Raw genomic sequence first — 72,089 nt, forward strand, 5'->3', positions numbered from 1 at the left:
ATAAATGCAGCATAAATGTCACCTGTCAGGAAAATCATGATGACAAGGATGCAGATTGGAAAAAAAAAACAAAATGGAGAAATGTGCAAAATATAATGATAACTGGTAAAGCAGGATTCAAACTATATATAAGGTATGGTTTCAATTTTGTGTTTTAAAAAAGGAAATAGAAAAAAGAATAGAAAACATTAGAAGATTAGTAGTTCAAGGCACTCAACATATAAACAGACTTAGCTTTTAAAGCTGGCTTTATAACTAGCAGTGTGATCTTGTTCAAATAACTTACCTTCTCTGGGCCTCAGTTTCTTCATCTGATAAGTGAGGATAAGTTGTTAGGATAATAAAGCTGAACTCATAGATGTAAAGTATTTAGCACAGTGCTTGATATATAGTAGATACTCTATAAATGGTAACTATTTAAAATTTTTAAAATTATATCCACCCATACTTTCTAAATTGTCTTCAGGGAACATATATTCACTTAGTAATATAGCTCTGAGTGTACTTTTAGAATGTAAGAGGGAGCAATGGAATTTCATGGCCTAAGAATTAAATTTATTCAGGACAATGAACCAATTAGTTCAAGTACAGCAAATTCAAGACTAGAAAGGTGAAAAAATGCTAACAGTTATACAGATGGCATCAAAGAGACTCATTAAAGGAAAAGAAGAGATAAGTATAGGAAAACAATTCACCCAAGTAGAAATTTGTAAATTAGAAATCAATTAGTTTAATTTTCTTGGGCACTGTCATGGTAGCCTTGCATGAAAAAACAAGGATTTTTATTTTTCCCTGTAATTTTAAAGGATATCTTGGTGATCCAAGAAGAAATGTTAGGATGCTTAATACTCATTTGATGACTGTACAGAAGAAGACCGAACCTAAGCACGCAGCCCGCTACTTGGTTCATATTTTGTTCTCCAAGAAAATCCTGATTTCCAGCTCTGTAGGTGCCAATTCCCAAGGCCGCCAACCCCTGGATCCAAACAAAATGGCTGCAATAAGAGGTATGCAGGGACTTCCCTGGTGGTCCAGTGGTTAAGACTCTGTGCTTCCACTGCAAGGGGCGTGGGTTTTATTGGGGAACTAAGATCCCACATGCCATGTGGCATGGCCAAAAAAAAAGAGGTGTGTAAAGTCATTAGGAATCTTTCTTTGTTCATTTGGTTATCTGATGAGTAGTATTGGCAGTTGAAGAAATAATGAAGTCTGTATAAATCTTAGAACTGTTCATTTTTTCACCTAACCCAGATTTTACAATTAGTAGTATGTAATGGGTAACAACTTCTAAAGAATAAAACGTCCACAGACTGATGGAATAAGATAAACTTTATTGGTTATAGTTGCTTATGGTTAGTACTAGGTCAGTTCTTCAGTGCTGAGACTTGGTACTAAAAAATAAAGAAAAAGCCAAAAAAAAAAAAGTGGGAAAATAAAGCACATTTCACTGCTAGTAACTGGCAACACAGAAATAGCATCTCATAATTAATCCACTCTAGCCTCCTGCCTTCCGGTCTTCCAGAAATGTGTATGGAGGTCCTAGAAGTCATAGGCACTAAGGATACAACAATGAATAAGAAGTTCTGACCGCAAGGAGTTCACAGTCTAGAAACGGACACATTGAGGGAAACAGATCACTTCCAATCCAGTGTGGTAATGTGGAAGCTGAGAGAGAGAGCACCTACTTTGAGGGCATTAGGGAAGGCTTACTAAGGACAAGACATTTGAGCTAGATTTGGAAGGATTCTTTAGCTACGTAAAGAAAATAGGAAGAGTATTCTAGGCAGAGGGAATAGCTTGTGGGGAAGATAGATACGTAATGTGCACAGATAACTGGACCATGGTGTAATAATGTTTGCAATAACACTATTTCCCCCTTACAGGTTTCTTTCTATTTTTAGATCTAATTTATCCGTAGGGTTATTAAAGGGCATTAGCACCTGAAATAATTGACTTTTTGTTATGCTTTTTTTTTCTAAATCACCAAAACCTCCTAATGGGCTCCCTAGGTCAGTGTTTTAAGGAATTGCACATTTGAAGAAATGAGATATTCAGCTAAGCATCCTGAGTAGAATTTCTAAACTCTGAGAGAAAAGAATGACAATTAAAAATAGAAAATTTCAGTATTTTAAATAAATTTGTTGTCAGTATCTTTGTTAATTTTTTCACTAATTTTTGTGAATTCTTTCTGCTATTTGTAGAACATCTGGCAGCAATTTTTCCAAACTATGATTTGCGTGAATGTGGAAAAGACTGGCAAGCTTGTATTTCTGATATCAATTCTCTGATCTGCCGTTTATGTTCCAAAAGAACACCCGTAAGTTATTTTTCTTCTAAATATGGTCACTGCTGTATAAGTGCATACTGTATACAACTCCAGAATGGATGGCATGACATACAGGATCTTCAGTCCATGTGCTCAAAATCTTGTTTATTTAATTTAGGGGCAGGGTGTGTTCTCTCAAAAGCATACTGCCTGTTTATTTCACTCTTTGACATTTTGTGCTCCATAAAAATATCTAAAGATAAAATAAATATAGTGTCATAATTAGCATATTTGAAGCCAAGGACTATACTAGAAAAAATTTCAACTGCAAAGATATTTGGCAAGTCTTTTTCAGGATCTCACTGAGTAACGCATAAAAGAGCAGACTGTGGTCCTGCTTAGCTGTTCTAATGGTAGTTAAGGATGGCACAGGAGAAAAGGAAGGTACTTCATTACTTGTTCACTTTTAAGTGATGGCAGAAATTGGTGAAAATAATGCATGTCATGAGGTTAAGTTTTCACAGATATTTTACAATCTGTATAGTTATTGTCCATGATAAGTGGGAATCTGACTTCTCTCTCACCCATCCTATCTTCAGAGTGCATAAGTTTTTGTTTTTTTTTAACACAAATGGGTCAGTAGGGAAGAGAGTCATGTCTGTTGCCTTCTCCTGATGAAGCATTTAACATAAAGACAATTCCTAATTTCCACCCACCTCTCTAAAGCCCCCATTTTATTCTCACCATATCTAGTCACTCCTGCGTCTCTAGAGTAAGTTTACGGAAACTATTTGCCAAGAATATCTATAGCTGAGCTTATATTTTCCTGGTGAACGGCTTGATTTCAGCGATAGCTCAAGCACCATCTGTATGAAACCAAATCTGCTTATTTTTCACATTCTCTTTTATATCCTACGAAAATTGCACCTTAAACATTTGAATGTAAAATTATGCTACTGCCTGGAAATGGTAATTTGCATATTGCTTAGGCATCAGAGGAGAAGCAGCATCTGCCAAGTGCCTGCCATGTCCTCGATTAGGAGAGGGATAGGTCCTCACTTCTCAAAGTGGGTCCACAGACCAGTGGCAGCAGCACTGGAAAGCTTGTGAGAAATGCAGAGTCTTGAGTTCCACACCAGACTCACTGAGGCAGAATTTGCATTTTAGCCAGACCCCCCAGGTGATTTTTGTGCACACTGAAGTTTGAGAAGCCCCAACCTAGAGCAGTGGTTGTCAACCCTAGGTATATATTAGAAACATGTGAGATATTTTTAAAAAAAGTTATTAATGCTAGAGCTCTCCCACTCCCTCCACCAGAGATTCTGGTTGAATTTGCCATGAGTAGGGCCCCAGCACAGCTTAAAAAAAACACAAGATCCCTAATGTAATTCAAATGTTCAAATGTGCAGCCAGATTCGAAGACCACTGGGGAACGAGAAAACAAAAACACTAACCTCCCCCCCCCCAAAAGTTGTCATCTTTGGGAAACTCATGTATTCATTTATTTATGACATGTTTATTAAGCACTTATTTTGTGCCAGCAATTATTCAGTTCATTAGACAGCTACTAAGTCCCCCAAGAAGCAATGAGTCATGGCAGCTGGGAGGACCTACCTACACTTCTTTTAGCAGGCCACACAGTATTCATGGGCTTCAGTCCACCTTATTAGAAACAGTTGCTTCCCCACCAACCTGGGAGGCCCCGGTAGATGATGGAGCATGTCCATATTTTCCCACAATGGGACTTTGCTTATAGATACAATTTTGTGTTTCAGCAGAAAACTGTTCACAACAATATAGAGCCTACCAATCCTGATACAGATTCGAATGATAAAAGGGATGGTGATAACAGTGAAAGTAGTTCCCAGGTGCCTCAGCAAGCAGCTGGCTCAGAAACAAGAGAAAATGGGAATTCTCAGAACAGCAGTGCTCTCCCTGCAGGAATTAAAACACCCTCCACTGATAATTCAACGGTATCTTATGAAACACTGGGTGAGTTTTAAAATAAGTTCTCTTGATGATCAGTGTTGAATCTGGGTGATGCATTTGTGGGGCTCATACTATTCTCTCTACTTTTACTTACGTTTGAAATTTTTCATAAGAAATCTAAACAACCTAATCTCTCATATTAGTGAGTTAATGAAATATAGATACCTAGTTCTGAGACCAATAGTTTTTAACATTACGCTAAATATCTTATTTTTCCTTTGGAAAGTAGTTCTCAGCCGACTCCTTTGACTAGTGTGAACTCTCAGGTTAGTCACCTTTCTCTGCAGGTAAAAGAGAAGGAGCTACAGCTGGATGGGTCAGAAGTAATTAGGGGTATTGCTCTCTGTGTGCCGGGCACATCGCAGATGCTTCATAAGAGTTTTTGCATGAATTAATGAATCCCATTCCTCAGAACATTGTGCCCTCGCTGCTAGCTGTCTGCCGCAGGCATATCCTGCTTCATTAGCGTCAAGTGGCAGTGGGTTCCGTAGCTGACTGTGCCATCTGCCACTCACACTTCCCAATGCTTTTCCCTAGGATGCTGGAATTTAGTGGTACCTGAGGTAGCAAAACTATTTTCTGTCTCTCCCTTGCCCCCATATCAACCCTAAGTAGAATATTACCTGTGAACCGGATCAAGTAAAATTATTTAAATAATGTGTCTTTGTAGTATATTTTTTCCATTATAATCAAGTTATGTGCCATAGAAACAGACTCTGGTCAGATTAAACCACCACAACAAAAATCACTGGATGAATAGCATCTAGATTAAAAGAAGCAAAGAACAAACAGCCACAGGCAGGAACCAGAGCGGCCCCAAGACTGTGGCATCTGGGGTCCATTGACGTCTCTGAGGCTCTGTGTCTATAGCTTCCATGATTTTTAGGTTCTAGTTTTCTCTTGTCACTGTTCAGATTCCCAGGAGAAGGAATCCAGTTTGGGGAGCTTGGGTCACAGGTCTCTGACCCTGACTCAGGTAGAGTCAGGGGACAGGGCAACTCAGCAAATTGTGAACCAGTCAGCCACCACAATTTTTGTGTAGTCTGTTATGCCATTTTATTGAAAAACTGGAAAATATTTAGGAGGGAAGAAAAGTTTCCACAATCAAGATACCTTAAAAAACTATTGTGTGGACTTCCCTGGTGGTCCAGTGGGTAAGACTGCGCTCCCAAGGCAGGGGGTCCAGGTTCAATCCCTGGTCGGGGAACTAGATCCCACATACATGCCGCAACTGAGAATCCACATGCTGCAACGAAGATCCCGAGTGCTGCAGTTAAGACCCGGCGCAGCCTAAATAAATAAATGTTAAAAAGAAAAGAAAACTCAGTGGAGAAAAAAAAAACTATTGTGGACATTTTAATTTTCTTCCAGTTTTTTTTTTCCCCTATGAACCTTTTAAAGAATTATAGTCTCCATATAATTACTCTTCTTTTTAACATGATATGTTTTTCCTCAAGAATCTCCAATCTTCATAATCATTACATTTAACAGGCCTATAACATTCCATTGAGTAAGTATAATGTAATTTATTTAACTACCTCCCTCTTTTTGTTATTGTTGGTAATTTGTTTCGTTTTTGTTTTTCTTTTTTGTTTGAGGATTTTTTGGAGAGGATTATGCAAATCATGCCGCCAAGAAAAGAATCTTACATATTTTGGATTCTTTTAAATTAGGTTCTCAGAATTTGAACTACCAGGTTAAAGAGTATTTACCTTTTTTTCTGACTCGATAAATATTGCTAGATTAATTTTATAGATGTTAAATCTTTGGACCCACTGAGTAAATTTTTAACATAATTTAATCTCTTGCTAAATGCTGGCTCTGGGTGATTCAACAATTTATACTCATGCCCATTGAATGATGGATGTTCCAAGATGAAAAATATGTTTATTAACTTGTAAGAACCATATTTGTTTAATATATTTTCTTAAGCAAGTAATTCTTTCTTATGTGTACAACATAATATTTTTAAGGTATAGTTAATTTAAATCACTATGGACTGAAGAGAGATGGTGATGATTAGGCTATAGAACTGAGAAATAAAAACAGGCTTAAAATTTATTTTTCAGTTCAAGTAAGCTATCTAAAATATGATATTTTAAGCTGAGTTTGTTGATTTTTAAATGATGAGTTTAATACCAAATAAAAAAACCCTACATTTTAAAAATTATAAATATTTTAGTAAGAATCATGGTACTTAATTTTGAAAAAGCCTTTTTTATAAGGAAAACAATTCATTAAAACTACTTAGAATTTTTGATACAATAAAAATTAATTAAAAAAAACTACTTAGAATTTATTACCAAATGTAATGTTAAAACTGATTGTATTCTAAAAGGCAGCAGAATACTGATTGTCCTCTTGAACAATCAGAGCACGTGTAATTACATCAGCAGTGATTCCTGTCTCATTTTTCATGCTGTCTCATGATACACTAAAAACTTAAAGCTTTAATTTTTTTAACCTCTCAAATTCTTGAGTCAAAAAATTCAGAAAAATCAACTTTTCTGTTACAGCCTTTTAAAAACCTTGAACCTAACATTTGCCATGAAAATTGACATCTTTCTCTTTTGCTTCTAGAATATCTTGGAAATCCACGTAGAAATGTACAGTTGCCAAAATCAGTTCTGAATACAGCAAAAGATAAGGCTCGCCCAGTGCTGGCAGCCAGATATCTTGTTCGCAACCTGTTCCCAGAGCAAGTCTTGATAAAAAGTAATGTCTACGGCAATCAGGGGCGTGGAGTGTGCGCCCTTAACGCGAATAAGATTAACGCCCTCCGAGGTTTGTTGCATGTCGAGTATGTGAGAATAAGTAAAAGCATAGTGTGTTAGAGAAGGACAGAAAGAGAAATTCACTCAGTTTGTGTGTGTTTTGAGGAGAGAGGGAGCTCTTATACGAATTCCCTCATTAGGGTATAACAGGAGCAGGTTCATGAATGTGTTTCTTTTTGCATTTGGGTTCTCAGAGCTAATTGCTGTGTCTTGAGCAGCATCATTAGAACAGGAAAGGCATTATTGACTGTGGCTCCTGGTATGGACTGCCAGATGTATGGAAGCTCAAACACCTTCATTTACTGGGGTTCAAGGTCGAAGCTGCTGGGCTTTGTCAATTTGCGGAAGTGTCAACAGTAGCACAGCAGGTTAATTTGCTAGTTTTTCCTTGTGCACATGGGCATAGTGTAGTCTTTATGACATAAATAGATGAAATAATAAAGCTTCCAGAAGCAATTCTGTGAAATCTTAAATTTAGACCAAGCAGGAAGCAGAATATTTCTTACTTGGGTCACTGGTACCTAATCTCAGTTGGCCAGTTCCTGCCTTCATATCACACGTTTCAGAATATCAAATTTGAAGAACTCTTGTGTTTCACACTAAACCAAAGAAATCTGGCTTATAGCACCTTTAGTAAGCATTTGCTATCATCTAATCCAATTGTTTTCAAACTTATTTTTAAACTGCAACCCATAGTAAGAAAAACATTTTACATTGTGACCGAGTATGTGTGTGATTTTTTAAAAAACTGAAGAAAAAATTTCACAAACAATACTTACTCTTCCTATAAGAATTACATTCCAATGTTTTCTATTCTATTACTTTTTTTTAAGTGCTGCTATTACTGATTTAACGACCTAGCAATTGGTCACAATTTGCAATTTGAACATCACTGAACTAACCCACCAGGCAAAAAGTCAAAACCCAATTCCTCTTACCTTATAGTAAAAAAAGAACACAGAGTTCTTAACCAGTTTAGAAGTGAAGGTGTTTATAGAAGAAATAGTGTCTTTCTAACTAAAAAAAATTTTAAAGTGAGGGGTAAAAGATGACTTTTAGAGTTTTTTAATGTCTGGAATAGATTAGTTCCTTAAAAGTAGACTAAAAATATTATTCTGTGTATTTTGTTTTATCCCTCAATGAATTAGATTACAAATCAGGAAGATGTCTTTTGTAGTGAAAAATATTCAGCGTGAGTTTGACATACTGTTCACTTAGGGCATATTTTAACAAATTTCCCAAAAGACTCAAAGTTCTACTCCTTTGTAGGAGGGCAGCCATGTAAGTTATTTGAGCAGAGAGAATGCAGTAGAACCATCATTGTCTGGGGTGAGGGGGCAGAGCCAGGCCCAAGGAGGAGAAGCTGACAAGAAAGCATATTGTACTTTAATATGAGGACACAATCAATTTGGAGAATGAAAAGGCTCAAAGCAATAGCTGAATGACCAGAGACGTGAGGAGATTCCTGCACTAGTATGAGAACTAGGCTTCATGGGCTCTAATATAACATCTTTAGAAGTACTGGTTCAGTATCAACTATTTAAAACATACAGAAATGTATAGAAAATAATATAGAAATAAATTAACATCTGTCTACCCAGTATAGATATATTTTGCTTTTTGTGCTCTAGGTTTTTTAAAATAATAAATCATTACTGATATCATTAAAACTCCATCCTATCATATATTTCCCCTTTCTCCCCAAAAGTAATCACAGGCTTCGAGTTGGACATATCATTCCCACTCATATTTTATACTTTTGCTACCTATGTTGATATGTAATATTGTTTTGTAGTTGTTTTAACATGCATAAATGGGAATATATAGTATGTATGCTTTTGAATTTTTTTACACCCAACATTATGTTTTTGAGATCTAACTCATGCATTTTAACTGCTGATTGGTATCAGCAATTGGTAAACCAGATTATTCTTCTATTCTAATATCACTTCTTATCTAAGATTTTATTACTTGGGGGGAACTCTTCTGGAAATTAATAGTCAAAGATAAATATATCCAGTAGCCAAAGGTATTGATTTCACATAAGAAACTATTATAGTGATGCTCTCTGAGAGTTCAGTTATCACTTAAGATCTCTTTAGAGAATGATCCATATGGAGAAGGTTAGTAGGCTGCAGATTTGTAATCAGCAAATAACCCTTACTCCTGCCCCCTCCCATCCATTTCTGACTATTACAGAACAGGAAGTACATTAGGTCCTCTAATACAGCATCTCACTCAGAGCAGGAGTTCTCATCTCGGCTTTGATGTATAGTTGCCTCCCCTTGGCTTGAACACTTCTGTTGATGGTAGTCCACTACATTTAAAAAGGGCTCTAATTCATGAGAAAGTTCTTCTTCCAAGTGACTCAAAATTTACCTCCCTGCGAGTAATGCACATTTGTCCTACTTATTCCTTCCAGAGCAAAATTGGGTAGATCTAATCACATTTCACATGATAGGCCTTCAGGTATTTAAAGACAGGTATCACTTTCTGCTGTATATGTTAGGAGATAATAGATATACCCTCTCCTCCCACTTTCAAGTTCAGAACCAAGTGAGTGACAGCTACTAGAATCTGGCAGGTGGAGATAAAAAATATCAGCTTTATTTTTGAATCATACATGCCCAGTTCTTCTAAACATTCCCATTTAGAGATCCCTCCACATGGAAGTGTGAGGATTAGAGACCAAGTCTTTGAGGATTGGAGAGTAAGTGTTTGAGGATTGGAGAATAAGTGTTATTCCTAGCTTTTCCTCACAAAGTCTTAAACTTTTACAGTTAAATATCCATTTTGTTCAGTAATTCCTCATATAAATATTTTCCTAATATGTCATGATCTCATTCAGTGACTAACTTCATATGTGCTCAAGTTAACCCAGAATGCAATAGTGCTATTACCTACTAGGCTGTTAATGTAGTCTAAAATGGCACTTGCCATTTTAAAATTTGTGGTCATCTAAAACCCCTGCATCTTTTTTTCTATATACTGACATTTATCCAATATTTCTTTAATTTAACTTAATTGTATTAACTTTTTTTTAAATGAAAGATTCTTTAAATTCTATAGTGCTTTACTATCCAGGACTTTTATTGTTAGTATTTAGGCTGTTCCTATTTATACTGTTCCTATTTTTTAATATAAATGTAGGATTTTGTATTTATCCCTCCTGCATTTTATCTTGTTAGTGTAGAGCAGCATTCCCCAACTTATGTTTCTTAAAGACAGCTGAATGTTAATAAGTACTTCATGAATAAAGTGCTTTTTAGTCAAAAGACTAGAAAAGATCTTGATCTGGCACCCCAAGGGCCTCAGTCCATAGATCTACTTCATTTGACTCTGTTTTAAAACATGTTTTGAATGCCTTTAGCTGTCCAGCCTGCCTGGGTCTCCATGGTACTGACCCTCTGTTGTCTTATGTGTTGCCACCTCCCTCATTTATGTGCCCCACCAAATCTGCATCTGTCACCTTTGATTCAGCATGTCTCTTTACCATGGGATTTTTCAGTGGAGACTAACTCTGGAGTTAAGCATTTCTAATTTGCACAACCGTAATCTTCCCCCCCCAGCCCCCCACCCAAGAAACTTCTTTTATGACTAGCATTTCAGGAAACACCAACCAATTTAGGTTCCTCGTTGTAGTCTATTGAAAGCTTTGCAGATACTTGTCTTCCAGTCTATTAGTTATCTGTCCCAGTTTTGCTGTCATTGGGAGATGGGACAAGCCTGCTTTCCATAGCTTCTTTTTTGTTAATAAAACTGCACAGCAGGATAGAGCTTGATACTGAATCCAGTGGCATATGACTAAAAGCCTCCTTCCAGGCTACCACTGATCTGTTAGACCTTTGAGTATGAAGTCTTTTTAACTTTGTCACATGACTTGCTAAAATTTAGATATATGCTGTGTTTATGACATTGTCCCGATTGCCCAGCCTATTAATCCTATCAAAAACCAAATGACATTAATGTAGCCAACTAATGCTGGCCGTAGTGATTGCTAGATCCTTTGCTAAGAGCTCAAAGATACTTAGGAAATTACCTAAGAAAGTATCCAAGGGCATCTCTGCTCTTCTGTTTAACACCCTCTTCCCCACCTTTCCCTTTGTCCTCCCACTTTCTCTAAGAGTGCTCCTTGAGCTATGTTGCTCTGTCACCTTTTGTTATAGAAGTTTTCATTTAACTGCAAGATCTGAAGACTCATTGCTTTTGTCTGAGATAAAGCAAGCAGTGCCAAAGAATTTATCAGTTATATCTTCTTGCCTCTAAAAGTATGAAAGACACTGCAGCCTCCAGTGTATTAGAGCCTTATTAGCATGTCTCTGTTGGATATAATGAATAACATGCTAGATGCATGTTTGATAAATTTAATAATAAGAAAACTACATTGGGTACTACAGACAGCAGAGGGTTTCCATTCTGGTTATGTAGCAAGATCATGGGACATTGTGGGGGTTTTTGTGTGATTTAAGAATGGTGCTATTTCATATTATTATCCTTTCAGATGAAAAGATTTGTTCAGCTGATTTAATAATAGAGTCCATGTGTTTTAATTAAAGTCTTAATGACCCTTTCACAGACATAGCAATAGTACTAAGGTTGAATAAATTCATTTATCTGAGAAGTGATTTCCAATTAACTGTTATATTTTGGAACTTCATCACCAGAGTTTCTCCAAGACTTCTACCCAACTTGTGATCTAACAGAAGCGGGATATGACTGGAAATTGTGTGTGGCAGCTATCAATAGCTGTATTTATCGTCTTAGATTTGACCTCAAGAAGTCCACATCCAAATCACAGCCGCCTCCAGCAGCGACTCCTTCAACAGAGTGAGAGCCAAGAGATACTGGCTTAGCTGATTGAAGTACTTGAATGTTAGTCGTCCGACTTTTTTTTTTCTTTTTTACTATTGTAGTATCCTATAAGTTTCTCAAGTTATTAATTCCAAAGTTAGCCTGTTGCAGTAGCATTGTAGTTCAGCATTTACACCTAAAGAAATAACCTACATTCTTTGTTTTGCCCACAAGGGAGGCAGAATTGCATTAGGGAGATGTGTTATGTTTCATCTCATGAGTAAAGTGATGGGCACTATTCCAATAAGAACCTCTGAATAAGGGAATGGTAGTAAACTCCTACTAGAGATCGTTTTTATTGCTGTTTTAATGTAGAATGAGAATAGCACATTTAGCTCTTAATAAATGAAATCTGAGTGTCAGTGATGCAGTTATAGGTAGTGACGTAGAGAGCCATAGTTGGATAGGCAAATCATAATATTGAGCATAGGAACTTGCAGGTAGTACACACTCAATATGTCAAGTGAATGGGCAGTACAGAGCTTAGGTTAAGCTACACTGATTCAGAAGCGGGGTATGGTTTACATATAACCAAAACATCCTTGCTGGCTTTCTTATACACCCATCAATACGGGATTCATAGGATTGACATCATATTGTTTGACATAAGCTTCTCAGAGATGAGACCTATATTCTTTTGATTTACTTCTGATAAGAACAGAATTCTTTTAATTAACTCTGGATAATATTTTATCACGGAAGTTTGCTGAATCAACATAGAAAATCATATTAGGAGACTTTTTGTTTCCATTGAAGTAATTAAAACTTAAGAATATATCACTATGAATATAAAGAATCTGGCAGATTTAGATACTAAATTTTTTTTTTTTGGTTTCTGAAGTGTTCTACATAAAGATTTTAATATGTTTATTGTTTTTATGGTTAATTCTACTAGTTGAAATGCATACAAGTTTACATCTTACAAAGTTTAAATGAAAAACAAATTTTTATCAGAAATTCAATTAGAGAAGATGATCTTGATATTGGCAGGATTATTGGAGAATTAAAAAATAACTCCATTTTGCTCATAAATAGAATTTTATTTTTTTTTTAATACTCAAGGTACAATGCACTGGCCCTTCCCTCCATCCCCACTGGCTCCCCAGCCCGGCCACTCCTGCCTCCCCTGCCTACTGTCATATCTACATCCTCACATTGAATGCCACTTCCTCCATGAAGACTTCCCACTTACTCCCCTCCTAGGATTTTTTTCTTAATTGAAGTGTAGTTGATTTAGTGTTGTGTTAGAGTCTCTTGTACAGCACAGTGATTATTAGATTCTTTTCCATTATAGGTTATCACAAGATATTCCCTGTGCTATACAGTAAATCCTTGTTGTTTACTAGGATTTTATTTTTCACTTAGGCACTGTATTTTAAAGTTCTTGAATGTTTCAGCCATAAGAAATATTATATAATTTCATTGTTTGATCATTTGTGTTTAAGAAACATTCTGTCAGCTACAGTGCCATCTTTCAACTTTCAACCTGTTGAACAGTTCAGTTACATTTGTTTTATAGTGTTCCTCATTATTATTCAAAGAGCAAGTTTTTTTCCTTATAAGAGTTCAATCTTTAGTTATGGCCATTTGCTTGTGACCCATGGCTTTGTCTTAGATAACTGACATTAACTTCTGTTTTTTAAAAAGGCAAAGAAGAAATTCCATAGAAAGTAATAAGTAGGTCAAACAATATAGTTTGTGTGAAAGTTGACAAGTCTTATTTCTGTGACTTGTGAGATAGTTTAAGATGGTTTTGTGTGATCAGTTGGTAGAATAGATACATATTTTCATATATCCTTTGAAAATTAACAGCTTTTAGAGTATTTTAGTGAAGTATAGCATACTTAGTTTTATAAAGATAAGATTTAATTTTTAAGACTGTTCTCCAAATAAATAGTTTGTTATTAGTTGCCTTTAGTTTAATAAAACTATAGTATTTCTATGCATATCTTTATATGTTTAGGCTATGCCTACAGTGGTCTTAAAAAGTAGATAATTCAAGCCAAAAAGTCTTCCAAGTTTTTAATTTCAGATTGATTCATCTAAATTAGTCTTTGGCTTCACCATTCAGTTTCACAAAAAATTTTACAAACTACTAGTAATAGTTATTATAGAGAAGTAAATTTATACCCTGGGCAAAATTAAATTTCAAATTGTGTATGCAGATTTCAAATTTGATTTGTATTTTGTAGTATCTGAAACATTCCCTGGATTAGAAGCAAATTTACAAAAACAAAAACTTCATATTTATAGAAGTTTTTCAAGATTTATATGGTTAACTTTATTATGGTGGTTGCTTATATGTTATTAGACCAGCCCTGTCCAACAGAACTTTCCATTATGTTGGTAATAGTCTATAATTTTACATTGTCCATTATGGTAGTAGCTAGCCACATGTGGCTTTTGAGCATTTGAGATGTGGCTAATTAGATGGAGGAAAAAATTTTAAATTGTATCTCATTTTAGCTAATTAAAATTTAAATTTAAGTACTCACATGTGGATAGTGGCTAGTATATTTGATAGCACAGTTTAGAATGCACTTTATTTTTTTAAAAAAGTGTTTAAAATCATCCCCACAGTTTGAGTCATGGTAATATACATAAAACCTTCAAAATCACACTAAACAAAATAAGTTTCATAAAGGTGTTTTAGATCTTATTTACACTAAATTAGACCTTTTCTATCTTCAAAATTTCACAATTTTGTTATTGTATTAGTCCAATGTTAAACATTTTAAATACCTGTTCATGACTTGTTTTTGATAAATATATTGTTAGTATTGTTTTGTTTTCCACATAATACAATGAATAAACATTTTAAATATTCTTAATACAGATGCTTTGTTTTTTAATGTAGTAATTTTATAGAAATTTTATTAATGTCATCTATAGTGTTTTTAATTTAATGATAATATTTTCCAGCCAGTTTCATACATATGGCACAGTTAGAATGTTTGCTTTCTTGCTTGATAAGCAAAATAGAATAGTTTAACCTTCTAATGATAATTGTGAGTATAATTGTAAGGATGTTGAAAACTTTGGAAGTGTTTTGTCCTTCCTGGGTAAAACATGTGTTACTGAAGCATAATCTTATTTTATACTTTAATACTTATTTAAATATTTTAATTTTGGTCAGCAAGGCTTAGATGTTCAGTTCTGGTTTTTGCCTCTCTTTATAGCCCAAATCCACATCGAGTAAAGTAATATCTCTGCAGCATTTTGCAACAGCGGCAATCTAACCCCATTCACTCTCGTGTAGGAGTAAAGCACTTGTCACACCTTCCTTCACCCTAACATTTTAACTCACAATACGTTCAATTTGCAATGAAGTTTTTCACCATGATAAAAAAAAAATCTCATCCACTTTGAGATGGAATAATTGGTAATCTCAAATAATTAGGAAACTTAATTTGAAAGATTGACGGGTGACAGGTTTAAAGATCAGGACACCAACACAGGTGGGCAAGAAACTATTTTTCTATAACAACTTAATTTTTATTTCGATTATACAGCTTTCAGGTGATCTTGCCAGCCCTTTTGGGCCAATCGCCCCGCCCCACCCCCGGGAGTCACAGTGGGCAGTGCTATGTTTTAGCTCATTTGCCTTAGCGGGACCTGGTGGGGTAACTCCAGGTTTTCCAGGCAGGCAGGCTCGGCTCTGAATTAATTCCCCCGACCTGGGCGGCAGCACGGGCACCCTCCACGCGGTTGCGGCTTTTCTCGGGAGGCCGTCAGCCCCGCCCACCCACCCACCTCAGCTCCCAAGCTGCTGGCTGCTCAGCTTCCAGGTGTCCGCTCCTCTGGTGAGACGCGGCCGGGAGACGCTCGTCTCAGCTCCTTGCTTGGGTGGGCAAGTCAGGCTCTAGGGCCGGCCGAAATCCTCATTTGGAGGCCCCACCGAGTTCCCCGGTCAGAGTGCTGCAGCTGAGTGGAGCGCCTGCTTGGGACCACCGCTCGGCCAATGCAGATACGAAGTCAGTCAGCCCGGGTCCAAGTGCAGGAGGTTGCCAGTCCCTCGGCCCCTTCTCAGTCACAGGCAGATTCCCAGGGGCAAGCCCTCTGGGGCGAGACTAGAGTAGGGGCCCCCACAAAGTGACCCACAGTGCTGGGGGAGCTGGCCGCCCGCCCCTTTCCCACTGGAGGACCCGGAGGCTCAGGTGAGAAGACAGTATGGGGCTGCGCTGGCCTGGAGGAGGGGCAGTGTGGTTGTGTAGCCACTTCTCCGGCCTTTCCATGCCGTCTCTCTTGGTCTCTGCGGTGCAGAGGGTGCTTCCGCCTCACCTCCGCGTTCCAGGCTCCTCTCAGTGGTGTCCTGTTCGCGAATGGTCGTGGGCTGTACCTGTGAAGGTGAGCGAAGTCGGAGTGAGGTGTGACGCCATCTTGATGACGTCGCCCTTAGTCTCGAGTTTCAGGCTCCAGGCACTGGAGCGGAAACTTAGCCTTAGTCCTTCAAGGCTTGTGAGTTTTCCAGAGCTGCCAGGAGAGAGCCGAGGACGTGAACGGAGGTAGGTTTGGGAGAATACCAACTGGCGGGGGTTTTCATCCTTTTCTTTGGAATTGCTCCTAAGTTGTAGGGGTCTTATGCATTGCCAAGGCTGGGGGGAGGGTTTCAGAATCAGTTTCTTGTCATTTTTCTTAGCCATCAGCCGAGATAGCTATTTATCCCATCTGCTCTTTAGTCGTTGGCCCAGAACCATCCTTATTTTTGTCCACAAGACCCATTCAGATGGAGCAGCTCCTATCTCTGCTCCTTCCAGGTCCCCCTGGAGCTCATGGAAGTTGTTTTGTTGCTGCTTCATAATTTTGCATCATGGGAAGTGGGTTTTACCCAGTTTTCCATATACTTCTGGTACCAAATTAGGTCATCTGGGCCCCAACTTGGGCCCTAGCCTGGCCTTGAGGCCCCCTACCTCAAGAGGAAGGTTCTTTTTCTGTTTGGATTCTGCCAGCCAAAAACTAAACCCAGGCTGCGATGGAAGCAGGGCAAGCTTAATTTAATGGCCCGAGAATGGAGAAATGGGAACTTAGTTCGCCAATCAACTTCTCACCTGGGAACGGTAAAGACAGGATTTTAAGGGCAAGGTTAATGAGGGGGAGTCATATACATTGCTTTTTCTGCACATAGGTGGGGTGTTCTTCCAGGAACTGGGGTGCCACCTCTCTTCTGCCCTTGTATGGTCCTTTGGCATTTGGGTCCGAAGCAGGTCAAACCATCATGGTGAGGACAGGTGGAGATCTTGCGATTACAATGAGATGGTAATGAGCTGCAGGGCAGCCTTTGTCCCACTTTTGAAGCTGAACAAGCTTTCACCAGTTTTCTTGTGGATGGACTCTCTTGTTCCTGTGCTGTGAGTGCAGCTAGAGGATATGGTTAGTTGTGGTTTTCTGCAAGTTTACCTCGAGGGAGGGGTAGGGGTATGGTTTTGGGGCAACAGCCTTGGTAACACTTCCATGCAGGACCAGCTACAAAATTTGTAGGGCCCAGTGCAAAATGATGAATTCAATTTTGATACCATTTAAATAGCACAGTTTTAATTTTTAACATTTTATTTTGGGATAATTTTGGACTTACAGAAGAGTTGCAAAAATAGTACAGTTTCCCTACACCCTTCACCCAACTTCCCCTAATGTTAACAGCTTCCATAAATGTGATAGTTACCAAAACTCAGAAATTAACATTGGTACCATGCTGTTAACTCCAGACTTTATTTGTATTTCACCAGGTTTTCCATTAAAATTCTTTTGCGCTTTCAGGAGTCAATCCAAGATCCTATATTTTATTTAATTCTGTCTCCTTAGTCTCCTCCCATCTGTGGCAGTTCTCAGTCTTTCTCTGTTTTTCCTTACCTTGACACTTTTGAAGAGTACTGGTCAGTCATTTTCTAGAATGCCCCTCAATTTGAGTTTGCCTGATGTGTTCCTGTGATTGAACTGAAGTTATACATTCTTGGAAGAACGCCCCAGAGATGATGTGCTCTTCTCAGTATCACAGCCTTTTGAATTTTTCAGTGAAACAGTTATACGAAGGTTCAGTGGTTTGCCCCAAATCATAGAGCTGCTAGTGCCTAAGCCAGGCCTAGACCTCAAGTCTCACTTTTATGCTAGGGTTGTTAGTACAAACCTGTAAATCCTTTCATGTATTTTTCAATACTACTGAATTATTCAATAGTTGCCTTCTAGGATTGTGACTGCCGAGTCCTTGTTTGGCTGCTGCACAATGAAGTAAGGGAAAGGGGAGACTGGACGATCAATGGACAGAAATCCTACAAGAAAAATAGTACAGTTGACCCTTGAACAACGTGAGGGTTAGGGGCTCTGACCCTCCACAAAGTCAAAAATCCATGTATAATTTATAGTCGGCTCTCTCCATGTACCTGGTTCCTCTGTACATGCAGTTCCTCTGAATCTGAAGTTCTGTATCCATGGATTCATGGATTCATGGATTGTGTAGTACTGTAGTATTTACTATTGGAAAAAACCCACGTGTGAGTGGACCTGAACAGCTCAGACTTGGGTTGTTCAAGGGTCAGCTGTACTTTCAGTTGCTGTGAAGTTGAGCACTTGCTCTGTGTGCCTGCCACTTCATGGACCACGGGGGTGATGGCCAACTGTGTGCCAGGTCTCAACTCAGCATCACCGCCTCCCCTTTCTAGAATCTCTGCTTTGCAGAAAAGAAGCTGAGAACCGCAGTTCCCGAACCCCTTTCTCAGTATAGTTCTGGTTTAGAGTTTGTTGATGAGAGGAACGGGCAAGAAATTTGAAGGTAGAAGAAAAGAAGTCATTTTTATCCACAACTGGGACACATGGGCAGACTGAGATTTACAGAAGCTTCCCGAAGAACTCATGATAATCCCAAACTTTACTGCTGCAGATGGGTCAGGGTAGGGTGGGGGAATTTTCAGAGATTCTTCATCAGTTTCCCAGTAATCTTTTGAGAATTTTCCACCTTGGTGCTTCAAGCTGAGGTCTCCGGTGTCTATTTTCTTGATCTTTGGTGGCACCATCTTTGACCTTGTCTTTCCTACCTCTTTTAATAGTCCTGTAAACCACTGATTCCTGAGCTTTCTGAAGGCAAAGATTGTGTCATCAATGCCTAACACAGTGGTCTGGGATTAGTAGGTACCCAATAGACAAAGGCATTCTTCATTCACCTTGTCTTACCATGCTTGAAATTCTACCATTAGTTTGATTTCTTTGGTTTGAGCCTAATATGACCTTTCTCCTTGTTAAAGTACAAGTTCTATCTATTTGTCTTCTGTGCCTTTATGTAGCTGAACTTGTTAAATCTATTCCTCAAAGTTGGTTGATTTGGAGTGTGAGAGCATGAGGACTTCTTAGTGCTGAGACTTCTATGCAAAGATAAATGTGCAGTAAGGGTTGCAGCATCTTCTGTAATAGGATAAAAAAAATTAGAAACAATGTGTTAAAGAATAATTTTTAAAAAGGTAAAATATGCCTCTTATACAGATATAAAAGGAACATGTTAGAGATTTTATTTAACTCATTACTAACGAGGGAACTCATAAGATGTAACAACCATTTTAAAGGACAATCCAAAGAACAGACACATTTACAGGTTAGAAATATTAAAATTAAAGTGCAAATGAAGAAAAATTGGCTTTTCCCATAATTGGGAACACAAGTCAATTGAATCTTCACCAGACAATTTATTTGCACAGCTATAGATAAGAATTATTTTGCATTGCTATCAGTTATATACAATTTACAGAATGGAAAATCAGAATCAGATAATCAAGAGCAGTGTTCTCTAAACAATGTAGAGTTTTCCACTGAAGCACAAATTTTCCCCTATAAGTGTAAATATCCATTAATAGATAATGGTAACATAAATTAAGAAACTGCTACTACAATGGGAAAATATGCATCCGTTAAAAAGAATGTGACAGATACTAAAGTGAAAAGCAAGTCCTAGGTTGAAAATATTTACAATATATGTGTCTGATAGAGGACTGTATCCATTATGTATTAAAAAGTCTATAGGACTTTCTAGGTGGCGCAGTGGTGAAGAATCTGCCTGCCAATGCAGGGGACACGGGTTCAAGCCCTGCTCTGGGAAAATTCCACATGCCACGGAGCAACTAAGCCTGTGTGCCACAACTATTGAGCCTGTGTTCTAGAGCCCGTGAGCCACAACTACTGAGCCCATGTGCCACAACTATTGAAGCCCATGTGCCTAGGGCCCGTGCTCCACAACAAGAGAAGCCACTACAGCGAGGAGCCTGTGCACCACAATGAAGAGTAGCCCCCACTCACCTCAACTAGAGAAAGCCCGTGTGCAGCAATGAAGACCCAATGCAGCCAAAAAAAAAAAGTCTATAAATTGATAACAAAATGATAACAAAATGATTTAAAATGGGCAAAATTCTTCAATGGGCATTTCATAAAAGAAAATATAGGAATGGTCAATAAACACATGAAAAAGTGCTCAGTATCATTGGTCATCAGGAAAATGCAAATTAAAATTGTAAGGTGAAGACACTATAAAACTCTTAGAGGAAAACACAGGCAGAACACTCTATAACATACATCAAAGCAAGATCCTTTTTGACCCACCTCCTAGAATAATGGAAATAAAATAAAAAATAAACAAATGCGACCTAATGAAACAAAAGCTTTTGCACAGCAAAAGAAACCATAAACAAGACAAGAAGACAACCCTCAGAATGGGAGAAAACATTTGCCAACAAAGCAACGGACAAAGGATTAATTTCCAAAATATACAAGCAGCTCATGCAGCTTCATACCAAAAAAGCAAATAACCCAATCTAAAAATGGGCAGATGACCTAAATAGACAGTTCTCCAAAGAAGACATGCAGATGGCTAACAAACACATGAAACAATGCTCAACATCACTAATCATTAGAGAAATGCAAGTCAAAGCCACAATGAGGTATCACCTCGCACCAGTCAGAATGACCATCATCCAAAAATCTAGAAACAATAAATGTTGGAGAGGATGTGGAGAAAAGGGAACCCTCCTGCATTGTTGGTGGGAATATAAATTGGTACAGCCACTGTGGAAAACAGTATGGAGGTTTCTCAAAAAACTAAAAATAGAACTACCATTTGATCCAGCAATCCCAGTACTGGGCATGTACCCTGAGAACACCATAATCCAAAAAGAAACATGTACCACAATGTTCATTGCAGCACTGTTTACAATAGCCAGGATATGGAAGCAATGTAAACATCTACCAACAGATGAATGGATAAAGAAGACATGGCACATATATACACTGGACTATTACTCAGCCATAAAAAGGAATGAAATTGAGTTATTTGTAGTGAGGTGGATGGACCTAGAGTCTGTCATACAGAGTGAAGTAAGCCAGAAAGAAAAACAAATACCGTATGCTAACTCATATATATGGAATCTAAAAAAAACGGTATTGATGAACCCAGTGACAGGGCATGAATAAAGATGCAGATGTAGAGAACAGACTTGAGGACATGGTGGGGGAGGGGGGGCTAAGGGGAAGCCGGGAGGAAGTTGAGAGAGTAGCATTGACACATATACACTACCAAATGTAAAATAGATAGCTACTGGGAAGCTGCTGCATAACACAGGGAGAGCAACTGGATAATGGGTGATGACTTGGAGGGCTGTGATATGGAGGGTGGGAAGGAGTCACAGGAGGGAGGGGATATGGGGATATATGTATAAATACAGCTGATTCACTTTGTTGTATAGCAGAAACTGGCACAACAGTGTAAAGCAATTATATTCCAATAAAGAGCTTAAAAAATTGTAAGGCAATACCAGCATACATCCACCAGAATGGCTAACATGTAAGGACTGACAATACAAAGTGCTGACAAGGATTGGAATATTTGGAACTCTATACACTGTTGGTAGGATAAGTGGCATAATCTCTGTGGAAAAATGTCTGGTATTCTCTAATAAAGTTAAACATACATACCTGTGACCCAACAATTATATTTTCAAGAGAAATGAGTGCACATGTCCACAGAAATGTTTCTAAAGGAATGTTCATAGTAGCTTCATTTACAAGAGCCCCAAATGGAAAACAACCCCATTTGTGGTGGGAATACCACTCAGCAACAAAAATAAAAAAACACAAAACTACCAATACGTGCAAAAACATGGATGAGTCTCAAAAGTGTTATGTTGCATGAAAGAATCCAGACACAGAAGAGTAGTTACCATATGAGTCCATGAATGTGAAGTTTAACAGGGAAATTAATGCTTGGTGTTGGAAGTCTGAGTAGTGGTTACTTCTGTGGGCGGTGGTATTGACTTGAAGGGGCATGAGTGAATCCTTCTGGGGAGATGGAAATTCTATGTATTGATCTGAATGGTGGTCACACGAGGAGGTACAGTCCTCAAGCTGTACTTAAGTTATGTGCATTTATTGTATATAAATTATTCCTCAACAAAGTACTATTGAAAAAAAGAATGCAGTCAATTTAGATAAACTGATTTAAAATTTGTTCTGACTCACAAAGACATATCTCTAAAGCTCAGACAGCAAGTCACAGAACAGTAAATGTAATGCAATTTTATTTGCATTATTAAAAACCGTTTATGTGTGGTTATGGGTAATATGTGAATGCATCACAAAAGATGGAAGATACTTGTCTGGATATTTACTGTGGCTATTCTGGGCAGTGGATAAGAATAGGTGTGGAGAGGCTTTATTATTTGAATCATTTACAATGTAAATGTAAGGATAATTTAAAAAGGCTAATTTTAATTCAAGTAATAGTTACAGAAAATGGAATACGTGATCTAAAAGAAGAGTGCTAAAAGGGACAGTTATGCAGTTGGGCCAGGCTGGCCCTGAGATCTCAGCTGGATGTATTTCTAGAAGAGGTTCCATTGGCAAATAGAGGGATTTTAGTTAGCTCTAAATAAAGCCAGAGCCAAAGATCTCCTGTGAACCCAGTCTAGCGCAAAAATACAGTTTGGATTTTGGCCCTCTAGCATTGTGTCTTTCACACTGCAGGTCATTTCCTGTCAGTGGTGGTGAAATTAGTTTAATGAGTTGGGACTAGCCTTAAAAAAAATGAAGTAGAAAATAGAGGGCAGTATTATTTTGGTAACTATTTGTCTCAGTTTGGAATCTATACTGTAATTAGGAACTGGGTTGCCATGTAAAATGCGTTTCTTATTCAGGTCACAATTCAAAAATATGTGAAATCTACTGGCTCTAGTAACTTTAGCTCTGCTCTGCTTAGCTCACTGCACTGACAAGTGCACGGTGACTGGTTTTTCCCTTGCCCTCTAATTTAGAGAGATTTGAGAGACAGTCTATGGGAAGGGGAATGACTTTCCCTCTGGCTATGAGGAGAACACTGGCCTCCCTTCAATCAGTCACAAGTGACACCATCAGGGATGGCCTTTGGCATCCAGATCAGGCTTGGGAAGCAGGGGCTGGAGCACAGTGGGTTTGTTTAGTGGAATGAACTGCCTTGTTCTTACATTCCACCTGTCATAGGACCCTTGAAATATTTGCTTTTTAATCCTTGAAATCCATGTTGTTGTTTTAAACAAAAGCTATTTTAGAAGTCTATTTAAAGGAAATTCCAGCTGCCAGCCTTCAAGATGTAGGCAATGGTAGGTTTCTTTTCTTTTCCCATCTGAAATATAGGAAGAGTGATGTGTGTGTGTGTGTGTGTGTGTGAGAGAGAGAGAGAGACAGAGAGAGACAGACAGACAGACACAGACAGAGAAAGGAACATATATATGCATGCTCATGGTCCAGTATATTATCCTTATCACTAAATGGCCAGATAAAGGCCCTGGGTTAACTGAGATACCTGACTTGGACAGGACCATTCAAGCCCAGTCTGAGGAGGCACTTGTATATTTGCATTGCTAAACAGATTCATTTCCCAAGAATGTTGATACTTAAAGTTTTTAATGGCACCACTTAAGTGAGTTTGCAAGTAAGTCACTTTCTTAAAAATGATGTTCCTGAAATAAAATGTGCATTTTAGTAGATATCACTTTTCTCTATTAGCGCTTGTATTTTCAAATTAATTGGTTTACTTAAGAGATGAATGATGTCTATTTAAGGAAGATATAACACATTATGTTTTTGCCATGCCTGGCAATGCAGTATCCTGTACTTATACTTACTTACTGGGCTCCAAGAGTAATAATTGTTTTAACACCCTTTTGATCTGCCTAAGAATACTAATAAGAAAAGCTGTTACCAAATTTACAAGCTGTGGGCTTGAGAATAGAAGTGTTCACATAGACACACTTACCAGCTTGTCAATTACTAAAGGATATTAGCCAATTCATAGACCTTAGCGTGTATCTGCATATGCAGGTAGGTATTCTAATGTGTGATGGGTGTGATACACAAGGTTATAGAATACTATTTGGGTCTGATGGTGGGGATGGGGTGGGCAGCGGGAGTCAAGCTTTGTTAGTTACTCTGATATTAAAGACTGATCCTTTTTTTCTCAGATGGGCCTGTGCTTTCTAGGTTATTATTCCAGAAAAGTGGTTTTCAAACTTCATTGTAAGAAACCCTAAGGGTTTCACAAATACAGAGTATCATTGAAAACAACATTGAAAAAACTTAAACCTGTCATTAATGGAATTATTAATTTTCTTAGATGTGATGATAGCATTGTGGTAGTGTAGATTGCATTTATTTTTGAGTGATGCCTGCAGAAGTATTTAGGAGACAAGCGAGATGATGTCTTCAATCCTACTTTCAAATGGTATAGCAAAAAGAAAAGATAGGGAAAAAGTATGCTAAAATACTAATAATTATTGAATCTCAGTGGGAGTTATATGAGTGTTATTGGTGTTAGTCCTTCTGTAGGTTTGACAATTTTCAAAGTAAAAAGTTGGGGAAATATATGTGTGTGTGTGTATATATATAACACATATATATGTTATAATATGTGTATATGGAGAGAAAGAGTTAAAATATAGCCAAAGGAGACTACTTGTTGGATCCAGGTGTGGGCTACATGGGTATTTGTTGTATCTTCAGCTGTCTGAGATGCTGAGACAGATGTTTACCTACAGAAGTTAATGGTGGAGTGCTCTTGTAGGGGAATGAAGGCAGCAGGATTCAGATGGGGGAGGAGTCAGTTACAACTAAGGCCCCAGCTAGAATCATGGGAGCTCTGCAGCTGGGATGGCTCTTCCCTGTCATCTTCCTTGAGGCAAGGGGGTCAAGTCTTTATGCCTCCTCACCCATCAGTCATTGGATGTGAGCTACTCACCATTGGGGGTGTGACTTCGGGTGAGGTGGATCTCTTTGGCTGAGGGCAATTCCCAGATGGGGCCTCAGCTGAGAGCTGTCGGTCTCAAATACAGCAGCTGGGGGATGGGCGTCTGTCCTGAAGGGGAGTTCTGGGTGGCTTACCACAGCATCCACTACACAACTTTTCTTTCTGGCATGTTAATTTGTTTATTGGAGTCACATTCTTTTAGATGTGTTATTATTTTGTAAGTTTACAGCTTTGTCATGTGTTTCTGTTTTGTTGTTGGTGTTTTTTTTTTCTTTTTTCAGTAATTTAGGCCTGTGGATTGGTGCTCATGTAAAACACTGCTCCCATTCATGTGTGCTGCACTCAATTAAATGTCATCATGCCAAATAAGAGAACTTGTAATAGCTCATATTGTGTCAATATCATATTACATACAGTTGTGGGTTTTAGGTTTTCTTCTTTTTTTCCCTTTTTTTTTGTTGGTAAACCTTGAGTGCTGCTTATCTGACTTAGAATTTATAAAATACATTTAGATAAATAAAATACCATGTTCAAATCTGCTTTATATATTGAAGATTCAAATAAGATATATTTTGCATGAAAAGGAATTTGCCCCTTGAAAGCCATTGGTCTATGATTCCTCTCTAGTCTCTACCCAAGGTGAGACAGTGCTAGACTTCCAAATATGGAATGTGAAGTTGGAAAACAATGAAAGATGAAAAGGTTTGTGATGCTTAAGCATAACTGGCATTTGACTCTACTGAGCCTCTCCATCCTGATCGTAACTGAATAAGAATACTTTGCCCTTTCTTCGTGCACTAGCCACTTTCTGGAACAAGGACAAGAAAGAAAAAGGGAAGTTCTTTTCTGGTTGTTATTTTAAGCACGTGTTTCCTTCTGATTTTCTTGTTTCCCTCACTGCCAAAATTTTTAATATGAGCTTCATTTATTCAGACAAGGGTATAATACTATCCCACTGGGGGAAAAAAAAACAATAGTCCCAAAAGCAAAGCCCACGTGTTGCAGAGAATTCAAAGTCACTCTTCCTGGGAATAAAGCCTTATTTATCTTAGAATGGATTTAGCCTTTTAAAACATTGATAGAGAGTGGGCAGGTTTGCCCAGACAAGATTGCTGCTTTCATGGAAGGTCACCAGAGAAAGACCATTCCCCACTGAAAGTGGCAGCAATGTTGCATGTTGCAATTCCCACCTGGAAACCCCATTGCAGTCTCAAGGTGCCTTTGGAGAGTTGACCTGTGCAGCTTTTTAGAGCATACGTAGACAAATCATGTGTGACAACCATAGTATGAAGAATTGCTAACCCCTCCCTCCCTGGCCCCATGTCCTTAGTAAATTCCAACCTTAAATAGTCTGTTCTCCTTTAGTACTTTCTCCCTCTGCGGTGGCCTAGTACAGCCCTTACTCCATGGTGTTGTATTATAAATAAGGCCATTAGTACCCACCTATGCACGCTGGGGGTGCGCACTAAATACCGTGTTCACTGGTTATATTTTACCATGAATTCCCTACGTTTCAGAAGAGCAAAAACAAATGTTAATGTCTCAGTTCTCTCTCACATTAAGTAATAAGTAGAAATTGTGCATAACATGATGCAATTTTTTTTTAGTATGAAAGATTGTCTTAGTTTGAGTTCCTGCAGAAATAGATCCCAAGACAAGGATTCAAGTGCATATCGTTTAGTTGAGACGTGAAGGAAACACTGGAGTGGGGTGAGGAAATGAGACAGGCATGGGTACTATTGGAGCTTAAGCCTGCTGGGGATCTCTCGGAGGTGGTGTAGGAAACTCAGAGTTCTCCCACCTGAGGGTGAGGAAGCTGAAGCATTTCATATACAAATCCTTTCAGTTCTGGGTTGAGGACTGTTGGGAGAAACCTTAATTTCCTAGCACTTTCAGCCTGCTTGCCCTGGTGGCAAAAATGAGCTTTATGCTAGTGGGTTAGAGATATGGGTGGGTGCTGCAAAGATGCTACTGGATATCCAGAATAATCTTCCAATATTTTTCAGCAAGGTCTGGCATTTCTGTCATTAAAGAGTTGTTTTTTTCTGGTGATGGGCAAGAGGCTGGTTTCATTTACTTGAGTTTAGTAGCTAAGAATGATAATACTTTTTCAACCTCACAGATTTGTTGTGAGGGTCAAGTGAATTAATAATATCTGTGAAAGTACAACAGAAATGGAAGATGGCAGTTGAAATGATTTGATTGTTTGCAACTGGATAAAAAAAATGAACCAAGGGAAGGCAGTGAACTGGAAAATAAAACTATCAGTTTTTTTCCCTCATTTTATTGTGTTTTAAGTGGTTTTGCTTCTGAATCCCCAAATGTGGAGTTTCACGTGGTTTAGTTTAGTTCATGTTTTCTGATTCATCGGAAAGCCTTCTTGGAATCTGACATGTTATTACTTTGGGACCATTGGCCAGCTGCTCCTGACTTGGCCACATGAAGGCTTAGACTGTCCCAGTCTCTGAACTGAAGAGAACCAACAGTATTAGCAGATCTCTTACCACCAGGAATGCAAGGTTAGTATTCTCTTTGTAGTCAATTTTTGTAAATGTTACATGTGATCTCAAAATGAGTGTGTATTCTCTATTTGTTGAGTGCAGTATTCTGTGTGTAAATATTAGATCAAGCTGTGTTTTTAGGGTGGATTAAATCTTCACTATTTTTAATGTATATATATATATTTTTCCCACCTTAGTGATAACTTTTTGAAAGAAGTTAACTAAAAATCTTCTGTGATGGTGGATCTGTTATAAAAATGTTGCTTTATGTATTTTGAAACTACATTATTCAATGCATAGAGGTTCAAAATTGTTACAGCTTCTTGGTAGATTGTTCTTTTTATCATCTAGTGAGGTCCTGCTTTATTCTTACTGTCTTTCCCCTTTAAGTTCTGTTTTGCCAGATATTAATTTTGCTAGATAGATATTTTTGTTATTATTTGTCTAATATATATTTCCCATTCATTTTATTTTAGCTTATGTATGTCATTGTGTCTTAGGTGTGCCTTCTATAAATAACCCATGTCTAGTTTGTGTTTTTCACCCTCCAAATATAAATAGATTTACTTATCTGTTAAAGATAGTGATTAAAACCATAGATTACTGCTATAGTTGGGTTTAATTTTTGCTTTCTTGTTATATCTGTTTATTTTTTTACTTTTGTTTTCTTCTGGTTTGGAAGTTATCCATTCTATTTCTTTCTTTATCATTCATTTCTTGCTCTCATTTTCCATTGCCTTTTGACCTTTTATGTTGCTGATGAGATGTTTTCTGCAAGGTTGTCTTTCCTTAGCTTGGAATAGAGTAAAAACATGATAAGTATTTATCTTCTGGAATAACATTCATTGCATATTTGAGGGTTGTTGCTGTGTACCTAATGACATATAGTGTATATGTTGCTTTACTCTCTGCTCACAGAGGGTGTAGGGGCAAATTAGTGAAAGCTTCCCAAACTTTCTTTGGCATTTCTATCCACAGAACTTGGCTGACCCTCCCTCTTCTTCTCCTTTCCCTTTCCTCATGATTTTTCTCCAGTAGCCTTTGAAAAGGAGCCTTAAATGTTGACAGGAGTTGCAAGAGGTAGCATGAAGGAAAGTTCAATATATCAAGTCATGAAACCGCAGCTACCCAATTCTGTAAAGTTAATAGTTTTTAAAGGGAACATTTTTTTTCACTCTATTTGTGTGACAGCTTTGTCCTGTGACACGTGCACCTTCAGCTGACTTTCCAAAGCCTGCTAATTTGGAGGTCATAATTTTGACTGATGGGCCTATAATTAGTAAGTGCTCGTTAAGTACTCTGTCCTGAGTATTTCTGTGGGATGGTAGAGAATGTTCTTAGCAGCTGCTAGGGTGATAACAGTCCTGCAAATTGGCATGACTCCAAAAGTAACCAAAGAACTTTATTAAGATTAAAACCAAATGAACAAAGAAGCATAGCAGTAGCTATAGCAGCAACTACCGGCAAAGGAGAAAATAGCGTGAAGGCCTCCTAGTCACCAAATCTAAGGACCTCTTTTTTCTCTGTAGTGTTCAAAGCTTGATACTCTCTCAGTTCTCCTCCCACCCATCTGAAGTCATGCCTGTCTCTACTGACTGTCGGTCCTCTTGCCGCCTAGCTACAGGTGTTTTCCACGTGTTGATCTGGAGTCCTTTTCTCTCTTCCGTGATCCTCCCCCACACAGAGCATTCCATTCCAGTGGCTTCAGATATAAACTTTATGTTGATGTCTTTCAAATCCACATCTCTGGCTTCTACCTAAACTCTGGTTCCACATCTTTAATTGCCTGCTGAATGTTTTCCCCTAGAGGTCCTTTTGAAGCCTTGACTCAGTGCACCTAGAGTCATAGTCTTTCCTTAAAACCAACTTCCACACTCTATGACCCAGCAATTCCACTCTTATATATGTAGCCAAAAGAAATGTGTGCACAGTGCACCAAGAGACGTGTGTAAGGGTGTTCATAGGACATGATACATCATGACCAAATAGAGAGTGACTCAGGAGTGCAAAGTTGGGTTAAAATTAGAAAATCCAAGAGTTTAATTTATCACATTAAGGGAATGGGGGGGGGGAGGAAGAAATCACATGATCATTTCAACAGCTGTAGAAATTCATTTGATAATATTGTGTCCATTAATGGTAGAAACTCTTAGCAAAGTCAGAGAAGAAGGGAACATCCTTAATCTCTAAAAGACTTATTGCAAACATACTAAATGATAAAATGTTGAAAACTTTCCCTTGGAGATCAGGAACAAGACAAGGATGCCCTGATAACCACTGCGATTCAACATTGTTCAGAGTATTCCAGCCAGTGCACAAAACAAGAAAAAGGCATAAGAATTGTAAAGAAAGAAACAGAAAACTGTCATTATTTGCATATATGATTATCTTCATAGAAAATTCAAATGATTTGGCAGATAAATTATTGGAATTAAGAAGAGAATTTTAGCACAGTCCCTGGATGTAAAAGCTCAATACCCCCAAATCCAGTATACTTCTCCATACCAGCAACAAACAGAAAGTGAAATTAATATAAAATACCAAGAAATAAATCTAATAAAGGATGTGCAAGATTCTACAGAAAAAAATGATAAAATCTTATTCTCAGACATTAAAAGTGTATAAGAACGGGGAGATATACAATAGTAAATATGAGCAAAGGATGCCCATTCTCCCCAAATTCATTTCTAAGTTTAATGTAATTCCAATTAATGTTTTTTGGTGGAACTTGACAAATTGATTTTAAAATTCATATGGAAATATAAAAGGCCAAGGATAGCCATTACCCTTTTGAAGCAGAAGAATAAGGGAGAAAACTTGATCCATTAGATAAGAAGACTGTTATAAATCTATAGTAATCAAGACAATATATTATTTTTTCAGGGATAGAAAAATAGACCAATGGAATAGAATGAATAACCCAGAAACATATCCACACATAAGGTCAATATTTGATATATGTTGTACTATAGAATAAAAATGTCAGTCCTTAGAATAAATAGTTTTTAAAAAAATATTTATTTATTTATTGGCTGCATTGGGTCTTCTTTGCTGCACACAGGCTTTCTCTAGTTGTGGTGAGCGGGGGCTGCTCTTGCGACATGCGGGCTTCTCATTGCGGCAGTTTCTCTTGTTGCAGAGCATGGGCTCTAGGTGCACGTGGGCTTGATGGTTGTGGTTCACAGGCTCTAGAGCGCAGGCTCAGTAGTTGTGGTACACGGGTTTAGTTGCTCCAGGACATGTGAGATCTTCCCAGGCCAGGGATCAAACCCTTGTCCCCTGCATTGGCAGGCAGATTCTTAATCACTGTGCCACCAGGGAAGTCCAGAATAAATAGTTCTGATACAATAGGTAACTGTAATTAAATTAAACCTCTATCTCACACTATATCCCTACATCTATTCCAGGTGTATTAAAAACCTAAACATGAAAAGTAAAGAAGTTCCTAAAAGATAATATAAAATATCTTCATGAGGTTGGGGGGTAGGGAAGAATTTCATAAACAAGATACAAAAGATACCTATCCATAAGGAAAGGGGAAATATTGATAAATTAGATATTAACTTTAAGAACTTCTGTTTATTAAAGAACACTGTAAGAGTGAAAAGGTAAACCACAGAGTGAGGGAAGGTATTTGCAACTCACAAAACTGACAAAACTAGTATTTTGGCGTATTAAGAAGTCTCATATAGGCAAGTTTTGGGGAAAAGCATGGGGGTGGTGCTGACAGACAAATTTGGGGAAACCTGAGACCAAGGAACTTTTGCCTCATTCACTGCTTGAAAATTTCAGAGGAGTCTGCTGGACAGAGACCCTTTGCCAACATGGCCATGGCTCAGCCTAGTGAAGAGAGGCGTTATCAGACATAGTGAGTATCTTAGGTCATGTTCACTAGAAGCAGAGCTTGAGACAGGGATTTCAGTGCATGCTGTTTGTTGGAGTAATTCTCTCAGGAGAAAGGGAATGAGGGAAGTGGGATAGGGCAGGGGAAGGGTGCTGAGCAAGGATGTGTTCTTAGCTTCAGCCTGAACCCATAGGAAGTTCTGTAGCAGAAATTGCACCACAGAGCTGTTTCCCCTTGAGGCAAGGAGGCCAGAATTCCATACCTCTGTGGTATTTAGTCATTGGCTGTGGGCTGTACCCCAAAGGCGGTGGGGAGCATAGCTTCCTAAGCAAAAGTGGCTCCTGCTCAGCTGGGGGAAATTCTCCAAAGAAGGGGACATTTGTAAGCTATTAGCAACCATCACACAACATGTGGAGGGATGAGTGAATTGGTTTGTGAAAGGCATCACTGTGGAGCATGAAGAGTGTCCTCTGTAGTGAGGACTTGGTTATCATGCCTGAGTCAATCTCAGTTCCCATGTGGTGTGGGTCTTATGTTGGAGCCCAGAAGCCTGCATAAGGCTGGACATCACAGGGCACAGTGATCTAGAGCGGAGGATAAAGGGTGAGCTCTGTTCTCAGAGAGTGAGGAGGAGGTTGTGACAGGGACTCAGAGGGATTTCTAGAGATGAGATTGAAAACAGCCATAGGGAGTGGGTCCTAGAACACTGACTGAGCCAGAAAATAAAACCAGAAACAGATCACAAGTTCACCAGCTGCCAGCTCTGAACTTAAGGCCAGCAGGGAACACGGCACAAGAGAATATAAGGATATCTCTCTAAGACCAACCCCATTTCCATCATCTAGGTTCTAGCTTTGAGAAGACCCTAGGGCTTGGAAATAAGTGCCATTGGGGTTTGTGAAGAATAATATATTAGGTTTTTAAGATATAAACTACATTTATACTGCACATCTGAATTGTAGTGTAAGAGAAATTTCAACACCCACTTTAAAACACCTTATGGCCGCTAGATTGTTATAGTCAGACACGTAAATGTAGTAAACAAAAGTTTGACCCTTGACAACAAATTGTAAACCCTTTGGGAGCAAGGTGTGAAACCCACACAGTAAAGTCTTAGATAATTCTATTTTATCTCATATTACTTCCCCTAATGAGATTTGAAACTCATCCTCTTTTGTTTCAACCCACACGTGTTACCAACAGCCACTGGTAAAAGTCAAAAGACACCATGGAAAAAGAAAACTTGACTAGAAATTGCATTGGGGATATCTGTTACTAACTTAGAGAAAAATCACTTTAGACCCACGCCTCACACCACAATGCCAGATGAATAAAATATGTATAAGAAATTAATATATAAGGAAGAACATGGAACTTTATGAGGTCTCTGGCATTCTCTATAAGTTTCATAAGCTTTAAAGTGAAAAAACATAACAATTATAACCGACAATTTCTAACTACATAAAATTTTAAAGCTTTGTATATAAGAAACTAAAAAACACGGGAAGTATTTTTTTAAACAAATATGGAAAACAGAGGTTTAATAACTTAGGAAAATTCACATTAATACCCCAATAATAAAGAAGAAAAAGACTGGCAATTCCAAATGAGGACCTATGCTAAGTAAAGAAATATATGGGAAAGCGTTAAACTTTTTACTTCAACCTTAAACAAGTACTTATTGAGTATATTACTATGGGATAGACACAGTTCTAAGTATTAGTCATTAAAGAATACAAATCAAATTACTAATTTGATACTAGAAAAACTGATACTTTCATACATTGCTGATGGAAGTAAAATTACACAATTCCAGTTGAATTTGGCCATACCTATCAAGTGATAGTATTTTTTAAGTGAAGAATTCCACTTTGGGTAAAATATCTCCAAAGGAAAAAATAATCCTGAAGGGGGAAGAAAACATATGCCTGAAGATGTTCATCACATTGTATTTTATAAAGAGAGGGAGAGAGAGAAAATATATATGAAAGCACAAAGTATTTAGCATTTTTATTGAAGGTTTCTCAAATTTATTTTTCTGTGTAATCTTTTTTTTCATAGATTATCTAGTAAGTTGCTTGAGAACATGCCTTCTGGAAGAGGGGGCCCATCATTTTGGTGATCTTCCTCTTAGGGCTATAGAGTTAATGATGTGGTTCATTTGGCAATAAGGTTTCAGCTGGGTGGAAAGTTTTGAGCTCAGGCCCACCTAAGCGCTAGCTTTTCACCTAGAAGAGAGAGAGGGAGCTTCTAGAACATAAACAAAGAGGATGAGGTCCCTTGATTATATACTCTTCCATGTGAGCATTTCATGTGGTCTTTAGTAAAGCTAGATAAGACAGCTCCAACCTACCTACTGGACACAGGCCCTGAACTTCTCAGAAAGGATGAGAATGAATCTCTCATTCTGTAGAGGCTGAGACATTCATGAAAAGGACAAGACCCCTTTATCAACTAGAGAGTTCAGAAGGAAGGGCAAACTACCTGATTGGGTCTCAGAATAAATAATCTCAGAGCAATGGCGCTCACCAGTAGCTCTCCAAGGTCCTGAACAACTGCCTGCGTCTTTCTACAGCCTGATAGAACCTTCCTCTAACTAGTGTCTCTCACCTAAAGGATTCACTACCTTTGCTTGCCTTGGCACTTGCCCTCTGGCCTCTGACTCCCTGACACAATCTGTCTATGATCACACCTAATAGAACTTCAGTCACTGTCTGTTCTCTGCATGTACTGGCAGCTTTTTTTTTCATCAGGTTCTTTCTAAAGGAAGTTTATTTGAGGTTATGTCAGTAGGAGAGAATATATGCTTTATTAATTCTTGGTTGTACTATCAGGAAGGAAGGGAACACAGGAGAGGTAATTTTCAGATATGAGTCCTCTAAGATCAATAAAGCCTAGTATCTGTCACTGTATTTGGTTGTTGCTGGGATACTTGAGAAAGGAACTACAAGATCACATAGAGGAAACAAAAAGAGGAGACCATCAGAAAGTGGGCAGATATAAAGAGCTTCCATGTGATTTACCTTTTCAATCCTTCAATTACTTGATTATAAACATGGTGCCTTACACATGGTTGGTGCTGGTAAACAAATGGATATTAAATTAAGCACTAGAAGAACAAAGTTCTAGTCCTGTCTGTCTGGCTGGCTCTCTCTTTAAAAACTATTTGCATAACACTGGGTAAATCGTTTAAGTTCGCTGCATTAATATAGGGTAACTGCCGCAACAAACCACCCCTCAAATCCAATCACTTAAAACAACATAAGCTTATTTCTCATACAACAATCTAATACATATTCCTGGTTGGCTGGCTTTCCTGGACAACTATCTTGAGTCTCCAAGTGGTGACTCAGACTTCTTCCACATTGTAGCTTTGCTGTCCTCTAGGTTCTTGGAGTAATCTTCATTCAGCTAGTCATTGAGGAAAGAGAATGGGGATCTTATATAGTGGAGGGTTTTATGGGTCAGGCCATGAAATGGTACACATCACTTCTACCCACATTCTATTGGACAGGAATCATCACATGTTTACACCTAACTTCAAGGGATTTTGGGAAATGTAGTCTTGCTATGTGCCAAAAAAGTAAAGGAACACAGTTTGGTAAATAACTGGCCAGTCTCTACCATATTCTCTGGTTTCCTCAACTGTAAAATGATGCAAATAATATCTGTCCTTCCTTCTTCACTGAGTTATTGTGAGGATCAAAGGAGATTATCTGTGTGAAAATGGCTTGAAAACTGTAAATCAACATGTACAGGAAGGGAATCATTATTGCTTGGCTTACCTATCTTTGAATGTTAATTTTAGGAGTGAAAGAAAGGTGTTCTTTCTTGGTAGGACTCCTTATAGTTGATCCCAGTATATACCAAATATAAGTATATTTAATGGGATAATATATTTTTTCATATGGGATAAAAATTGAGATTGTAAATGGACTTTTGACATTTCATAATTTGAATGCCTTGGTAGAAGTATACTAGGATGAAATTAAGGGAAAGTACTATTTTGCATTCAAGCCTAATTTCTTGCCAGGCTCCTTAAGATGCTATAACCTCTCAGACAATAAAACTACCACAGGTTTGATAATGCATGGTAAGTTCTAACATCTTTCATATTCTTCCCTGGACTGGTTATTGGAAGTGGGATATCTACTATGATTGTTGTATATGACATCCAATTATTCACATATAAGCAATGCACATACACACACAGCTCCTTTTTCATTTTTCTGAGGCCCTCACCCTCAGCAACCAGAAGCTCCTATTCCCTCTAACTTTCTAAACAAGCAAATAAAGAAAGAAGGAAAACAAAAACCAAAAAACCAAAAAAACAAACAAAAAAACAAAAAGCTGCCTCCAACTTCTCTTCTCCTGCTCAGGATTGCCATGAAGCAGAGGATCTGATAAAGTTACATTATGCTTACACACCCAGCAACATGCCAATGAATTTTTTTAAAATATTTATTTATTTGGTTGCACCGGGTCTTAGTTGCAGCATGTGGGATCTTTAGTTGCAGCATGTGAACTCTTAGTTGTGGCATGTGGGATCTAGTTCCCTGACCAGGGATTGAACCTGAGCCCCCTGCACTGGGAGCACAGAGTTTTAGCCACTGGACCACCAGAGAAGTCCCAACATGCCAATGATTTCTGAACACCGATCACTCTTTAGATTCATTATGTTTTGACCTGAAGCTAGTACCAGCCATCTGGGAGGGGCTGTTATTTAAGCAAACGTCACTCAGCCAATTGTGACTGAGGCATTGGATCATGCTGAACTGTGAGATTTCTTATAGGGATGAAAGAAAATAATAAGAAATCCCAATAGCTAGGGACATACTTTGAGACCCAGCTTAGTTTTCTGAAAGGAGAAAAAGAAAGACATTTCTTTGAAACTCTGGGGCCTTAGGGTAGTTCACCAGAGCATACTAAGCCTTAGGAATAATGTCTAATTTATCTTAGAGCAGACTGAACTCACAGCTTAAAAATTCAAAGCAAAGATAGCTCTGTTTTCAATACATATAAAATAACTGAATGTGAACATGACCTAAAGGAAATTAGACTGCACATAATCATGCATTCTGGTGCAGTGTGGTATTAACTCGAAAATACTGAGCCTTGGGTTTTGTGGAAGGAAATAGAAGTTGGGATGTAAAATGAAGTAAAGAAAGAGATGCCCTTGGAAATATGAATTGCTATAAAATGAAAGCAGTGTCTAATCAAATAAGGGCCTTCTGCAGTTAGACTGTCCCTCACATCTGGGTATCTTGGCTATCTGTCTCTTATCAGGAGAAAAAAATGGGTCAGGGAATTATACCAAAGCATATCTCTTTCAGCTGGACAAACTTTGAAAGGATTAAAAACAGTCTTCTCTTTTCTAGTGCCTCTCAGTGGGTATATCTTTTTTTTTTTAATTAAAAAAAAAACACAACTCCTTCTACCAGCCATTTCCCAGCTACATATCTACTTGGATGTCATTCTGGCCTGTGTTCTGCTTATCCTATGTGTCTCATGAAACTATTCAAATTGGTGCCAAACCCAAACATGCTAAAACTGTTGGAGTCCTGAGGCAGATTGGATCCACCACTTATTCATTGACTGCTTGCCTTAGTGAAGAGGAGACGGTTTTGCTTTCAAAAGGATTTGAGTATTGATATGTTATACTTGGAACAAAAGTTTCCCCCTTTTCAGGACAATACACATGCATCTTCCCAGATATTGTGATGAGGGAGACATGGGGAAATGTAAAGACAATATGAGAGAGTGGAGGAAGAACTGGGATTTGGGGGTTCAGGAAACCTGGAATCTTATGCTGTCTCTCACTGAATCTAGGAACTTGGCAAATGGCTGATCCCTTTGAGCCTCCATTTTCTCATTTGCAAAATAATAGTGATAATAGTAATAAACAGTTAAGTGGCAGAGTGGTATAGTGGGCAAGTGCACTCACTCCAGAGAGATTGCCAGGGTTCAAGTTTCTACCTGTGCTGTTGTTACCTGTAACACTTCTATGTCTCAGGGTTTGTTTTGTTTCTTTGTCTGATTTCTGATTTTATATCTAGCTGAAGCTTGAACTATATTGCTGGTTGCAGAATGTTTCATTTCATTTTTTAAAAAATTAATAAACTTTATTTTTTAGGGAAATTTTAGTTTCACAGAAAAACTGAGTGGAAAGTACAGAGTTCCCATATACCCCCTTGCCCCCACATATACTCAGTATCCCCCACTATCAACAATCAATGTTACAGTTGATGAACCTACATTGACACATCACAGTCCCCCAAAGACCACAGTTTACATTAGGGTTCACGTTTGGTGTTATACATTCTATGGGCTTGGACAAATGTATAATGACATGTGTCCACCACTGTAGTATCATATAGAATAGCTTCACTGCCCTAAAAACACTCTGTTCTCTGGCTATTCATTGCTCTCTCCCCTCCAACACCTGGCAACCACTGATCTTTTTACCGTGTCCATACTTCTGCCTTTTTCAGAATGACATAGAGGTGGAATCATACAGTATGGGCTTTTCACATGGGCTTCTTTCACATAGTAATACGTATTAAGTTTCCTCCATGTCTTTTCATGGCTTGATAGCTCATTTTTTCTTTAGCACTGAATAATAAATACTCCGTTGTCTGGATGTACCACACTTTATCCATTCACTTTCTAAAGAATTTTGGCTGCTTCCAAGTTTTGGCAGTTATGAATAAAACTGCCATAAACATCTATATGCAGGTTTTTGTGTGGACATAAGTTTCCAATTCATCTGGAGCGTATGGTAAGAGTAATTTTAGTTTATTTTTTAAAAAAGAAGATTTATTAAGTGTGAGATTTGGTAGGTTGTGTCTTTCAAGGCATTGGTCCATTTCATCTAGGTTATCAGATTTGTGGGCTGAGTTGTCCTTAATATTCCCTTATCTTCCCTTTTTTTAAAAAATACATCTTTATTGGAGTATAATTGCTTTACAATGTTGTGCCAGTTTCTGCTGTACAACAAGGTGACTCAGCTATATGTATACATATATCCCCACATCTCCTCCTTCTTGAGCCTCCCTCCCAGCCTCCGTATCCCACCCCTCTATGTCATCACAAAGGAACGAGCTTATCTTCCTGTGTATGCAGCAGCTTCCCACTAGCTATCTATCTTACGTTTGGTAGTGTGTATGTGTCAGTGCTACTTTCTCACTACATCCCAGCTTCCCCTTTCCACTCTGTGTCCTCTAGTCCGTTCTCTACACCTCCATCTTTATTCCTGCTCTGCCACTCTGTTCATGTCCATGATATCTTTAGTGATGTCCCCTCTTTCATTTCTGATACTAGTAACTTGTGTCTACTCTGTGTTTTCTTAGCCTGGCTAGAGGCTTATTGATTTTGTTGATCTCAAAAACACAACTTTTGGTTTTATTGATTTTCTGTATTGACTCCCTCTTTTCAATTTCATTGATTTCTGCTTGAATTTTTATTATTTTTTCTTCTGCTTACTTTGGATTTAATTTGTTCTTTTTTAGTTTCCTAAAGTGGGAGATTAGATTATTGATTTTAGATCTTTCTTCTTTTTTAATATATACATGCAATGCTATGAATTTCCCTCTAAGCACTGTTTTCACTGTATCCCACAAATTTTGATGAGTTGTATTTTTAGTTTTATTTAGTTGAAAATATTTTAAAATTTCTCTTGCAATTTCTTCTTTGACTCGTGTGTTAATTAGAAGTTTACTGTGAATCTCCAAGAATTTTGGTATTTTCCAGCTATCTTTCTGTTATTGATTTCTTCCTTAATTCCATTGTGATCTGAGAGCACATATTATATGATTTCTATCCTTAAAATTTTTTTTAAATTTTATTTATTTATTATTTTTTTGGGGTACACCAAGTTCAATCATCTGTTTTTATACACATATTTCCGTATTCCCTCCCTTCCTTGACTCCCCTCACCCTTTATTTAATCTATTGGATGCGTTAGGTCTCCATTGCTGTACACAGGCTTTCTCTAGTTGTGGTGAGTGGGGGCTACTCTTTGTTGCAGTGCAAGGGCTTCTCATTGCAGTGGCTTCTCCTGTTGTGGAGCACTGGTTTTAGGTGCACGGGCTTCAGTAGTTTTGGGTCACTGGCTCTGGAGCGCAGGCTCAGTAGTTGTGGCACTCGGGCTTTGTTGCTCCGCGGCATGTGGGATCTTCCTGGGCCAGGGATCGAACCTGTGTCCCTGCATTGGCAGGAGGATGCTTAACCACCACACCACCAGGGAGGTCCCTCTATTCTTTAAAATTTATTAAGGTGTATTTTATGGCCCAGAATGTGATCTGTCTTAGTGAATGTTTCATGTGAGCTTGAGAAGAATGTTTATTCTGCTATATTTTTAAATTAAAATTTTTTTTATTGGACTATAGTTGATTTACAATGTTGTGTTCATTTCAGGTGTACAGCAAAGTGAATCAGTTATACATATACATATATCCACTCTTTTAGATTTGTTTTCACATATAGGTCATTATAGAATATTGAGTAGAGTTCTCTGGGCTATACAGTAGGTCCTCATTAATTATTTATTTTATATATAGCAGTGTGTATATGTCAATCCTAATCTCCCAGTTTATCCCTCTCCCCCCTTTTCTTCCCTGGTAACCATATGTTTGTTTTCTACATCTGCGACTTTATTTCTGTTTTGTAAATAAGTTCATTTGTACCATTTTTTATTTGTCTTTCTCGGTCTGACTTACTTCACTCAGTATGACAATCTCCAGGTCTATTCATGTTGCTACAAATGGCATTATTTTGTTCTTTTTCATGGCTAATATTCCATTTTATGTATGTACCATATCTTCTTTATCCACTTCTCTGTCAATGGACATTTAGGTTGCTTCCATGTCTTAGCTATTGTAAATAGTGCTACAGTGGACATTGAGGTCCATATATCTTTTTGTTTTTTTTGTTTTGTTTTGTTTGTTTATTTTAATAATTTTATTTATTTATTATTTTTTGGGGGTACACCAAGTTCAATCATCTGTTTTTATACACATATCCCCATATTCCCTCCCTCCCTCGACTCCCCCCCCACCCTCCCTCGAGTCCCCCCCACCCTCCCTGTCCCAGTCCTCTAAGGCATCTTCCATCCTCGAGTTGAACTCCCTTTGTTATACAACAACTTTCCACTGGCTATCTATTTTACTCTTGGTAGTATATATATGTCTGTGCTACTCTCTCGCTTCGTCTCAGCTTCCCCTTCACCCCCCGCCCCCCCCAACCTCGAGTTCTCCAGTCCATTCTCTGCATCTGCGTCATTTTTCTTGTCTTGTCACAGAGTTCATCAGTAGCATTTTTAGATTCTGTATATATAAGTTAGCATACAATATTTGTCTTTCTCTTTCTGACTTACTTCACTCTGTATGACAGACTCTAGGTCTATCCACCTCATTACATATAGCTCCATCTCATCCCTTTTTATAGCTGAGTAATATTCCATTGTATATATATGCCACATCTTATTTATCCATTCGTTTGTTGATGGGCATTTAGGTTGCTTCCATGTCCTGGCTATTGTAAATAGTGCTGCAATAAACATTATGGTACATGTTTCTTTTTGGATTATGGTTTTCTTAGGGTATATGGCCAGAAGTGGGATTACTGGATCATATGGTAGTTCTATTTGTAGTTTTTTAAGGAACCTCCAAATTGTTTTCCATAGTGGCTGTACCAACGTACATTCCCACCAGCAGTGCAGGAGAGTTCCCTTTTCTCCACACCCTCTCCAACATTTGTTGTTTCCAGATTTTGTGATGATGGCCATTCTGAGCAGTGTGAGGTGATACCTCATTGTGGCTTTGACGTGCATTTCTCTGATGATGAGTGATGTTGAGCATCTTTTCATGTGTTTGTTGGCCATCTGTATGTCTTCTTTGGAGAAATGTCTATTTAGGTCTTCCGCCCATTTGTGGATTGGGTTATTTGCTTTTTTGGTATTAAGCTGTATGAGCTGCTTGTATATTTTGGAGGTTAATCCTTTGTCCGTTGTTTTGTTGGGAACTATTTTTTCCCATTCTGAGGGTTGCCTTCTAGTCTTGTTTATGGTTCCTTTCGCTGTGCAAAAGCTTTTCAGTTTCATGAGCTCCCATTTGTTTATTGATTTTATTTCCATTATTTTAGGAGGTGAGTCAAAAAGGATCTTGCTTCAATGTATGTCATAGAGTGTTCTGCCTATGTTTTCCTCTAGGAGTTTTTATAGTGTCTGGCCTTACATGTAGATCTTTAATCCATTTTGAGTTTATTTTTTGTGTATGGTGTTAGGAAGTGTTCTAATTTCATTCTTTGACATGTTGCTGTCCAATTTTCCCAGCACCACTTATTGAAGAGGCTGTCTTTTTTCCATTGTATATTCGTGCCTCCTTTGTCAAAGATAAGGTGCCCATATGTGCTTGGGTTTATCTCTGAGTTCTCTATTCTATTCCATTGATCTTCCTTTCTATTTTTGTGCCAGTGCCATACTGTCTTGATCACTATGGCCTTGTAGTATAGTTTGAAGTCAGGAAGCCTGATTCCATCAACTCCATTTTTCCTTCTCAAGATTGCTTTGGCTATTCGGGGTCTTTTGCGTTTCCATACAAATCATAAGATTTCTTGCTCTAGTTCTGTGAAAAATGCCATTGGTCATTTGATCGGGATTGCATTGAATCTGTAAATTGCTTTGGGTAGTACAGTCATTTTCGCTATGTTGATTCTTCCATTCCAGGAACGTGGTATGTCCCTCCATCTGTTTGTGTCGTCTTTGATTTCTTTCATCAGTGTCTTAAAGTTTTCTGCATACAGATCTTTTGCCTCCTTAGGCAGGTTTATTCCTAGGTATTTTATTCTTTTGGTTGCAATGGTAAATGGGAGAGTTTCCTTCATTTCTCTTTCTGCTCTTCCGTTGTTAGTGTATAGGAATGCAAGAGATTTCTGTGCATTAATTTTGTATCCTGCTACTTTACTAAACTCATCCATTAGTGCTAGCAGTTTTCTGGTAGAGTCTTTAGGGTTTTCTATATATAATATCATGTCATCTGCAAAGAGTGACAATTTTCCTTCTTCTTTTCCAATTTGGATTCCTTTTATTTCTTTTTCTTCTCTGATTGCTGTGGCTAAAACTTCCAAAACTATGTTGAATGATAATGGTGAGAGTGAACACCCTTGTCTTGTTCCTGTTCTTAGAGGGAATTCTTTCAGTTTTTCCCCATTTAGAACGATGTTAGCTTTTGGTTTGTCATATATGGCTTTTATTATGTTGAGGTAATTTCCTTCTATGCCCATTTTCTGGAGAGCTTTTATCATAAATGGATGTTGAACTTTGTCAAAAGCTTTTTCTGCATCTATTGAGATGATCATATGGTTTTTATCCTTCACTTTGTTGATATGATGTATCACGTTGATTGATTTGCGTATATTGAAGAATCCTTGCATCCCAGGGATAAACCCCACTTGATCATGGTGTATGATCTTTTTAATGTGCTGTTGGAGTCTGTTAGCTAGTATTTTGTTGAGGGTTTTTGCATCTATATTCATCAGTGATATTGGTCTGTAATTTTCTTTTTTTGTGACATCTTTGCCTGGTTTTGGTATCAGGGTGATGGTAGCCTTGTAGAATGAGTTTGGGAGTGTTCTGCCTTCTGCAATATTTTGGAAGAGTTTGAGAAGGATAGGTGTTAGCTCTTCTCGAAATGTTTGATAGAATTCGCCCGTGAACCCATCTGGTCCTGGGCTTTTGTGTGTTGGGAGATTTTTAATCACTGCCTCAATTTCCGTACTTGTGATTGGTCTGTTCATGGTTTCTATTTCTTCCTGGTTCAGTCTTGGAAGATTGTATTTTTCTAAGAATGTATCCATTTCTTCCAGGTTATCCAATTGATTGGCATATAGTTGCTTGTAGTAGTCTCTCACGATCTTTTGTATTTCTGCAGTGTCCGTTGTTACTTCTCCTTTTTCATTTCTAATTCTGTTGATTTGCATCTTCTCCCTTTTTTTCTTGATGAGTCTGGCTAATGGTTTATCAATTTTGTTAATCTTCTCAAAGAACCAGCTTTTAGTTTTATTTATTTTTCTTATGGTTTCCTTCCTTCCTTTCTTATTGATTTCTGCTCTGATCTTTATGATTTCTTTCCTTCTGCTCACTTTGGGGTTTCTTTGTTCTTCTTTTTCTAATTGTTTTAGGTGTAAGGTTAGGTTGTTTATTCAATAATTTTCTTGTTTCTTGAGGTAGGACTGTATTGCTATAAACTTCCCTCTTAGAACTGCTTTTGCTGCATCCCATAGGTTTTGGGTTGTTGTGTTTTCATTGTCATTTGTTTCTAGATATTTTTTGATTTCCTCTTTGATTTCTTTAGTGATTTCTTGGTTGTTTAATAGTGAATTGTTTAGCTTCCATGTGTTTGTATTTTTTGCAGTTTTTTTCCTGTAATTGATCTCTGATCTCATGGTGTTGTGGTCTGAGAAGATGCTTGATATGATTTCAGTTTTCTTGAATTTGCCAAGTTTTGATTTGTGACCCAAGATGTGATCTATCCTGGAGAATGTTCCATGTGCACTTGAGAAGAAAGTGTAGTCTGTTGTTTTTGGATGGAATGTCCTATAAATATCAATTAAGTCGAGATGGTCTAATGTGTCATTTAAAGCTTGTGTGTCTTTATTTATTTTGTGTTTGGATGATCTGTCCATTGATGTAAGTGGGGTGTTCAAGTCTCCCACTATTATTGTGTTACTGTCAATGTCCCCTTTTATAGCTGTCAGCATTTGCCTTATGTATTGAGATGCTCCTATGTTGGGGGCATAGATATTTACCATTGTGATATGTTCTTCTTGGATGGATCCCTTGATCATTATGTAGTGTCCTTCCTTGTCTCTTTTAATAGTCTTTACTTTAAAGTCTAATTTGTCTGATATGAGTATTGCTACTCCAGCTTTCCTTTGGCTTCCATTTGCATGAAATATCTTTTTCAGTATTCATGGAATATCTTTTACTTTCAGTCTATATGTGTCCCTTGGTCTGAAGTGGGTTTCTTGTAGGCAGCATATAGAAGGGTCTTGTTTTTGTATCCTTTCAGCCAGGCTGTGTCTTTTGGTTGGAGCATTTAATCCATTTACATTTAAGGTGATTATTGACATGTGTGTTCCAATTACCATTTTCTTAATTGTTTTGGGTTTGTATTTGTAGGTGTTTTCCTTTTCTTGTGTTTCCTACTTAGAGAAGTTCCTTTAGCATTTGTTGTAAGGCTGGTTTGGTGGTGCTGAATTCTCTTCACTTTTGCTTGTCTGGAAAGCTTTTGATTTCTCCCTCAAATCTGAATGAGATTCTTGCTGGGTAGAGTATTCTTGGCTGTAGGTTTCTCTCTTTCAGGACTTTCAGTATATCCTGCCATTCCCTTCTGGCCTGCAGAGTTTCTGAGGTCAGCTGTTATCCTTATGGGTTTTCCTTTATATGTTATTTGCTGCTTTTCTCTTGCTGCTTTTAATATTTTTTCTTTGTGTTTAATTGTCATTAGTTTGATTAATATGTGCCTTGGTGTATTTCTCCTTGGGTTTATTCTGTATGGGACTCTCTGTGCTTCTTGGACTTGGTTAGTTATTTCCTTTCCCATGTTGGGGAAGTTTTCCACTAGAACCTCTTCAAATATTTTCTCAGACCCTTTCTTGTTTTCTTCTTCTTCTGGGATGCCTATAATTCGAATGTTGGTACGTTTAATGTTATCACTGAGGTCTCTGAGACTGTCTGCTATTCTTTTTATTCTTTTTTCTTTTTCCTGCTCTGTGGCAGTTATTTCCCTCATTCTATCTTCCAACCCACTTATTCATTCTTCTGCCTCAGTCATTCTGCTGGTTATAGCATCTAGAGTATTTTTAATTTCAGTTATTTTGTTATCCATTGCTGTTTGTTTTTCTGAGTTCTTATGAACTGTTTCTTGTACTTTCTCTATTTTGTTATGGAGATTTTGTATCATTTTTACTATCATTACTCTGAATTCTTTTTCAGGCATTTTTCCTATTTCCTCCTCATTTATTTGGTCTTGTGGGTTTTTTTCCTGCTCCTTTGCCTGCATGGTGTTTCTTTGTTTCCTCATGGTTGTCCAAACTTTTGGGGTTGCTTGTCCTGGTGATAGAGGTGTTTATAGAAGACTGTCCAAGCCTCAGACTAATGTCCAAGTGTTGGGTTACACAAATACTAAGTCTAGGAAACACATACATGTATAAGACACACAGTTACTGAATCCATTAGGACATAAGGCTCTGGAAAGACCTGACAGAACCCCAGTGTGCTATCAGATATTCAAAGAGAAACCCAACAGAAATTGACAACTGAAACAGAACAAATCAGAGACAAAAGCAAAAGCAAACTAACAAACAAATAACACCTTACACATACAAACACTAATCCAGGGAGATTTTGTAAGCTAGGATCAAATATAAAAAAAAGCTAGAGTACCACCAGACAGAATGGAGATTCTCAGAATGAAATTAGACAACTGTACTAAGAACTAAGATAAAGACAAAAACCTAATATTAAATACCAAGGCAGTGTGTCATGTGGATAATAGAGCAAGGAGTCTGAGCAGATCGATAGTGTTGCTTATAAGTATGTTAAGATAAAATAAACTAAGAATAGATGGAAGAAAGGGGAACAGAAGAGTGTAGTGTGATTGGAAATATGCAAATAAAAAGAAAGGAATAGAAATGTATAAAAGATAGGGATGAAGGGAAAGTATGAGAGATATATTGTCCGTACTACCAAAAACTTAGCTAGAAATAGAAGTATATAAAAAGGCAAAAAAATAAAAATAGAATAAAAATAGCATTAAAAAATTGTTATAAAACTTGTAGATCCCTTAGGACTAAGATCTTTATTAGTAAATGAAAAAAAAAATCCAGAACTGATCCCAGAATGGACCTAGTTCAATAGGATTGATACTAATATTTCTGTTTGCTTAGAATCTCAGCTGTAAGTGTCCTTCTCCTCGCCTTGGGTTTTTTTGCATTATTATGTGACCAGCAGAGCTTCCTTTATTGTTCATCTGTAAGCGTTGGTGTATATGGGGAGGGAGAGGTTACAATAGTGGCTCCTTTCTCTGGGAGAGAGTGAGCAGTCGCACACTGTTGTTTCAGTCGGGCTTGGAGGTGCCTGTTGTAGAGGGACGCCGGTGGCTCAGGTGTAAACAGAAAGTCTCAGAGTTGGGCCTCTCTCGGTTTTTTTTTTTTCTCGGCAGCCTCCCTGCTGCCAGCGTTCCAAGGGGTTTTAATCTAGCCCCGCCCAAGTGCCTGAGGGTACTTGTTATCCCTGAGCGCCTTAGGTGGCCCACAGGGATTCTCTCCGCTGCCTGTTGCAGAGGAGCTGAAAGAGAGAGAGAGGCTATGCCCGCAGCTCCTCCCCCCCCCCCCCCCCCCCGCCCCATGAGCCTGTGGCATCCAGCCGCCATCATGGCCGGGCAGCTCTCAGGGGCGGGCGCTCCTCGCCGCAGACCTCTTCCCTCCTGTCCTCTCGGTCTGTCACCTTACTGGCAACAATTTTCTTCACCCTGAACCAGCTCTTCGGTTCCCACGCTCCCGCTCCTGGACCCTCTGTTCAGCTGTGAATCGAAGTCTCGGTCTGGAAATGCTGAGCTGTGGTGCGGACCCTCCATATGTTTCTCACTCCCTCCCGTCTGCCAGAGCTCCACCGCTTCACCCTCTTTGAGCTGTCATAGATGCCTCCCTACCGGTTATGTCGGGATCCTTGTGGTCCTTTCTCGTGTCGGAGGTCGTCTGCTGGTGTTCAGCTGGTTCTCTGTGGGAATTATTGCGTCCTTTGGTGCATTCCCAATGCATCTGTGGAGAGGGATGCATTCCACGTCCCTCTACTTCGCCGCCATCTTTTTCTCTCCCATATATCTTTTTGAATTATGGTTTTCTCCAGATATGTGCCCTGGAGTGAGATTGCTGTATCACATGGTAGTCCTATATTTGATTTTTTAAGGAGCTTCCATACTGTTCTCCATAATGGTTGTATCACTTTACATTCCCACCAACAGTGTAGGAGGGTTTCCTTTTCTCCAAACCCTCTCCAGCATTTATTGTTTGTAGATTTTTTGATGATGGCTATTCTGACCAGTGCGAGGTGATACCTCATTATAGTTTTGATTTGCATTTCTCTAATAGGTAGTGATGTTGAGCAACTTTTCATGTGCTTTTTGGCCTTCCGTATGTCTTCTTTGGAGAAATGTCTCTTTAGATCTTCCTCCCATTTTTTTTATTGGATTGTTTGTGTTTTTTTGATATTGAGCTTCATGAGCTGTTTGTATATTTTGGAGATTAATCCCTTGTCAGTTGCCTCATTTGCAAATATTTTCTCCCATTCTGTGGGGTGACTTTTCATTTTGTCTATGGTTTCCTTTGCTATGCAAAAGCTTTTGAGTTTAATTGGGTCCCATTTGTTTATTTTTGTTTTTATTCTCATTACTCTTGTAGGTGGATCAAAAAGAGATATTGCTGCAATTTATGTCAGAGAGTGTTCTGCCTATGTTTCCTCTAAGAGTTTTATACTCTCTGGCCTTACATTTAGGTCTTTAATCCATTTGGAGTTTATTTTTGTGTATGGTGTTAGGGAGTGTTCTGATTTCATTCTTTTACATGTAGCTGTCCAGTTTTCCCAGCACCACTTATGGAAGCGACTGTCTTTTCTCCACAGTATATTCTTGCCTCATTTGTCACAGATTAGTTGACCATAGGTACATGGGTTTATCTCTGGACTTTCTCTCCTGTTCCATTCATCTATATTTCTGTTTTTGTGCCAGTACCATACTATTTTGATGACTGTAGCTGTGTAGTGTTGTCTGAAGTCAGGGAGCCTGATTCCTCCAGCTCTGTTTTTCTTTCTCAAGATTGCTTTGTGTATTCAGGGTCTTTTGTGTTTCTATACAAATTGTAAAAATTTTTGTTCTAATTTTGTGAAAAATGCCATTGGTAATTTGATAGGGATTGCATTGAATCTGTAGATTGCTTTGGGTAGTATAGTCATTTTGACAATATTGATTCTTCCAATCCAAGAACATGGTATATCTCTCCATCTGTTTGTGTCATCTTTGATTTGTTTCATCAGCATCTTATAGTTTTTTGAGTACAGGTCTTTTGCCTCCTTAGGTAGGGTTATTCCTAGGTATTTTATCCTTTTTGATGCCATGGTAAATGGGATTGTTTCCTTAATTTCTCTTTCTGATCTTTTGTTGTTAGTGTATAGGAATGCAAGAGATTTCTTTTTTTTTTTAAATTAATTTTTATTGCAGTATGGTTGCTTTACAATGTTGTGTTAGCCTCTACTGCACAAAAAAATGAATCAGCCATACACATACACATATCCCCTCCCTTTTGAACTTCTCTCCCGTTTAGGTTACCACAGTGCATTAGGTAGAGTTCCCTGTGCTATACAGTATGTTCCCATCAGTTGTCTATTTTATAAATAGTATCAATAGTGTATGCGTGTCAATCCTAGTCTCCCAATTCCTCCCACCCCATCACTTTCCCCCTTGGTATCCATACATTTGTTCTCTACATCTGTGTCTCTATTTGTGCTTTGCAAATAAGATCATCTATACCATTTTTCTAGATTCCACATATATGAGTTTTTATACAATATTTGCTTTTCTTTTTCAGACATAATTCACTCTGTATGACACTCTCTAGGTCCATCCACGTCTCTACAAATGACCCAATTTCAAGGAATGCAAGAAATTTCTGTGTATTAATTTTGTATCCTGCAGCTTTACATAATTCCTTGATGAGCTCTAGTAGTTTTCTGGTAGTGTCTTTAGGATTTCCTCTGTATAGTATCATGTCATCTGCAAACAGTGATGGTTTTACTTCTTCTTTTTCAATTTGGATTCCCATTATTTCTTTTTCTTCTCTGATTGCCATGGCTAGAACTTCCAAAATTATGTTGAATAAAAGTGGGAAGAGTGGACATCCTTGTCTCGCTCCTGATTTTAGGAGAAAATCTTTCAGTTTTTCGGCATTGAGAATGATGTTAGCTGTGGGTTTGTCATATATGGCCTTTATTATGTTGAGGTAGGTTCCCTCTATGCCCACTTTCTGGAGAGTTTTTATCATAAATGGGTGTTGAATTTTGTCAAAAGCTTTTTCTGCATCTATTGAGATGATCATATGGTTTTTATTCTTCAGTTTGTTAATGTGGTGTGTCACATTGATTGATTTGCATATATTGAAGAATCCTTGCATCCCTGGGATAAATTCCACTTGATCATGGTATATAATCCTTTTAATATGTTGTTGGATTCTGTCTGCTATTATTTTCTTGAGGCTTTTTGTGTCTATGTTTATCAGTGATATTGGCCTGTAATTTTCTTTTCTTGTGGTATCTTTGTCTGGTTTTGGTACCAGGGTGATGGTGGCCTCATAGAATGAGCTTGGGATTTTTCCTTCTACTGCAATTTTTTGGAAGAGTTTCAGAAGGATAGGTGTTAGATAGAATTTGCCCATGAAGCCATCTGGTCCTTGACATTTGTTTGTTGGAAGTTTTTCAATCACAGTTTCAATTTCAGTATTTTTGATTGGTCTGTTTATATTTTCTGTTTCTTTCTGGTTCAGTCTTGGGAGATTGTACCTTTCTAAGAATTTGTCCATTTCTTCTAGGTTGTCCATTTTGTCAGCTTATAATTGCTTGTAGTAGTCTCTAGTGATCCTTTCTGTGGTGTCAGGTGTAACTTCTCATTTTTCATTTCTAATTTTATTGATTTGAGTCCTCTCCCTTTTATTTTTGATAAGTCTGGCTAAAAGTTTATCAATTTTGTTTATCTTTTCAAAGAACCAGCTTTTTGTTTCATTGATCTTTTCTATTGTTTTCTTTGTCTCTATTTCATTTAATTCTGCACTGATATTTATGATTTCTTTCCTTCTACTAACTTTGGGTTTTGTTTGTTCTTCTTTCTGTAGTTGCTTAGGTGTAAAGTTAGGTTGTTTATTTGAAATTTTTCTTTTTTCCTGAGATTAGATTGTATTGCTGTATACTTCCCTCTTAAAACTGCTTTTGCTGCACTCCATAGGTTTTGGATCATTGTATTTTCATTGTCGTTTGTCTCTAGGTATTTTTTAATTTTCTCTTTGAGTTCTTCAGTGATCTATTGGTTTGTTTAGTACCATATTGTTTAGCCTCCATGTGTTGGTGTTTTTTTACATTTTTTTCCTTGTAATTTATTTCTAATCTCATAGCACTGTGGTTGGAAAAGATGCTTGATATGATTTCAATTTTCTTAAATTTACCAAGACTTGATTTGTGGCTCAAGATGTGATCTATCCTGGAGAATGTTCCATGTGCACTTGAGACGAAACTGTATTCTGCTGCTTTCAGATGGAATGACCTATAAATATCAATTAAGTCCATCTGGTCTAATTTGTCATTTAAGGCTTGTGTTTCCTCATTGATTTTCTGTCTGGATGACCTGTCCATTGGTGTAAGTAAGGTGTTAAATTCTCCCCATTATTATTGTGTTGCTGTTGATTTCCCCTTTTATGACTGTTAGCATTTGCCTTCTACATTGTGGTGCTCCTGTGTTGGGTGCATGTATATTTACAGTTGTTATATCTTCTTCTTGGATTGATCCCTTGATCATTATGTAGTGTCCTTTTTTGTCTTTATTTTAAAGTCTATTTTGTCTGATAGGAGTATTGCTACTCCAGCTTTCTTATTTATTTATTTATTTATTTATTTATTTATTTATTTATTATTTTATTGGCTGCGTTGGGTCTTTTTTTGCTCTGCCCGGGCTTTCTTTTTAGTTGTGGTGAGTGGTGGCTACTCTTCATTGTGGTGTGCAGGCTTCTCATTGCTGTGGCTTCTCTTGTTGCAGAGCACGGGCTCTAGGCGCATGGGCTTCAGTAGTTGCAGCACATGGGCTCAACAGTTGTGGCACATGGGCTTAGTTGCTCTGCGGCATGTGGGATCTTCCTGGAGCAGGGATCGAACCTGTGTCCCCTGTGTTGGCAGGTGGATTCTCAACTACTGTGACACCTAGGAAGCCCCAGCTTTCTTTTGAGTTCCATTTGCATGGATTATCTTTTTCCATCCCCTCACTTTCAGTCTGTATATGTCCCTAGGTCTGAAGTGGATCTTTGGTAGACAGCATGTATACGGCTCTTGCTTTTGTATCCATTCAGCCAGTCTCTGTCTTTTGGTTGGGCATTTAATGTATTTACACTTAAGGCAATTATCAATATATATGTTCCTATTGCCATTTTGTTAACTGTTTTGGATTTTTGTTGTTGTTCTTCTTTCTTCCCTTTTTCTTTTATTCTCTTGTGGTTTGATGACTCTCTTTAGTGTTCTGTTTGGGTTGCTTTTTCTTTTTTGTGTATCTCTTGTTTTTTGTTTGCAGTTCCTATGAGGGTTTGATATAGCAGTCTATAAATGTGCAAGTTTGTTTACAGTTGCTGGTCTCTTCAAATGCATGTCCCATTTCCTGCATTTGTACTCTCCTCACAGTTGCTGGTTTTGATATCATATTTGTGTGTGGATGATACCCTACTTTTACTCTATGTTTGCCTTTACTGGTGAGCTTTCCCATTTGTGATTTTCTTGTTTCTAGTTATGGCCTTTTTTTCCCCCTGCCTAGAGAAGTTCCATTAGCATTTGTTGTAAGGCTGGTTTGGTGGTGCTGAATTCTCTTAGCTTTTGTTTGTCTGTAAAGATTTTGATTTCTCTGTCAAATCTGAATGAGAGCCTTGTTGGGTAGTATTCTTGGTTGTAGGTTCTTTCCTTTCATCACTTTAAGTATATCCTGCCATTCCCTTCTGGCCTGCAGAGTTTCTGCTGAAAAGTCAGCTGATAACCTCATGGGAATTCCTTTGTATGTTATTTGTTGCTTTTTCCTTGTTGCTTTTAATATTTTTTCTTTGTATTTAATTTTTGTTAGTTTGATTACTATATGTTTCAGCATGTCCCTCCTTGAGTTTATCCTGTATGGGACTCTCTGTGCTTCCTGGACTTGGGTGACTGTTTCCTTTCCAATGTTAGGGAAATTTTTGGCTATAATTACTTCAAATATTTTCTCAGGTCATTTCCCTTTCTCTTACTCTTCTGGAACTCCTATAATGTGAATGTTGGTGCATTTAATGTTGTCCCAGAGGTCTATGAGACTGTCCTCATTTCTTTTTATTCTTTTTTCTTTATTCTGTTCTGTGGCAGTTATTTCCACCACCCTGTCTTCCAGCTCACTTATTCATTCTCATGCCTCAGTTATTCTGCTATTGATTCCTTCTAGTGTATTTTTCAATTCAGTTATTGTGTTGTGCATCTCTGTTCTTTAAATCTTATGCCTCTTTGTTAAACAGTTCTTGTATCTTCTCTGTATCTTGTATCTTGTAACTTCATTCTTTTTTGGAGATTTCGGATCATCTTTACTATCATTACTCTGTATTCTTTTTCTGGTAGATTGCCTATCTCCTCTTCATTTAGTTGTTCTTGTGGGTTTTTATCTTGTTCCTTTGTCTGCAACATATTTCTCTGTCACCTCATTATGTCTAACTTTCTGTGTTTGTGGTCGCCTTTCTGCAGGCTGCAGGATTATAGTTCCTCTTGCTTCTGGTGTCTGCCCCCTGGTGGGTGAGGTTTGTCAAGGGCCTTGTGCAGGCTTCCTGGTGGGAGGGACTGGTGCCTGCCCTCTGGTAGGTGGAGCTGGGTTTTGTCCCTCTGGTGGGCAGGGCCATGTCAAAGGGTGTGTTTTGAGGTGACTGTGAGCTTAGTACAAGTTTATGCAGCCTGTCTGCTGATGGGTGGGGCTGTGTTCCTATCTTGTTGGTTGTTTTGGCCAGAGGCTTTCCAGCACTGGAGCCCGCAGTTGTTGGGTAGGGCTGTGTCTTGGTGCCAAAATGGGGACCTCTGGGAGAGCTCACGCTGATCAATATTCCCTAGGGCCTCCACTACAGTGTCCTTGCCCCCACAGTGGGCTACAGCCAAACCTTACCTCCCCAGGAGACCTTCCAAGACCTCTAGGTAGGTCTAGCCCTGGTTGCCATGGAAGTACTGCTTTGGGCTGGGTCTTAGTACACATGAGATCTTGTGTGCATCCTCCAAGAGTAGAGTCTCTGTTTCCCCCATCCCTGTGGAGCTCCTGCACTCAAGCCCCACTGGCCTTCAAGGCTAAATGTTTTGGGGGTTCTTATTCCTGATGCCAGACCGTCAGACTGTCTTGGAGAGCTATTTTTATGTGAGAACGTCCCTGTGTAGCCTGCATGTGTTTAGTATTTTTTGGTGCAAGGGCTGTTTTTAGTATGGATGTCTGCCACCTCTTTCCTCAGTGTATGCTGGCCATTATCCCCTTGATAGGAGGTGTGACTGATATTGTGGTGACCAGAGCCTGCACTGGATATTGAGCAGGGCCTCCCTTTTGCTCTGTGGTTGTCATAGTCCTGTCAGGGGCAGCATCTTCTCCCTAATTATTGGAGTAGAGGTCCCCTGATCTGTTTCCTAGCTGTGTTTCTGATCTGTGGTGCGAGGTAGGTGGGATTGGGGCATTCCCACTGGGAGAGAAGCCACTGAATATTCCTCCTCTGGAGCTGTTCACCTGTGGATGTGCTCTGTTGTGTCACGTTTCACCCATTGTGTGGCTCTCAGATTACACTGTTGTTGGCACTGCTTTTGGCCTCACCTTAACTGTGGATATGCCAGCAATTGGTCCTGGTGTCTCTCACATGTTGTTTTCACCAGGCCACCAGCATAGATCCACTGAAGTCAGGTTCCAGATGGATCTGGACTTGCTGTGGGTGCTATGGAGGCAGCTCAGACTCTGGCCTGGCCAAACCCCTGCATGTACATGCCCACAAAGTCCACAGCTGGTAAAGCTAGACCCATCTTGGCTGCAGGAGCACTTGTTGTCCATTCAGATGTTTTGTAGCTGCTGAGTTTAAAAAGCCAGTCACGGGGTATAAATTCACAGTTGGCACAGCTGTGAGCAGAGATTTCTGCTCTTCTTCCTTAGTCACACAGACCCTGAGGATCAGCTATGGTTTCAACCCCACCTCTGTCTGTGGGCCACCCATGGGCATCTGCTCCCGAGACTGCTCCAGAGCATGTGAGCTCACCTGGGTGGGAGGTGGGGGAGGAGGCAGTGGCAGCAGGAGGTGTGCAAGCCTGCTGCTGCGGGAGCACTTCCTAGTGCTGGTGGAGGCAGGGGCCAGCATGTGGGGAGAGAGGCTGCAATGGCAGCCCCATCCTTTGCACATCACTCAACAATGGCACTTTGCTTCTATGGCGGTCACGTCTTCCTCCACGAGCATTCCCAGTTGCAAGGCTCCTCACTCCCATCCCCCCAGGCTGCCTCCTCACCACCGGCAGCAGTCCTCTCCTTGGATCTGCTCTCCAAACCCCCACAGTTCAGCACCCAGTCCCTGTCCACATTGGCAGACACATGTCTCAGGCTGGGATGCACAGGCTGTGGAACAGACTGCCTGTGTAGGTCTCACTCTGTCCTGCCTGCCACAGACTGGTTACTGCACTCTCCTGCTGGCCTCTGAAGCTCTCCTTCTATCCCAGCTGATCTCCCTGCCAGTGAGGGGGCTTCCCTGGGTGCAAGAACCTCTCCTCTTCTTCAGCTTCTCCCCCTGCCACAGGGGTGCATGTCCTGTCCTGCTTCCTCTCCTTTTCCTTTTCCCTTCTTCTTTATTTCATCCTACCTGGTTATGTTGGGATCTTTCTTGTCCTTTTAGGGGTCTGAGGTCCTCTGCTAGTGTTCGGCAGGTGCTGTGAGAATTATTCCATTTGTAGATGTATTCTTGATGCATTTGTGGGGAGAGGTGAATTCCATGTCCTCTACCATTTTGACTCCTTCTCTGTTGTGCTATTTTTGGATGAAGTTGTCTATAGATGTCATTTAAATACAGTTGATTGGTGGTGCTATTGAGTTCAACTATGTCCTTACTGATTTTTCTGCCTGCTGGACCTGTTTCTGATATAGGGGTATTGAAGTTTCCACTTATAATAGTGGATTTATCTCTCTCTCCTTGCGGTTCTGTTTTTGTCTCACATATTTTGATGCTCTGTTGTTAGATGCATATATATTATGTCTTCTTGGAGAATTGACCCCTTTGTCATTACATAATGCCCCTCTTTATCCCTGATGACTTTTCTTGTTCTGAAGTTAACATAGCTACTCCAGCTTTCTTTTGATTATTAGTGTTAGTGTTGTATGTCTTTCTTCATTCATTTACTTTTCTATATGTGTCATTATATTTAGAGTGGGTTACTTGTAGACATATAGTTGTCTTGTTTTTTTGACCCACTCTGATAATCTTTGTCTTTTAATTGGTATATTTAGACCATTGATGTTTAGAAGTGATTATTGATATAGTTGAATGACTATCTACCATATTTGTTACTGTTTTATATTTGTTGCCCTTATTCTTTTTTCCTATTTTTGTCTTTCACATTTTTTCTGCCTTTTGTGGTTTTGACTGAGCACTTTATATGATTCCATTTTCTCTCATTTTTAGCATATCAATTATACTTCTTATTTACCTTTGTAGTGGTTCCTCTAGAGTTTGCAGTATACATTTACAGCAAATATGAGTCTACTTACAAGTAACAGTATACCACTTCATGGGTAGTACAGGTACCTTATAACAACAAAATAGTCCTAATTCCTTCCTCCCATCCCTTGTATCATTACTATTATTCATTTCATTTATACATATGCATATGTATACATACACATAAGCATACATAATTGAATACATTGTTATTATTTTGAACAAACTGTTATCTGTTAGAGCAATTAAGCATAAGAAAAATTAGAGTTTTTACTTTGCCTTTTTAAATTCATTCTCTGATGTTCTTTCTTTCTTTATGTACATCCAAGTTTCTGACCTATGTCATTTTCATTCTCTCTGAGGAACTTCTTGTAACATTTCTTGCAAGGCAGATCTTCTGGCAAAAAATTCCCTCAATTTTTGTCCTAGAAAATTTTTATTTGTCCTCACTTTTTAAAAAATATTTATTTATTATTTATATATTTTGTTTTACTTTTTGGCTGTGTTGGGTCTTTGTCACTGTGTGCAGGCTTTCTCTAATTGTGGAGAGCGGGGTCTACTCTTCATTGCGGTGCACGGGCTTCTCATTGCAGTGGCTTCTCTTCTTGTGGAGCATGGGCTCTAGGCATGTGTGCTTCAGTAGTTGTGGCACTCAGGCTCAGTAGTTGTGGCTCACGGGCTCTAGAGTGCAGGCTCAGTAGTTGTGGCACATGGGCTTAGTTGCTCCATGACATGCGGGATCTTCCCAGACCAAGGATTGAACCCGTGTCCCCTTCATCGGCAGGCGAATTCTCAACCACTGTGCTACCGGGGAAGTCCTCTCCTCACTTTTGAAGGATAATTTCAAAGGTTACAGAGTTCTAGGTTGGTGGGTTTTTTCTTTTAATGCTTTAAATATTTCACTGCAGTCTCTTCTTGCTTGCATTGGTTTATGAGAAATCACATTATTTTTATCCTTGCTTCTGTATTGGTAAGATATTTTTTCCCTCTGTCTTCTTTCAAGAATTTTTATCTTTGACTTTCTGCAGTTTGAATATAATAGGCCTAGGTGTAGTTTTTTGGGCATTTATCCTGCTTGGTGTTCTCTTGAGCTTCCTGGATCTGTGGTTTTGTGTCTGACACATGCCTCAGTTAATCCATCTGTAAAGTGGGGATTATAATAGCAGCTACTTCCTCAGATAATTGTGGGAATTAAGATGAATTCAATGTTACAAGCACTTAGAAGAGTACCTGAAATGTAGTTAGTACTACATAAGTGTTAGTTAATATTTAATAGACACTTGCTAAGCAGCAAGCTAAGTCCTTTTCATTCAGGATCTCATTTCTTCCTCACAACAATCCTATCCTCAGGAGGTACCTATTAGCCCCATTTTACAGATGGGGAGACTAAGAGCTTAAAGAGAGTAAATGTCTTGTCTATGATCACACAGTTAGTTAAGTGGCAGGTCTGGAACATCTACTCAAGTCTGTCTGATTGCCAACACCACGTGTTAAATTATCAAGGAGTAGCATCTCAGAAGGGGGTTGGACTCTAGTTAATCTCTATGATCCATTTCAGTTCTAAAATTCTATTGTATGAAGTTTGAAATAATGCCAGAATAATACTGTGGTAAAGTGCACAGGCTTGAGAGTTGGAAAGCCTGTATTTAAGCCAGTCAGGCATACTCTCTGCTTCCCCTGCTGTCATGAAGCTAATCCACCTACCTTTCTTACTGAGTTTTTTTGAGGATTGAAAGAGCTGCTGTATGTAAAACATTTTGCACAGTGTTTTGTAAGTGGTACTGGCACATTGTAGGTGCTCAAAAAAGTTAGATAATGAAATAATCATAATTTAAAAATCTTCTCTAGTAGTTATATTATTGGAAAGAATCATGAAATGCTTTGATTTAGAGGCCACCAGGTTGTCCAGGCAGGAGGGCATGTGGAAAAAAACTGTTGGTGTGGAACTTTCTAGAAGAGGTCAGAATAACTTGCATAATAGAACCCAGCCCTTGGGCTGCACAGAAGCCCTCCTGCATAAGAAGTTGAAATGACTCTGGTATGTGGAGGTTTTATTTGTAATGCTGACAGTCATAAGAGAATTGGGACACTTTTGGGCATTATGGCAAAGCTCTTATTTATGATCAATCTCATTCACAGAAAGGATTAAGTTGGAGGGAGTATTCCCAACATGGATGGTCCTGATTAGAGAGGGAGCAGATGGCCTTTAAGCTGGACATCAGCCATGCCAGACAATGTTAGGACTGCCTGCTTTCTGAGCTTCTCAGAGTGAAAGGGCTGCCACAGTGATGTGACTTGGGCATGGCATTTCTTAGAGTAGTGTAAAGGGATATATGATTGTTAGAATTAGAGGTGACAGCTGCTATGGGAGCCAGACCTATGGGGCATGGTGAAAGGGGCAAAATTTCTGTCTCTCACATATTGTGTGTGTGTGTGTGTGTGTATGATTCTATTAGTGCTATTTCCATCTCCTCTGAAGAAACAGAGGGATGAAAAGTAGCAATTCTACCCCCTTTCTTTGGCTGCCCAAGTAGCCCCATCTCCAAAAATGTGAATTATAATCTCAAAGCCCATTGCTAGCCTTCTTCAATAATCCCTGCTTATAACACATCACATTTTACAGTGGCACCGTTTTAGTTTTCAGATCTCTCCCCTTAGTCAATAAGCATGGATGGAGAGCATATTATGTACCTGGCACTGTGTTATGACCTGAGGATACAAGAAGAATGATAGAGTTGAGAGTGCTTAGTAGGGTAGGGATGTTTAAACAGAAATACAACACTGTGTAAGGGGCTATGAGAGAAGTGTGTTAATTTGGATTTCTCTAAAAGCAGGCCTGTACTACAAGGATTTGAATGCAAGTAATTTATTTGGGAAGTGATGCCAGGAAACACTGGTAGAAAAGATCAGGGAACTGAGTTAGGGAATGGAAGAAAGCTGATCAAGGGTGCATTTTTAAGCTAGTTACTACCATAGGCAGCTAGGGTTCAGTCTCCTTGGGGAACTCCAGGAGCCGGTGTAAATGTGCCTTATTCTTCCGATCAAGGGTCCACACAGCTGGGGCAGTTAGCCATCATATCCCTTTTCATCAGTGTTAGAAGGCTGCCTAGCACCACTCCCAAGCACCTGGCCAAATGCGCTCTGGTGGGCCGACACAGCCCCAAGTGGAGCCACAGGTGTTCATAGCAAGCATCCTTCTCTGTCTTACTTGTCATAGTACTCATCTCTTCCAAGGAGATGTAGGCAGGGCCCCAGCAGTATCTGCTAAAAGAAATATGCTCAGTTTACAGGGAGGGCACACAGAAAGGATTAGCCATTCCTAGTTTGGGTGATCAAAAAAGACTTCATAGAGAAGAGCTTTCCAGGCCAGAACAAAGGCATGGGGTGTTTGGGAGAAGGCAGTGAGTTCAACATGGTTGGCGTGGATGTGATCAGGGAGAGAGCTTGGAGCGTGGGAAAAGACGGTGCTGGTGAGCAGGCCAGGACCAGCTCTAGGAGGCCCACACGACAAGCTACACTCCACACTTTACTGGAGATGCAGAGAAAGCCACAGCTTTAAGAAGGCTCATGACCTGGCCACATTTGCTTTTTAGAAAGATTGGTATGGCTATGGTAGGCAGAACAGGTGGGTGCTCCTTCCTGTTCGCTTCCTGTGAGTTTAATGTCTATTTTCTGTTGCTGTGAATATCGCCTCAGCACTAATTGATTCCCATCCAGTTTGTATTTTCCCCAACACTCTCATAATCAGCTTCATTATGTCCCATCATAGATGAGTGCTGTCTCCTCTATGGGGATCTGGGTTGCAGCCCCATGGGGTCCCTTCTCCAGGCTTTTAGGTTCTGATAACCTCAACCTCTTCCCTTTGTTCCTCCACACCCCCGGGGAGGCCACTGATTCCTGTGTTATCTCAGCGTCCCCTGTCTACCTTTTGAGTTCTCCAATCCCCTTTTCAGCAATTTCACCTACCACCCCTGGTTTACCTCTGCTGAAATATCTGGTGCTTTGTCTTTCTGCCTGGATCCTGGCTGATGCAGGCAGGCACACTGATGGAGTACTTGGGGAGTGGGCTTAGCTTGGAGAACATGAGTTTGCAGTCCACATACTTGTTTGATTTTCCCTGAAGCTCTCAACAGCCAGGACACAGGCATGGTGAAGGCAGATGGTTGGGCTGATCAGATTTTGGGGGGTTTAAGAGGAAGATGTTTAAGATATACTTTTCTTCTACTCTTTGTTGATAAACGATCCTGGCTTCTTTGACAATTTTTAATTTAAATATAAACTAAAGGGACTTCCCTGGTGGCACAGTGGTTAGGAATCCACCTGCCAATGCAGGGGACATGGGTTCGATCCCTGGTCTGGGAAGATCCCACATGCCATGGAGTAACTAAGCCTGTGTGCCACAACTACTGAGCCTGCGCTCTGGAGCCCGTGTACTGCAACTACTGAAGCCCGTGTGCTTAGAGCCTGTGCTTGGCAACAAGAGAAGCCACTGCAATGAGAAGCCCGCACACCACAATGAAGAATAGCTCCCATTCACAACTAGAGAAAGCCAGTGCACAGCAATGAAGACCCAACACAGCCAAAAAGAAAAAAGAAAGAGGACACATAAGCATCACAGGCAGGTAAACTAGATAATAACAGCAGCAGCACCACTAATAATACATACACTTAAAATTTTATTTACCATGTGCCAGGCACTGTTTTAAGTGCTTTATGTATACTATTATTTAACTTATCCCCACGACAACCCTAGGAGATATGTATGTACTTTTATTCTCCATTTTAGAAATGAGGACACCAAGGCACCAAGAGGCTCAGTAATGTGCCCAAGATCAAATAGCTAGTAAGGGCAAAGTTAATATTTGAACCTGGGCAGTCTGCCCCATAGTTGGGGCTCGTCATCATTACAAGGGGTGAATTTCCTCCCCTACAGTTCTCATTCCATGCATATATAACTTAATGTCTCCATGACAATCTGCGACTTGGCTGTGGGGTTTTAGTGATGATGACATATTTGCAAGAGCCCTCGCAGGAAGTCAGAGAAAGCTGAGTTTAATCTACAAAGATGAGACTGAAGAGAAAGCTGGAAGGAAAGTCATGGACTACTGGGAGCGTGGAGCTCCTCTTCTGCAAAAGCACAGATGGAAACGAGACAGAGGAGCTGAGAGTTTATCATTCTCTGAAAGCTTAATTAGGTCATTGGCGAGGACAGAGTATTAAAAAAAATCCCATCAGCTAAAGACCTGTGGGATTTAATTCCCTCATTCCTGCTCCTTAGTCTTAGAATAAATGAAGCCTTTTCCTAGTTACAAAAATGATGTTGAAAAATGATTGATTGTCCTAATGAGGAAAGAGAACAGCTGCCTGAACAGCAGATGTAACTTTTATAATCATTTCCTCTTCAATGGTTTTCTCCCTAATGACCCCAGCACTGATGATAGTATTTAAGAAGGAGGGTGTGTGATGGGCAGAGGCCTGGCATGATCAGGAAGCTTGGGCAAAGAAGGAAATGGTTGGCCCGAGTCCCTTGTGATTGGCTGCATTTCTAACAAGCCCAAAGTTATGGCTATTCATCAGGCTGGCTGAAGACAGCATAACTAGAGTTTGTGGCAACCCAGTGTACCAGGATTGAGGGCCAGACCTGAAAGAAAAACCACCCACAACTACCACATGTACTTAAATCTGCTCCAGCTTCACTAAGGCCCTAGGGTAAACAGTCATGCAAAAGAGGAACATCCCCACCAGGGGACATTTAGCAGCAAGTCTGCACAGAAACTGAAATGTGATAGTATAGGCAGCAGGCATGGTGGTTAGGAGCATGGGCCCTGGCAGCAAAGACTGTATTCAAATCCTGACTCTATCAGTTACCAGCTGTGTGACCATGGGCAAGTCACTTAACCTCTTTGTGCCTTTCTAGCTGTGTGACCTTGGGCTAGTTTCTTAACATCTCTGTGCCTTATTTTACAGTTTCCTAATCTGTGAAATAAGGATAAGAATACCTATTTCATGGGATTGTTGAAGGGATTAAATAAGTAAATGTAAAGCACTCAGTACAGTGCCTGGCATCATCACAAGTCTATTTACATATTCTTAAATATCATAAATGACCTGCCATTGGCAAAACTATGAATCAGCCAAGTTTTTATGCCATCTGCAAAAGTATGATGCAGCCAGGTTAGTCTTCAGTGCCCTCCAGGTTCCTGGACCTCTTTCTCTGTCACTTCACCTCCATGGCATGTGCCTTTTTTCTGTACAAATATTGCACACAAATCTTAGGTGGGGCTAAGACCTCAATTCATGCTGAGATGTTAACGACTGTTAAGCTGCATCATGTTCCTCCTCTCAGCCTTAAATCAAGGGGCTCATGTGGCATTTCAGGCACTGGCCAGAGTGGTGGACCTGTCGGGGCTACTTGGTGCTCATTTTGAAGACCAGTTTTGTGTGACCCCTCCTGGTGTCCCTCGCCACAGCTCACAAATCTCAAGCTTATGGTTCCCCAATCTGAGACCCCAGCTCCCAGCACATCCTGTTCAGGCAGTCCCGACATTGCACCCCCAAAGCAGTCATCTGTTCGGCCTATGAGCGTAGCCATTGTTGGTTCTGGACGTGTTGGATCAAACCTGCTTGGTAATATTCTTATCTGTGTATCAGGGTTACTGTCCCAAATTTTGGTTTGGTTCAAGTAAGTATAATTACCCCCAATGTTAAAGGGCAAGATTTCTTTTAGTCAAAGCATTTGTCTTCATTTCTTTTAGCCTCATGACATCTCCATTTTGCAAGTGGGAAAAATCAGGGTTTGGTTGCATGTACTAGGAACCCTATCTTAAAGTGCCTTCAAAAATATGGGAAGTTAATTGCCCCAAATAAAGGGTGAGCCCATCAGCAGGGCAGTGATCAGCACTGGTTCTATGAAGACCGACTTATTTTCTCTTGAGAATCTCTCAGTTCTCCTCCTCCACAGGGTGGCTTGATTCTCAGCCTGGTATAGTGCGCTGCAGCACCTGTAGGGCTCACATCCACACCCCAGAACACCTGAGGAAGATGGGAACCATCTTATCTGGTGGTTCTCTTTAAGAAGCACCCCAAAAGTGTCCTCTTATGCCTCATTGGCCTGAATCTGGTCATATGCCAACCCCTGAATTATCCTGGAGGCTGGGAGAATACTGTTTGCTAACTGGCTTAGGTCTGGAATTTTGAGCCAATCACTGTCAAAGGGGCTGTAATTACATTTAGCTCAATTAGTCTCACCAATGGTGCCGAGACCAGCTCAGTGACTCGAGGTGAGTGACGGGTGCCGCAAGCTTGAAGAAGACACAGACACAGACTGAAGAGAAAAGTGGGACCGGGGGGCTCAAGACCTCTCGGATCAAGAGCCCTGCTGACTCATCCCAGGTTGCTTTTATTGAGTTCGTGGGCTAACATTCTCAGGTTACACTCATAAACAATCAAAGGCCTCACATGACTGAGGCAATTATCTTTGTTTACTTCCTGGGTCCGAGTTGAGCAGGTGTGGATTTGAGCTGGGGGTGGAGAGCAAAACAGCCCTGGGGGCAGGAGACCTCTCTCAAAAGGATTAAGGGTCTGTGCCCCACCCGTGTTGGCCCCTCTGCGGCTGTGCCTGTCTTAGGTTGTTCCTCCTCTGAGGAATCTTACCCGTCTTTGGCTAACTAGCCATCCCTCAGGACCAAACAGGGTGATATTAGTCTCCACGACCCGCACCCTCAGCTCCTCCACTGCTCAAGCAGGACATTCTGAATCCCATCGCTCGGCCCACATACTTCAACATTTTCAAGGTTACAAAAAGGTTCCCGAATGTCTTCCCACACAATGGTATTGGGGATGGTCAGCTTCCTTTCACTGTGACAGGGTCAGGGAAAGAAAGACACCTAAACAAAAGTCTATGGTTTTGTCAGAAAGTGGTCATTGTCAAGATGCTGGATAGGTAACTGGGCATTCAGCCTCCATAATGGCCTCCACCGATTCTTGCCTCTTGGTATTCACATCCCACCCCTCCCCTCTCCTTCCCTCCCACATTGAATAGGGCTGACCTATGTCACCAATAGGATATTGCAGAAGTGACAGTGTGACTGCTGAGGCTAGGTCCTAAGAAGCACTGGGGCCTCTGCCTTGCATCCCTCCCTCTAGGAGAAGCCAGAACCATGCCATGAGGACACCTCTGTAGCTCTGTGCAGGGGCCTGTGGAGAGAGGAACTGAGGCCTGCAGACAACTGCTTGTACCAGTTTGCCAGCCATAAGTGTGAACCATGTTGGAAGTGGATCCAGATCCAGCCCCAGTCAAGCTGACATTGTAATGCAACCTCATGAGAGACTCTGAGCCAGACACACAGTTAAGCTGCTCCCAGATTCCTGACCTTTAGAAAACCATGAGAGATAATAAATGATTCTTGTATTAAGCCCCTAAGCTTTGAAGTGATTTGTTACACAGCATCCTACAACTGGAATGATGACCTTCAATGGACACTGCAGCAATTTTTTTAGATCCAAGTGGTTTACCTCCTTCCTTTCCTTTTCTTTCCGAATAATTCAAGTGAAATGAATGTGTTTTAAAGAATTCCCTATCTTTGTTCCCCATTACTTTCACTGCTTCATTGAATAGGCAGCTACTAACCAAATATGTTTTCTGAGGAATTTCACTTGAGTTCTTAAAAAATTCAGAACTTATAAGTTGTGCCACAGACAAGGCTGGCATGGAAAACATTGAACTGGGAAGTTGCCTGAATAACAAAGTGAGAAGTTTACCAGGCCCACCTGGATAGCTGTCTTAGAGTCAGTCCTTAGCGTACACAGGCTCTACCAAGTCGGAAAAAGAACATTCAGCTTTACGAATAATCAAGACAGAATTTCCCTCTGGAAATATGGTAAAGCTAAAAAGGATGATAACATTTCATTTGCTTTTATCCTGATTATAAAGGTAAAAGCTTTTAAAATTAGAAAATGTGGAGGATACACACTGAAAAGAAAAAAGAAGAAACTAGAAACCACCCATAATCTCACTACAGAGACTACTGCTAACATTTCTTCATTGCATTTCACTATAAAATCGTGACATGAAATATACAGTTTTATATCCTACTTTTTCTGTTATGTTCTGAGCATTTTCTCATGTGGTTAAATATTCCTCAAAAATGTGTTCTTTACTGGATGCTTAAGATTTTGTTAAATAAGTGTCATTTATTTAGCCATTCTTCTAAGTGATTCCCAATTTTTTTCTATTATAGACAAAGCTGGAGGGACAATCCTTGTACATTCATCATTGCCCACTTTTCTGACTATCTTTTTAGTATTTATAATTCTGAGAAGTAGAATTATTGGGTCAAGTTTGTGGTATTTTCTAAAGTCATTGATCTATATTGCCAAATTGCCCTTCAGGAAGTCTTACCAATTTATAGCATTTGAAGAAGGTAATGAGACTGTTCATGTCACTGCACATTTACCAAAACAGAGTAGGACAATTTCTAAATTATCATTTCTGAATTATCAGTTTGAAAGGTAAAAATAGTATCTTGTTTTAATTTGCATTCATTTATTAGTTGGAAGTTGAACATTCTCTCACACATTTATTAGCCATTTTTATTTCTTCTTTTGTGAAGTGTCTATCACAACCTTCACCTATTTTTTTCCATTAGGATTTCATCTTTTAAAAGAAACTTATTTTTAAAGTATCTAGATCGATAATATTAAATGTGGTACAAATATTTTCCTTGCTTGCTCATTTGCCTTTTAATTTTATTTATGGTATTTATAGATGATCATATTGATTTCTTTTTCTGCTTTTATATTTTGGAAGTTTGTTACCATGTCAATATGATTTAAGCATTTGTTTTTAAATTTGTGTTTCTCTTTTAATTATCACCCCATCAAGAATTTATTTTGTGGTATGGTGTGAAGTAAGAATCTAACTTTGGGACTATTTTTTTTTCTGATTTAGTCAGCTAGTTGGCCTAAGAGAGTTTACTTAATAAAACTTTAGTTCACTGTTGATTAGTGTGATGACCTTTGTTGCATATGAGATTCTTATGTATGTGTGTCTAGCATGGTTCACTGTTGCTTTAGGTAGGGTACATTTAGATACAGATAAGGTCTCCTTTTAATATTTAAAATATTAACAGAGACTGACCAGACTCTACTGGATTCTGTGTTCTCTATAGCAACAGAAACAGAATTGATGGTTTACCAGTGAGTCAGATGGTACCTGAAGTTCTCTCTTTTAGGGGGGCTGGAAGCTGGACTGGTCCATAAGTTCCTGGGGTAACTTGGAAACTTAACTGGGGCTGTTACAAGAGAAAGGTATTATACATCTTGCTCAACCAGGGCAGGGGGAGAAGGATAAGGGAGAATGATATGCAATAGTCATTATTTCAAGATAAAGTCTTGTTTGAAAACTTCATAAGAAATGGAGTCTTTATAATGTAACCCTTGTGACAGAATCTGCAGTGTCTCCTGAACAATTGAAGAAGGTGGTTCAAGAGATGTGTTACCTCAGTAAGTTTTTTTTTTTTTTTTTAATTATTTTTTTTTGGGGGTACACCAGGTTCAATCAACTGTTTTTATACACATATCCCCATATTCCCTCCCTTCCTTGACGCCCCCCCCTCGAGTCCCCCCCACCCTCCCTGCCCCAGTCCTCTAAGGCATCTTCCATCCTCGAGTTGGACTCCCTTTGTTATACAACAAGTTCCCACTGACTATTTTACAGTTGGTAGTATATATATGTCTGTGCTACTCTCTCGCTTCTTCTCAGTTTCCCCTTCACCCCCCGCCCCCTCCCATACCTCGAGTTCTCCAGTCCATTCTCTGTATCTGCTTCCTTGTTCTTGTCACTGTACCTCAGTAAGTTTTTAATGTTGGTGATTCAGGATTCTTTTGGAAGCAAACACTTTTTAAAACTTCACTGTATTAGTTAGGGAGATTCTAGCTGCTGTAAAAAGTATTCCCCCAAATTTTGGTGGCTTGGCAGAATAGAATTTATTTCTTGCCTTCATAACTGTCCATGGGGCGTTCCTGGTCAGAAGACAGTATTCCATGCAGTCATTCAGGGACCCAGGCTCCTTCCTTTTGTGTCTCTGCTCTCCTATAGGGCATAAGACTCCACTGCTTAATCCTTTGTATCTAGCTAGCTGCTAAGTGAAAGAAAAGAATGTAGAGAAGGCACATCTTACTTCCTAACCACCTGAGCTCAGAAGGGGCACACTGCTCACTTTCCTTTGTCAAAAACTAGCCGAATGGCTCTACCTAGGTGCTAGAAATATAGTACCTGGCTTAGAAACCATTTCCTAGCAACAATTTTATACCGTGGAAGCAAATGCATGAATTTTATTGTATGGTTAGCTGTCACTGCCATGTTAACTAAGAAAATTTTCAGATATGTAATTTATGGGGTTGATGAGGCATTGGTATAACATAGTTTATCAACCTCATCACTATTGACATTTTGGATTGACTAATTCTTTGTTGCAGGAGTCTGTCCTGTGCATTTAAAGATGTTTAGCAGCATCTCTGATCTCTACTCACTAGATGCCGGTAGCATCCCCCTAGTTGTTACTGTTTTCTATTCTTTGCCCTTGTCCTTTGTTTGTTTGGTCTTCTACTTTTTTCTGTCTTCTCTTGTTTGTTTTTTTTTTAATAAATATTTATTTATTGTGTTGGGTCTTTGTTGCTGCACACGGGTCTTTGGGTCTTTGTTGCGGTGAGTGGGGGCTACTCTTCATCGTGGTGTGTGGGATCCTCATTGCCGTGGCTTCTCTTGTTGTGGAACACGAGCTCTAGGCACGTGGGCTTCAGTAGTTGTGGCACACAGGCTCAACAGTTGTGGCACACGGGCTTAGTTCCTCCAAGGCATGTGGGACCTTCCTGGAGCAGGGATCGAACCCATATTCCCTATATTGGTAGGTGGATTCTTAACCACTGAGTCACCTAGGAAGTCCCTCTTCTCTTGCTTTAATTGAGCATTTTATATGATTCCATTTTCTCTCCTCTCTTAGCATATAAATTATACTTTTTTTCATGGAGAACGTAATATTTTATTTTATTTTTATTTTTTTGATTCACATTTTATTTTTTATTTTTTTATACATCTTTATTGGAGTATAATTACTTTACAATGTTGTGTTAGTTTCTGCTGTACAACAAAGTGAATCAGCTATATGTATACATATATCCCCATATCCCCTCCCTCTTGAGCCTGCCTCCCACCCTCACTATTCCACCCCCTACTTCTTTTTTTTTATAGCTCCTATTTAGTTGTTGCTCTAGAGTTTTCAATATATGTTTAAAACTATTCCAAATTGACTTTCAAGTAACATTATACCACTTCATAGGTAGTGCAAGTACCTTATAACAGAATATTCACAATTTCTTCCTCTTATCCCTTATAACCTTGCTGTCATTCATTTCACTTATTCATAAGCTATATTTGCTGAATACATTGCTGCTACAGTTAATATGAACTGTTACGTGTTAGGTTAATTAAGAATTAGAAAAAGAAAAATATTTCACCTTTATTCCTTCTGTTGAACTCTTCTTTATGTGGTTCTTTCTGACCTATATGAAAAATTAACATTTCTTGCAAGGCAGGTCTACTGGCAACAAATACCCTCAATTTTTGTTTGTCTAAGAAAGTCTTTATTTCTCCTTCACTTTTGAAAGATAATTTGACTGGATATAGAATTGTAGGTTGGTGGGTTTTTTCTTTCAACACTTTAAATACTTCACTCCAGTCTCTTCTTGCTTGCCTAATTTCTGAAGAGAAGTCTGATGTAATTCTTAACTTTTCTCCTCTATAGGGAAAGTGTTTTCTTTGTCTTCTTTCAATATTTTATCTTTGATTTTCTGCAGTTTAAATACGATATGCCGAGGTATAGATTTTTAAATATTTATCCCTTTTTGGGTGTTCTCTGAGCTTCCTGGATCTGTGGTTTGATGTCTGTCATTAATTTTGGAAAATTCTCAGTCATTATTACTTCAAATATTTCTTCTCTTTCTACTCCATCTGGTATTTCTGTTATGCACATATGACATTTTTGTAATTGTTGCATAGTTCTTGGATATTATGTTCTATCTTTTAACTTGTTTCTCTTTGTATTTCAGTTTTAGAAGTTTCTATTAACATATCATTGATTCCTTCCTCAGTCATGTCTAATCTGTTGCCGAGCCCATCAAAGGCATTCTTCATTTCTGTTAGTGTTTTTGATTTACAGCATTTCCTTTTTTTTGGGGGGGGGGGCTTTGTAATTTTTTAATACATCTTTATTGGAGTATAATTGCTTTACAATGTTGTGTTAGTTTCTGCTGTACAACAAAGTGGCAGCATTTCCTTTTGATTCCTAGAATTTGTCTCTCTGCTTACATTTCCATCTACTTTTGCATGTTATCTACTTTTTCTATTAGAGCCTTTAGTATATTAATCATAGTTGTTTTAAATTCCCAGTATAATAATTACAAAATCTCTGCCTTATCTGAGTCAGATTCTGGTGCTTGGTTTATCTCTTCAAACTGTATTTTTTGCCTCTTGGAATGCCTTGTAATTATTTGTAGAAAGTCATACATGGTATAATGATAAAAAGAACTGAGGTAAATAGACCTCTAGTGTGAGGTTTTCATGTTGTATCTGGCTAGGAGTTAAGTTGTGCTTATTGTTTGCTGTAGCTGTAGGTATCAAAGGCTAAAATTTCTTATCATGTCCTTATTTTTGTATCCCCTGTTGTCTTTGGGTTTCCCTAGAGTCTTAAAGTCTGAGATGTGCAATTCTTTCAGTTATATTCCTTTATTATTATACAGGATGTGATGTGGTAGTAAGGTGTGGGATATATTCTATAATCCCATGATTAGGTCTTAGTCTTTTAGTGAGTCTGTACCTCCTATAAGTGCCTTTTATCCCTCCCCCCCCTCGACCTTAGGTAAGGTAGGAAAGCTAGAGGTGGCTGGAATTGGGTGTTTCCCTTCTCCCAGGTCAGTTAGTAAAACCTCAGTTGGTAAGGCCCTGGAAAAATAGTTTTCTTGAGGATAGCTTTGTCAAGAAGCACAGAGCGATCTAGGCATATTTCAAAATGGCCATGTTGGGACTTTCCTGGTGGTCCAATGGTTGAGACTCCATGCTCCCAATGCAGGAGGCCTGGGTTCGATCCCTGGTCAGGGAACTAGATCCCACGTGCTGCAACTAAAGATCCTGTGTGCCACAACTAAAAGATCTGGATGCTGCAACTAAAGATCCTGCACGCGGCAATGAAGATCCCGCATGCCACACCTAAGACCCGGCGCAGCTAAATAAATAAATAAATATTTTTAAAAAATGGGCCATGTTTCCCCTGCCTCTGCTAGAATCATGAGGAAATTTCCCTTTAATCTTTTTTTTTAATCTATAGAAATAACATAAAGGCGAAAGAACATATGCTTCACATGCCTAATTCAAAGGTCAAGGCTTGTTATGTTTTAACCTCTGTACATTTCTCAGTAACTGATTCTGAATTAATGCCTTAAGTATGATGGAGAATAAGCAAATTAATGGATTATACATAAGTTTATATGGGTCAGGAAAGGCATGTAACCTATTTAAACTCTGGGAAACAAAACATTTTCAAGTTTTTGGCAGCATTAAATGGTAGAATAGTATATTAATTAGAAATAACTTACTAAAGCAAGTCTTCGAGAAATTGTAATGGTAATATTTTAGCTAATTGCTTATATTAAAGGACTGGAATATCTTTTGAATCTTCAGAACTTTCATGAGTCTAGACTTCTTTTCCTTCAGTTGGTCCTATTTAATGTGGCTTTATGCTGCATCTTGTATTTCTGAAAACTGGGTTTTTGTATGCATGAGGCTGAAGAAACTTGAGAACTGCCACTGGCAAACCAGTGGCTCAGTAATCATCAAGAAGACCATTGAGGGTAGGAAGGTGGTTAGATGGTATCCTTGAGTAACTTTATGGGATTGCTCTTTATGAGGGATTACCTGAATAAACATATAGTCTTTTCATTCCTTTAGATATGCTAAATATTTTTCTTGGAATCAACCAGATCTTGAGGTAGCTCCTTATCTAGCTTGTTATTTTGGCCCCAGTAGAAGTGCTTTTGCTGATTTGTGTTTAGCTATTGTAATGCTGACTGGCATTGAGAAACTTGATATCATATTAAGTTTGAGGATGTTACTTCTCACTCTGATCACTATTTTATGAAGTATCAGCATTATGAGCACCTGATGAAGAAGTTTCTCTGAAATGTCACTGGCTAACAATAGACAAAGTGAATCATGGAACTCATTGAATTTCCCACTATGGGTAGACAGCTAGGAAGCTCAAAGAATGAACCCACTTCTTGCACAAGACTATGGGATCATAAATTATGCATCTGTTTTTCATATCCCTATTCTTCCTTCCTGTCATTGTTCCCTCTCTCTCCCTTCAATCTTAGCTGTGAGAACCTGATAGGGCTCCTGGAGGTAAAACTCAGAAAAGTGTGGTCCTCCCTTAAGGCTGGGGCTCTGTGGTATTTTAAATTCACAAGCTTGGCCATATTGAGCTCCCAGCTTTTGTTAATTAAAGCTTAGATTCTCCTACCCTGGTAGAGGTTCCAGTGGTGATTTCTGCTCCTGATGGTAAACTATGATTCTTTGTCTGTCCAAATTTGGGGGCATTAGTTTGCCCTATGACCTCAGTTCTCTGATGACTCTAGGAAAAGTTGTTGATTTTTCAGTTTCTTCAGCTTTTCTCTTATTGTGGAGCTGGAGGTGATGATTTCGAAGCCTCTTACGTGCTGGACCAGAAACCAGAAGCTTACTGTCTTTCAGTTGTGACAACCAAAAATGTCTCCAGCCATTGCCAAGTGTCCTCTGGAGAGGGGTCAAAAATCACCCTCAGTTGTGAATCATTGCTATTATACTATGTAGAATACTACATATATTTAATAATATGTAATTTTATATATATATATTTTAAATGAGTATAAAACTTTATTGACCACTGTTCACCAGTATTTACAATGAAGTAAACAATATACAGTTGAATAACATTCTGATTACTACAAAGTTATTGTTTTTCCTGGCTTCTGCTGAACCAGTAACCCCAAATACTGAGAAGACTGAGCG

The sequence above is a fragment of the Hippopotamus amphibius genome, chromosome X, assembly GCF_030028045.1.
Source record: "Hippopotamus amphibius kiboko isolate mHipAmp2 chromosome X, mHipAmp2.hap2, whole genome shotgun sequence".
Taxonomy (NCBI): Eukaryota; Metazoa; Chordata; class Mammalia; order Artiodactyla; family Hippopotamidae; genus Hippopotamus; species Hippopotamus amphibius.